The sequence below is a fragment of the Desmodus rotundus genome, chromosome 5 (assembly GCF_022682495.2).
Source record: "Desmodus rotundus isolate HL8 chromosome 5, HLdesRot8A.1, whole genome shotgun sequence".
In the NCBI taxonomy this organism is placed as follows: Eukaryota; Metazoa; Chordata; class Mammalia; order Chiroptera; family Phyllostomidae; genus Desmodus; species Desmodus rotundus.
The window spans coordinates 75,776,688-75,848,776 of record NC_071391.1 but is presented as its reverse complement, the minus strand read 5'-3'; the positions used below and the strand labels follow the sequence as shown (position 1 = coordinate 75,848,776).

The 72,089-nt window shown below is 35.7% G+C and overlaps 1 protein-coding gene across 1 annotated transcript; it reads left to right on the top strand.

Annotated features, from left to right (window-relative positions):
• Positions 1 to 33,429: 33,429 nt before the first annotated feature.
• On the top strand, positions 33,430 to 59,965 carry LOC112314268 (caspase-1-like). Its single transcript, XM_045204089.2, has 9 exons — positions 33,430 to 33,476; positions 34,742 to 35,008; positions 38,315 to 38,418; positions 39,035 to 39,208; positions 44,952 to 45,186; positions 46,272 to 46,415; positions 48,016 to 48,122; positions 54,034 to 54,137; positions 59,824 to 59,965. Exons 1-8 carry the CDS (start codon positions 33,470 to 33,472, stop codon positions 54,130 to 54,132), a joined length of 1,137 nt encoding a protein of 378 aa, XP_045060024.2. The 5' UTR covers positions 33,430 to 33,469; the 3' UTR covers positions 54,133 to 54,137; positions 59,824 to 59,965.
• The last annotated feature ends 12,124 nt before the right edge of the window (positions 59,966 to 72,089 follow it).

Below are 72,089 nucleotides of genomic sequence, written 5' to 3'. Positions count from 1 at the left end.
CATATATGTACCCAATACAGGTGCACCCAAATATATAAGGGAAATCTTGGAGGACTTCAAGAAAGATATGGACAGCAACACACTCATAGTAGGGGATTTTAACACCCCACTGTCAACAGTGGACAGATCTTCTGAACAAAGAATGAACAAGGACATTGTGGCACTGGACAACCCACTACGTCAAAAGGGCTTAACTGATATACACAGAACATTTTGCCCCAAAGAAACAAAATATACTTTCTTTTCAAATGTACATGGAATATTTTCAAAGATAGACCACATGATAGGACACAATAAATTCAAGAAAATTGAAATCATATCAAGCGTTTTCTTGGACTATAATGGCTTGAAACTAGAAACCAACCTCAAAGAAAAAACTCAAAAACATTCAAATACATAGAGACTGAATAGCATGTTATTAAACAATGAATGGGTAAACAATGAGGTCAAGGAAGAAATCAAAAAGTTTCTGGAAACAAATGAATATGATGAACACATGACAACCCAAAAAGTATGGAACACAGTGAAGACAGTCCTAGAGGGAAGTTCATAGCAATACAGGCCTACCTACAAAGGACAGAAAATTTTCAAGTAAACGACCTAACTCTACATCTAGAAAAAGTAGAAGAACAACGAACGAAGCCCCAAGAGAGTAAAAAGAAATAATCAAGATCAGAGCAGAATTAAATGACATAGAGACTAAAAGAACAATTTGAAGGATAAATAAATCCAGGAGATGGTTCTTTGAAAATATAAACGAAATTGAGAAGGCTTTAACTAGACTCATCAAAAGAAAAAAGAAAAAGAGAAATGACCTAAATAAATAAAATTAATAATGAAAGAGACAAAATTATTGCTGATACCACAGAAACACAAAGGATCATAAGTAATTACTATGAACAACTATATGCCAAGAAATTTGAGAACCTGGGCAAAATAGACAAATTTCTAGAAACACAATCCTCCAAAACTGAGGCAAGAAGAAGCAGAAAGACCAATATTGGCTAGTGAAATTGAAGCAGTAATCAAAAAACTCCCAGCACACAAAATCCCAGGGCCAGATGGAATCACAAGAAAATTTTACCAAACATTTACAGGAAAGCTAACCCCAATTCTTCTCAAACTATTACAAAAAATCCAAGAAGAGAGAAGACTTTGAAACAGTTTTTAAAAGGCCAGTATTATACTAATTCGAAAACCAGATAAAGACATAACAAAGAAAGAAAAGTTCAGGCCAATATCACTGATGAACATAGATGCAAAAATCCTCAACAAAGTATTGGCAAAACGCACCCAGCAATATATTAAAAAGATCATACACCATGATCAAGTGGGATTCATCGCAAGGATGCAAGGATGGTACAATGTTCACAAATCAATAAATGTAATACATCACATAAACAATACAACAAACGAAAAACACATAATCACATCAATAGGTGCTGAAAAAGGATTTGATAAGGTACAGCAGCCATTTATGATAAAAATGCTAAGCAAAATTGGAATAAAGGGAGCATAGCTCAACATAATAAAGGAAATATATGAGAAACCTAGAGTCAACATCATTTTTAATGGGAACAAACTAAAAGCTTTCCCTCTAGGATCAGGCACAAGACAAAGGTGTCCATTTTCATCACTTCTGTTCTACATAGTATTGGCAGTTATGGCCTCTACAATCAGACAAGAAAAATAAATATAAGCCATCCACATTTGAAAGGAGGAAGTAAAGCTGTCACTGTTTGCAGATGACATGATAGTGTACTACTAGAAAACCCTACAGACTCCACCAATAAACTACTGGACTGAATAAATAAGTGGGGAAAAGCAGCGGGATACAAAGTCAGCATTCACATACCGAAGGCATTTTTGTACACCAGCAATGAAATATCAGAAACAGAAATCAGGAATAAAATCCCATTTACTATAGCAACAAGAAAAATAAAATACTCAGGAATTACCCCCTTAACCAAGGGGGTAAAAGAACTATACTCAGAAAACTACACAATATTGAAAAAAGAAATTAAGGAACACACAAACAAATAGAAGCATGTACCATGCTCATGGATTGGAAGAATTAACATTAAAATGTCTATGCCACCCAAAGGAATTTATAGATTCAAGGCAATGATTATCAAAATACCAGTGACATATTTCACAGATATAGAACAAATATTTCAAAAAGATATGGAACCATCAAAGAACCCAAATAGCCTCAGCAACTTTAAGAAAAAAGAACAAAGTAGGAGGGATCTCAATACCTGATATCAAAGTATACTACAAGGCCACTGTAATCTAGACAGCCCGGTACTGGCATAAGAACAGACACATAGATCAATGGAAAAGAATAGAGAGCCTAGAAATAAACCCAAGTCTCTATGGCCAATTAATTTTTGACAAAGGGGGAAAAAACATAAAATGGAGTAAAAATAGACTCTAAGAAATGGTGTTGGGTGATCTTGACAGCTACATGCAAAAAAAAAAAAAAATGAAACTCAAACACCAACTTACACCATATACAAAAATAAACCCAAGATGAATAAAAGACCTAAATATAAGTCACAACACCATAAAAGTCCTAGTGGAGAACATAGGCAGGAAAATCTCAGATATTCCACACAGCAATATTTTCATCAATATATACCCTACAGCAAGGGACCTAAAGGAAAGAATAAACAAATGGGACTTCATCAAAATAAAAAGCTTCTGCATAGCTAAAGAAAACATCAGCAAAATTAAAAGGGAACCTATAGTGTGGGAAAATATATTTGCAAATGATACCTTGGACAAGGGTTTGATCTCCAAAATATATAAAGAACTCACACACCTCCACTCTAGGAAGACAAACAACCCAATTAAAAAATGGGGAAAGGACCTGAACAGACATTTCTCCAAGGAGGACATACAGAGGATCCAGAGATATATGAAAGGATGATCAGCATCACCAGCCTTGAGAGAGATGCAAATTAAAACTACAATGAGATACTACTTCACACTGGTCAGAATGACCAAATCAACCAACCACAAGTGTTGGTGAGGTTATGGAGAAAAGGGAACCCTAGTATACTGTTTGTGGGATGCAGACTGGTACAGCCACTGTGGAAAACAATATGGAATTTCCTCAGAAAACTAAAAATGGAACTGCCTTTTGAACCAGCAATTCCACTACTGGGACTATACCCTAAGAATCCTGAACCACCAATTCAAAAGAACTTATGCACCCCAATGTTCATAGCAGCACAATTTACAACAGCCAAGTGCTGGAGGCAACCTAAGTGCCCATCTGTAAATGAATGGATCAAAAAACTATGGTACATTTACACAATGGAATACTATGCAGCAGAAAGAAGGAAGGAACCCCTATCCTTTGCAACAGCATGGATGGATTTGTAGAGCATTTTGCTAAGTGAAACAAGACTGGCAGAGAAAGACAAATACCGTATGATCTCACCTACAAGTGGAACCTAATCAACAAAACAAACAAGCAAGCAAAATATAACCAGAGACATTGAAATAAAGAACAAACTGACAGTGACCAGAGGGGAGGTGGGAGGGGTTAATGGGGGAAAAAAGGGAAAGGGTTGTCAGGAAAATGTATAAAGGACACATAGACAAAGACAAAGGGGGTTAGGATCAAGAGTGGGACATGGGGATGACTGGGGTGGGAGGGAATGGTGGGGAGAAAATGGAGACAACTGTACTTGAACACCACAAAAAAATAAAGCCAAAGCCATGGCTGGAGTGGCTCAGGGGATTAAGTGACAGCCTGTGAACCAAAGGTCTCCAGTTAGATTCCCAGTCAGGGCACATGCCTGGGTTGCGGGCCAGATCTCCAGTAGGGGGCGGGATGAGAGGCAACCACACATTGATATTTCTCTCTCTCCCTTTCTCCCTCCCTTCCCCTATCTCTAAAAATAAATAAATAAAATCTTTTTAAAAATGAAAAAAAAAAATAAAGAAGTACAAATAGGTAGGTACAGAGTAGCCATGGGGGTGTAAAGAGCAGTATAGTAAATGGAGTAGCCAAAGAACTTATACCCATTACCAGTGGGCATGAACAATGGTGTGGGGATTGCCTGAGGAAGTGGACCTTGCTGGGTGGAGGGGAGCAAAGGTAGAAAATCAAGACAACTATAATAGCATAATCAATAAAATATAATAAAGAATAAAAGATTATTTCAAAAAACTGTGGTACATTTACAGAATGGAATACTACGCAGCAGAAAGAAAGAACTCCTGCCATTCTTGACAGCATGGATGGAACTGGAGAGCATTACTCTACGTGAAGCCAGGCAATGAAAGACAAATACCATATGATCTCATTAATAAGTGGAACCTGATCAACAAAACAAAGAAATGAGCAAAATAAAAACCAGAGACTTGGAAATAAACAACGACCTTACAATGGCCAGAAGTGAGGGTGAGGGCGATAACAGGGGAAAGACTGGGAAGGGGCAAGCACAAGCACAGGAACACGAATGGAGGCTCACAGGCATGGATAATGGAGGGTGTTGTCTGTGGGGTTGGGAGGGATGGGGTAGGGGGGATCAATGGGAAAAATGGTGAGACAATTATAACTGAACTAAAATAAACTTTTTAAAAAGTGTGCTCTATGATGTCCACACAACCACGGTATTGCCTAAAGATGCATTTCTCAGTATGTATTCCCATCTTTTAGCAACAGATGACTATATGTACATGTATATGAATATAATATATAATTATATTTAAAAATTCAATTCAATTAAAATTTACTCATTTTTTCTCATTTTGTTAACTGGACTTTAAACCAAGCATTTCAGTATGATTTATGTAGTTAGTTTCTTTTGCCACTTAATTTCTATTTGTGGCAAGTATGCCTGCTCTAAATTTTCTAACCATTGATTGTTAAAGTACAATAAAAATATTTGGTTATTTCAGTTTACCAAAATTATGTTACTTTCATTTAAATTCTCTCACAACTTTAAACATTTTAAAATTATTTATTTCTTCTGGTTATACAATAGATTCATTTTATTTGATTATCTCAAAATTTACTTTAAATATCATTAGAATCGCAACAATTTTACACATTAATTTGGTAGTATATTTTTATTGTACTTAGTTTTTTGAAACATTACAAATAAGCCTATCCAATTAAAAAACTTATCTCTATAATACTTACGTGCATATATAAGCTTAAAAATACACAGGAATCCAAGACAAATAGAAACATACATTACACAATTTATCTTATGAAATGTATTCATAATTGTATTATTCATTATAGCCCAAAAGTGGAAACAACCCAAATGTGTGCCCACGAACTGATGAATAGAAATGTAAAATGTGGGTTAGTCATATAATGGAATATTATTTGGCAAAAATAGTAATCTTAATACAACGTGTATGTTAGAATGTATTATGGTAAGTAAAGGAAGAATTTCCCCAAGACTGCATATTGTGATTTTATTTATTTGTAATTTCGAGAAAAGGAAAATCTTTTGTGATGGAAATTAAATTCCTGATTGCTTTCATCTGGGAATATTGCAGGGGGTGAAGAATGACTCGAGTTAAGTGCTCCTTTTTGATGCAATGAAAATATTCTACAAATGATATGGTTATGGTTCTTAACCTCGAAAACATAGTAAAACATTGAAGTATACACTGTAAATGGATAAGTTGCATGGTATGTGAATTATATTTCAATGAAGTTGTTAAACATCCACAGAATGTTTAGCGTATCTCTCCATAGTCATTCTAACTCTGCTTCTCTGCAAAGGTAATCACTATCTTTAATTGGCTGTTCGTTATTTCCTTGTATGTCTTTATACATAGTACAAAGTATTATTGCCTCTTTTGAAGCTTTACTAAAATGTTATATTACATATGTTCTTCTAAAATTTTATTTTTGTGTCCTCAGTGTTATATTAGTAAAACTTATCTATGTTGACCTATAAAGTTAAAATTCATTTATTTCATTGATTATCTAAAGAAACTATAATTAATGTATCCATTCAACTCTGGGTGAACATATCGATCATTTCTATTTTTTTCTATTACAGACTGTGTTGTACAAAAAGCTAATAAAATATTGGGAAAAAGTGGGAAGGATACTAGAGTTTGAAAATATATACCTTGTTTTCAAAAAGTAAGCAATGACAAAATATAGATCTTGCATTTTTAATAAGTAAGCTACTTAAGGCTTCTTTTGAGACACCATGATTTTCCTGTCCATGCAGAGTAAATATAAAAAGACACAGTGCTGCTTACTGAGCCAGGGCCTTGGTCCTGCTAAGCAGTTGTCTTTGCATCTGATTTGTGATGATTTTCAGGATGCTGGAGTCAATGCTGACATCTTGGTCCTCAAAAGGAGAAGAGAGATGTCATTCAAAAGCTAATCCCAGGCTTTTCTACACATGAAGTCTGTTTAGAAAATGTCCAGCCATCATTAACATAATAAGAACAGTTTGCATGATGTCAGTGTAACCTGGCAGCCAAGGAGAGTGGACTGGAATGTGAATGTGTGAACAATGACAACTTCACTGTACTAGTTATTTGGGGTGATTGATGCCATTGAATGAGCATGTGTACTGTGTGGTCCTCTCATTCAAAATGACTGAGGGAGGAGGGCAAGAAATCTGCATCAAATTTTGCATTAAGCTTGAACATTCCTCTGTGGATTCAGAAGCATTTCAGGGATGATGCAATGAGTGAAGCACAAGTAAAAGTGTGGCACAAATGCTTCAAAGATGGTTGAGAATCTGTTGAAAGTGATCCACATTCTAGGAGGCCTGAAACAAGCAGAACATCTGAGAATGTTGAACGTGTATGAGCTGCTATTAACAAAGATCAGCGACTGAAAATGCAATAACTAGAAGCTGATCTGGGGATTTCAAAAGCTGTGTCTGAGATTTTGACGAAGGATCTTGGCATGAAACATGTGGCAAAATTTATTCTGATGCTTCTGCTACCAGAACAGAAGGAACATTGTGCTTCAGCTGCTAATGACTTGATTCAAACTGCTACCAATGAACTAGATCTCCTCAAGAAGGTCATAACTGGGGATGAATCATGGGTCTGTGGCTATGATCTGGAAACAAAGGCCCAGTTATCCCAATGGGAGGCGAGGGAAAGCAAAATCGCAGCAAAATCAAGACCATGTTTACTGTGTTTTATAATTGGGAAGGTGTTGTCCATCATAAGTACACCCCTCCAGGCAAAACTACGAATAAGGAGTACTACTTCAATGTTCTTGATAAGTTGAGAGATGAAATAAAATTAAAAACGGCTGCAGCTATGGGCAACTGGTGATTGGCAGCTTCATTGTGCAGAGCTTTTGGCAAAACATCAAGTCACCCAGGTTACTCAGCCCTGCTGCAGCCCAGATTGGGTACTGCTCTGTGACTTCTGACTTTTCCAAAACTAAAATCACCTTTGAAAGGGAAGAGATTTCAGACCATTGATGAGATTCAGGAAAATACAATGGGCAGCTGATGGCAATTCCAACAAAGGATTGTGCAGTGTTTTGAACAGTAAAAGACACGCTGGGAGAACTGTGTGAGGCCCCAAGTCACCTACTTTGTAGGGGACTGAGGCATCATTGTCCTACGTACAATGTTTCTTGTATTTTGAATCTTCTTCAGTAAACGTCTCTATTTTTCATAGTGCATGGCTGGATACTTTCCAGACAGGTATTTGTATATGTATTTCCTTTCCTTATGAGATGGTTACCCACTATGGTTTAGAGAACATCTTAGCATTTGCCATTACAACTTAATTTTTACTATATATTTTTTCACTTACATTAGAATTACATTGTGATGTGTTTACCAATTTTTGGTAAAATATACAAACAGAAATGCATAAGGAAATCTAAATCATCGTCTTTATTGTTCTACCAGATGTCATCACTTACCTATGTACCACAATAAGAATAGGAAAGAAAAAGAGGTGATGTAAATATTATTTTATTTTTTCCTTTCTAACTACCAAAAAATGACTATTTCAAACCCATGCCTTTCCTGTTAGTGCTTAAAAATTTTTTTCCTTCTCTCTCTAGCAGTGAGCTTCTCTTAAAATACCTTTCTTTCCTTCCTTATCATTAGTTCAATAATATACCTACTAATTTCTCTGCCTACTGACATATGTTTTTATATTAATTTGAAATCTTTTCCAGTTTTGTAGAGTTAATTTTTTTCCTTTGATCTATACTACATCTTATAGAATTTTCCCAAGGTCACAATGAAAATCTAGAAGCCATACACATGCAAAGTGTTATTATGATATTATAGTTATGTGATGAAACCAAAAGATTTTTTCTTATGTGTACAGAGACACAACTGAATTGACATCTACATATCACTGGGTCTTGATTACAGAACCATCAACGTTTCCCTTTATGCTAATTTTGCCAAGTGTTTATTAAACTTAGCAGAGTTCCTTCTGTTTTATTCATTTACCATTTTTATAACTATAAAACTTTAAATACATCTTAGTATTTAAAAAAAATAATTAAAAAACAATGCCTTAAATATATTAAAGCAACATAAATGAGAAATAAATCTAGGTCACTAATTTTAGTTTATATAGAATTAACATGGCTTAAGGGCATTATATGCTTGTTAATATACTCTGTTTTTAGCAGCTCAAAAAACTTTACAATACTTGGCGATTCTATACAAAACCTTGTGACAAGTTAAAAGTTCAACCTGAACCACTCAAAAAAAAAACACTGTAATAATAACAAATAGTAAATTTAACAAATAGTAAAAAATAGTAACAAATGAAATTTCATTATCTTTGTATTTTTATCATAATTTCTATGAGGTTGTATTTATAGCACATCTAATTATCATGTGAGTCTGTTTTGGTAAGTTTCTCATGTTTTGGTAAGGTTTCCAATTTTGGGACTGCTGTCCAAATGCACTTTACACTGATGCATAGACAGTGTAACAGTCCTTATATAACCAAGTAAATAAACACACATTTATTATGATGTGCTTTTTTGCAGATTAATTAAAATACAAAAACTATAATAACTGCATATGGTGGCAATATAGATGTTATTGCTCTTTTTTGAAAACTTTTCCATAGTCTCCAATTTTTCCATGAAATTTTATTGTTTTAAGGTAATAAAATTCACTTAACTGTACTATCTTTTCTCTTTTTTGAATTCTTGCTAGGGATGACTATGCTCACCATAACCAATTATGAGTATATCGCACACACATCAACACACACTCTTACACACCATTCTGAAATTTAAAAACATTTTTATCTTTACTACATTTTTAATACAAGCTTTTCTGCCCTGAATTTGTCAGTATTTTTCATTAGGATGTAATTTTTAAAGTTGACTGAATTTATTGTGGTGGCACTGGTTAACAAGATTAATAGGTTTCAGGTGTACAGTTCTATAATGCATCATCTGTGTATTCCATTGCGTGCTCACCACCCAAAGACACATCTCTTCTGTCACCATATATTTGACCCCTTTTACCTCTTCTACCTCCTCCAATATCCCTTTTCCTCTGGTAACCGCTGTACTGTTGTCTGTGTCCATGAGATTTATTTGTCTTTCTCGTTTATTTGTTGCTTTCTGTTTGATATCTCACATCGATGAAATGACATGGTTCTTGACTTGCTCTGTCTGACTTATTTTGTTTAGTGTGATGTTCTTGAGATCTACGCATGTTGAAGCAAATGACAGTATTTTATATTTTCTTATGGTTGAGTATTGTTCTATTGTATATTTATACCACATCTTCTTTAACCAATTATTCATCAGAGGACATTTTGGTTATTTCCAGTAATGTTGCAATGAACATAGGTGATACATATATCTTTACAAGTAAATGTTTTCAAATTTTTCAAGTAGATACCCAAAGAAGGATTGCTAGGTCATATGGTAGCTCTATTCTTAACATTTGGGAGAACTGCTATACTGTTTTTCACAGTGGCTGTATGAATATAAATTTACACTAGAGGTATATGTTTTTGTCTCTACAATCTTTCCAACACTATTTATTTTTTATCTTTTTTATTGAATTTGTTGGGGTTACACTGGTTAATACAATTATAAAAGCTTAAGGTGTACAATTCTATAATATATCATCTGCACATCATATTGTGTTTTCATCAAGCCAAGTCATGCTCTTATCATAGGTAGTTAGCCAATTATTAGTAAAGAAAGAATGCAAGGAAACCAGACATTGTTGAGCCTAATTGTCTGGGGAGCATGAGCCTGTTTGCTTAGCTGTGAAGCTACGGCTTCACACACTCCAGAGGATCACAGCGTTGCTTCACTAACTCCTCCCATGCAGTAGTTAGCACTCCTCCCTTCTCCTGTCCAGTAACTGATTGTTGAGGTGGAGCAGGGGGAAGTAAACACATGTGCAATAAAAGTCATAATGGCACAGGGGGAGATAGATGCTTGGCCATAGAGGCTTGTCAGCCTAACCTGAGAAATGGATCAGTTGGCTAGCAGATGGACCCATTAGAAGCCCATGAAAGCTTGGAAAGTTGCTTGGTTATTTTGAAAAACCTCCTAGTCCATTCCAATCCCGGAAAACAAAGAAGAGCTCTCTCTCTCTCTCTCTCTTCCCCAGGGAACACATGCTGGGCTGTCTTTGTGTTTGTGTGTGTGTTCTCCATGTGGGTCTAACAGGCATGTGGACTTCAAATGCAGGATCATGCATGGGCCTGGGTAGAGCACACCACCCTGGAGAGCACCAAGCCACCCAAATGGGGACTGAGACCATTTAGCAGCTGCCTGTGGGCTCCAAGGAACTAAGCTTTAATATGAAACAGAATCTTTGGACATTGGGAGAATTCTTGGGAGAAGTGTCTGTTCAGGTCCTCTGCCTTTTTTTAAATGGGATTGTTTTGTTGTTGTCATTATTGTTGTTGTTGAGTGGTATGAGTTCTTTGTATATTGGATATTGGCCCCTTACTAAAGGTATTGTTTGCAAATATCTTCTTTCATTTGGCTGGTTGCCTTTTTGTTTTGTTAATAGTTTCTTTTGTTGTGCAAAACCTTTTAATTTTATATATTCCAATGCATTTATTTTTGCTTTTACTTCCCTTGTCTTTGGGGTCAAATTCATAAAATCCTTTCTAAGACCAAGGTCCATCTGTTTTAGTACCTATGTTTTCTTCTATGCATTTTATTGTTTCAGGTCTTGCATTTAAGTCATTGTGTTCCTATATACTGACAATGAAATTTTAGAAAAAGAAATACAAACTATTTATATCTACAATTGCAACAAAATAATAAAATACCTAGGAATAATCTTAACAAAGAATGTGAAGGACCTATACACTGAAAACTATAAGACATTTCTAAAGTAAACTGAAGAAGACACAAAGAAATCAAAAGATATTCTGTGTTCAAGGATTACAAGAATCAACATAGTTAAAATGACCATGTTACCCAAAGGGATATACAGTTTTAATGCAATCCTCATCAAATCCCAATGGTATTTTTAAAGAAATAGAAGGAAAAAAAATATTTGTAATGACCTACAAAGGACACCAAATATCTAAGGCAATCCTGAGGAAAAAAAAATAAATAAAACCAGAGGTATTATTCTCCCTGACTTCAAATTATACTACAAAGTGACAATAATCAGAATAGCATGGTATTGACAGAAAAACAGACACATGGACCAATGGAAGAGAATTGAGAGACCATAAATAATCCAAAATATATATGTGCAAATAACTTTTAAGAACAGAGCCAAAAACATACAATTGAGAAAGAAAGCCTTTTGTGTAAACGGTATTGAGAAAATTGGAAAGCTACAGGCAAAAGCATGAAACTACACTACACTGCTATTTGTCACTGTACACAAAAATTAACTCAAAATGGATTAGAGGATGTCATTTTTTAAATTTATCAAATCACACAGTAAATGGTTTTTCACAGGACAACTTGGGCAGAGGTAAGAGATTTAGTGTGGTCACTATATCTAAGTAAAGAAAGAAAGGACAGACACTTATCACCCAATGGATGGATTTAATTTCCTGACTTCTGAAAGTATCATTGAAAAGCAGAAAGGAACAAAATCCTGTTGCCAGACATGCTATTAAGTTGCCAGGCACACAGCTATGAGACACGCAATCTCAATTGTTTTTTAAAGGAAAATACTGTTCAAATAATGATTATGTACTTTGCATTCATCCTCATACAGGAAAAAAGACTTATCATGACTCATTTATTTTTTTGGAAAAACATATCAACATTTTGATTTATGTTAACCTGAGGTAAAATAATTATATTTGCAATACAAAAAAGCTGAAGCACAGAGTTTTCCACCAAACAGTTTAACTAATTTTTTCCAGAGAATGTATTAATAGTCTATCAGATCAATTCTGCTCCCACAATGGCAGCACAAATCCTTGTGGTCTTAACTTGTTAAAAGTGCATTTTGTTGTCTGCAAGGTAGCTGTGGCCTTTGAAAATCCAGGGCAACATTCATGTATTTATTTTCTCATTAATCTTAACGTTTAACACATCTCACCCACAAAAGCAAATAGGAAATTCTGATGTCGAATTTCCCAGACCTGTCTTCTCTTTAATACTACATATTATTCACATAACTAAAATAATGTTTCAAATTTACTTAAATTGACCTTTTAGCTCCATGCCTCCTTAGCTAAAATCAGCCCATTTCTGCCAATATGTACTATATTTTATCAAAATATAGTGTTTTGTATGTATAAAAAACACGGTATTATTTTCCTCCCTCTGCAAGTTCCCAACTTAATTTTCTCCCATGTGTCAGGTTAATTAGGTAGTTTACATGGATAGTCTCCTGGAGTCTGTGTCTTCCTCATCCCCTTCTTCTCTCTCATTGTTTCAAAGAAAGTGCTCTTCTCCCCACACCTCAAACCAATATCATGGAAAATGGCTCTGAAATACTACATGTCTAAGAAAACCTATGGCATGCAATTGTGCAGAGCTGTTTTGTCTTTTTCTAAGAACAATCTTATCTTACATAATATTGAGCTGTGGAAAGACCAGGATCATGCTGAATATAATTATAAAGTTGATATTTATTTAATTTTCCATTACATACAACTAAGGTAAAATACTATATACATACTTCTATATAAAATAAAGGACAATATGCTTTTCTTTAATTTCTCCTTTACTTTTCCCAAAGTTGTGGACTGAGCCATGAATAATGAGCCTTTAGCATAAAAAGGCTGACATTTGAGGACATCTTAGACAAAAATAATATGTTTTCAAAACCTTCATTATTCTTGTTAAATTGCCGAAAAGTATAAAGAGGGTGGGAAATAGACAGAGACAAAGATAAGGAAGAAGGAAAGCTCCGTCACTAGCAGAAAATTGCCAGACTAGCTTTATTTCCTCAGCCAGAGGCTCTGCTTCCTTTCACAAGTGAAAAACGTTGGGATGACAAGCCAAGTGCCCCAGTGGGATTTTGGAAGAAGATGGCAAACCCCGGAAGGATCTGGATCTTTATTAATGCATTGTGCTCCATTTGTAATTCTTCTCTGATTTCTTCAATGGGCCAAATTTGACTGAAGTTGCCTTATTTGCATGGAAAGAGCATCATGGACTACTGGCCTCATTAAGAAGGCTTTGGGGGACTTAGTTTCTATAGAAAATCAGGACTGGTTCTTATGAGCTGAGGTCTCTCTGAAGTGAAAATTGGGTGCTGCATTTTTAAGGGCTAATCAAATGACTCATGGAGGAAGAGCAAGGACAGGATTCCACATATATGTATGAACACAGCCACATATTTCTGACAACATTAGAGTATAAGGAATAGGTCAGCAGAAAATAAATGAAAAGGGGAAAAATGAAAAGGCCATTCTTGTGGGACTCCTGAATCACAATGGAAATGAGCGACACCACCCACCATACTTATGACTTTTGGCAACTTATTGTTTCTAGCAGATCAGGTGTTTTATGCTGTGTGAGTGGGCAAGGGCATAATCAGGGACTTGTTGGAGGACAAGCTAAATCTGGAGGAGAGGATGGGGAGATGAAAATGGTACAGTAACAGAGTTGGCTTGACCTCTGATTAACACTATCATTTGGAAAAAAGCACCGGGCCAGCCAAATTTTATCAACTACAATGTGCCAGAGAGTCATGTCCTATCAGTAGCCTAGAATTCTCTCCAACTAAATTTAGATGCATTCTTCTAAAGTTAGGATAAAGTTACCATTGTATTACCACTGTATCACAGGGTCTAATCTCTAGTTATCATATTCTGTCAACTCTACTCTCAGACAATTAACTAGCCCAAATTAACCAAGCATCCCTTACTCTCAGACCCTACTTCCTACTTCTAAGACCCTAAAGGTAAGCTGTTCCCATGTTATCCTTGCTTTTGTGATGTGGCTTTACATCAGGGGTATCAAACTCATTTTCAACAGGGGCCACATTTGTGTCTCGGTTGCCTTCAAAGGGCCAAATGTAATTTTAGGACTGTATAAATATAACTACTCCTTAAGTAGGGGCAAGGAGCTCGGCGCTACCACCAGGTAGAAACAAGGTGCAAGGCCAGATAAAACGAGGTGGAGGGCTGGATTGCACCCGTGGACCTTGTGTTTGCCACCTGTGCTCTACAGGCTATTTCTCAACATCTATTTTCTGTCTGGTATATTTTCCTTTTGCAAATCTTGGATATATCCTGAAGGCCTAATCTTGTCAAAGTACTTTCAGCTGATCTAATAAGTAAATCTATATGAGACAGATTAATAAGAGGAAGACAACCATATTTCTTTACATATGCAATTATGAGAAACCTATCCACACTCATGAGAGAGAGGTTCAGAGACAGAAAGGGAAGATGAGGTATACAGAATATTCTGAACTAAGGATGATGTAAGGTGCCTGAGGGCTTCAGAGGGGAGAAAGGTTATTGTAGGACAATAAGATTGGATATTTAGTAGTTAGTAGTTTGTCCTTCTCTGTAATTAGGTCATGAAAGTTATTTCTGTTAAGTTTTATTATAGGCAAGTCCCCTAACTTAAATTCTTTAAGGGAGAGGTAACAGTTTCCTGTGAGTCTGCAGGGTCTTGAGTGCCTTCAGCTCAAAATAATTCACATGCCAAATTGGCACATTTTGGCGAGGTCTTTTCTGAACTCCTATAACACACAAGATTGTATGAGAAAGGTTTTCTAGTGAGGATAAAGATAACAGATCGCCTTTGGTGGCACAGCAGTAATGGCAACATTATAATGAAGCTAACTGCCAATGATATTAAGACTCTATTGGTGCAGGTGTAATCGCAAGAATATCACATCAAATGGTTTACAATTAACAGGTTCCACACTGAGTACAGATGCCAGAAAGAGATGAACTATACTTGCTATGGGACTTAAAAGGAGGAACACAATCAACAATTTAATCTAAGCCTTTCCTTCTCAAAACTTGTCAATGTTTGTCACTCAAGAAAAAAAAATAATTGCAAGTGTCATGATACCTACTACTGAGTGCAAGGACTTCTGCTAATTTCTGCCCCTGAAAAGGGAGTACCTTGTTGGAAAGAAGTCATGCATCTCTGGTAGGAGCTGGGATTTGTACCCTAGGTTTACTTCTAACATAAAGGAATAAAATTTGCAACCCCCAAATAGATCTCTGGCATAAGGATATTTTAGGCTAATTATTTTTATGAAATTGCAGGCAAATAAAAACTTTAAAATTGAGAAGTTATCTTTTTGTGAGACATCTACTTGTACAAGAGAAATCTCCATTGGTAAGGTGTGTCCCTAGCTGTACAAAGAAGAGAAGGTTAACCTTACTTCTTGAAACTTTATAAATATTGAAGATAATAACTTAAATCTATAAAACAACCTTACCATTGTTTACTGGAATTTTCCTGATAATCTGTCATAACTCGCTCCCCACCCCAACATGTTTTTAGTCTTTATTTGAAGATTACATTTAACGAGACGGCTTCAGTATTTTGGGGGAGTTGCTCAATTTTCTACATTCTCATTGACATATTAAACTGTTGTGTGTGTTTTCCTGTTAATTGTTTTAGGCCAGTTTAATTATTAGGCCAGCCAAAAAACCTAGAAGGATAATAGAAGTTTGTTCCTCTTTCATGATAGTCTACTTCTTTCACAGCTTGAGACTGGGGAGGGAGGGCAGGGCTATAGGATAACATGTTGCATGAAGGCCACAGATAAGGTGACCATATCATTTTTGTGCCAAACTGGGATACTTTGAGAGTGAAAAGGCATGCTAAGCTAGGAAGACATCAGGGCAGTAGCTAAATCAGAACATGGTCATCAACTCGTACAGCAAATGGGAATGGGACCAAAACTGACTTAATGAGAACAAAAAGGAAGATATCTTTGGGTGACAAGGTTACCTAACAGCTTGCTACCAGTTCCGGTTGCGAGGCATAAATCTGTCAGGCACCTTTGGAGGCTGTGCAAGAGACTATTAATCCATATCCATCACTCATCGTTACATGGTAATAGAACTTTCAATTGAATCCATGTCAGCCCAGCTAAAGTTTGTATTTTTTTGTTTTCCCTACCAGTTGTCTTGCAGCTATCTTTGGCCAAATGATTAGATTTTGCCCATAGAGAAGTTAGTGAAATGTATGTGTTTCTGGACCCAGGGAAGGCTGCCCCAAGATATCTCATGATGATGTGTTGATTATTTCAAGTTAAAATCATTTCAGAAACAGCAGGAACAGGAGAGCCCTCTGATTCTCCTCTCTCTTTCTCTCTCTCTCTCTAAACACAGGAAATGAGTCCATGTGATAGGTGCCCTTCCTGCTTCTGAGGGCTGAGACAACCTCGTCACAGATTCATAAAGTCCTCAGTTGAAAAGCCTATATAAACAAACCTAGTAACACCTTCCCTAATTTCCTACTCAAGTCCAAACCTTGCCCAGATGCCTTTCTCATGAGCACTAACTTTCTTTGTCATGCCAATTTCTCATAATGATTTGTCTGTTTAAGGAGTATTAAAAGGTGCCTCGTTTGATTTCTTTGAGCCGCATTTTAGAATCTGGGCATCATATTGTGATCCCCCCATCTACATGTATTAAATTAATTATTCTTCTGATAATCTAGCCTTGTGCCAATTTTATTGTTTTATTATTAGTCCAGCCATAAGAACTAAAGGGTAGAGGGCAGGATTCGCTCCTTTCCCCAACTTATAATATGTATGTCTAGTTGCTGTACTTAAAATAAGTGAAATACACTCTCCTTTTTCCCTTCCTCTGTCCCTTCAGAATGAAATAAAGGCAAGTTGACACAAGCTGAATCTGTCACCTTAAACCATGACAAAATGGTATAAGCCTGGAACCCCAACACTCCAACATACCAGTCCTAGCACACTCTTGCTCAGTCTACTCAGAGAATTAATTGAGAGAGCAGTAAAATTCTATCTTGTTGAAGCCCTGATACATAAACTTGGTCCAGCAGCTGAAAGTGTATACTGACTACAGGGTGCCTTCACTTTGGTCCCTTTATTGCAAACAGGTAGAACTGTGACATAACTCCTTCCCTTCCATATTTATCAGGATAAATGAGAGGTGTTGGCCAATTCCAGTTCATTAGCCAGTGCAAAGTATACATTGTTAGAGGCTGCTCCATTCTGATAATTTTCTGAACTGTATTCTATGTTTTCCTAATCTGAAGAAAAATAATAATATAAAGGATCATTTGTGGCCATTCATAATTCAAGTTCAAAATTTAAGAACTGTTTCCTCAGTGACTTTGAGATTTAATTTATATTCCAGGGTTGAGTTTGAAGTGGGAAAATCACATAATTGTCACAACTTGAGTATCATCCCCAAGAGCTGAGATTCCAGTACATCAGGGACCAGGGACTCCAGTACCTTTCTTGCTCTCAAGGTCCCAAACAGGGGTGGGACCCTGATGAACTAGTCCACCTGTGATTTTTCCTTGACAAATGATGGTGTTTTTAGAAGAAAATCCTTTTAAACTTGGCCCTCTTACCACACAAATAAATGCCTGAGGTTAAAAATAAGAGACAGAATGTTGGGAGTTCCTTCAGAGAAGTCATAAGATTGTGTAAAGAACACTGGGCCAGGATTCAGATGACCATTGTTTCTGCTTTTATCCCATCTTCCTCACCATGTGACCCTGGGTCTTTGGGGTTGTTTAGCCCAGAGAGTACTTACGAAGAAGCTAGTAACCTGAGGTATTTTAAGTACTCCTGTAGATAACACATACATGCAATTTTTGTGAACTAGAATATCCCAAAAAAATTACAAAGCATGGAAATTACTGAAAGGCAGATTTGCTTATATGTATAGTAAACTATCTTTCTTACAATTAGACTTGTTCAGCGATAAGTTGTTCTACTTCAGAAGTTTTAAGAGTTCTGATATACAAAGTACCCAAAACAGAGGGCTACAGTAGGATCACCCTGGTATTTTTCTTAGAGTATACTTATCTGAAAAGGCTAATAATAAAAATACAACATTCAGCGAATTTATTTAAATGGGCTTATTGGGAATACCTGGCTTTCAGTATGTATTGGAATGTTCCTTGTAATTTTAAGACAATCATGCATTAGCAGACTAGAAACAAGTGTGACTGAATGCAGATATAGACATGCCTTCCTCCTGTGAGGCTGTCCAAGGAGATATACATGGAGAAAACATTGGCAAAGGCAAGCAAAGCACTTGCTGGTCCTCAAATCAAACTTGCTTCTGGAGAGAAAAGCAGAACCAAGGCCAGGTAGCCCTTAAAAATAGCTCTGTCTCCTTCCAGTAAAACCTGTCTGCGCACACAGGCTTACATTATTACCTTAAAAAAAGTGTCTATTTATCAGTTTAAAGTCTTCCCACACGGTGATGTAAGCTTGGGAAAGGCAGTGGTAACAAGAATGCAGCTGCCCTCTTCACTTCTCAGCAGGACACCAGGAGGTGGCTGTCATGGGGAGTTCCACAACTACACGAGACAAAAGAGGCCAGGATAAAGCTTCACGCAGATATACTGCATCAAATTTGCTCGGTGTAGCTCCCATTCTTCCCATAAGTTCTGATCTCATTTATGGGCCATTTCTGGTGACCGTGTTCGGTCTGTCAGTCTGTTCTCTCAGTCGACCATGACGTAGATTGCCTCAGTAGTGTATTATAGGAAGACACTCCACCATTTTGGCTTCATTTTCAAAGGGAAAACTGAAAAGTTGAGAGATGTTTCTGAAGGAACTTAACAGCCTATTAGTAAAATTTGATCATTGCTGACCTATCTCTCCCACTTGATCCCACTTGATAAATGAAGAAGGCCAAGCCAAGAGAGGGGAGCTCAAGCATGCTTCTTTGGCTTCTAATTATTTTTAGTCCAGTGATTAGAGAACCTGATAACCTTTTCTTTTCTATATATATTTTTTCTATTCTCACTAAGGACATGCTCACTTATATTAGAGAAAGGGAAAGAGGGGAAGAGAAACATTGATGTGACAGAGAAACATTAACTGGTTACCTCTCACAAGTGGCCTAACCAGGACCGAACCTATAACCTAGGCATGTGCCCTGACTGAGAATCTAACCCACAGCCCTTTCTATTAATGAGATGATGCTCTAACCAACTTAGCCACACCAACCAGGGTGCACCTGATGATATTTAAAGGGTGTTGAAGAGAGAAGGTCCAAGGTTTATCCAAGGCCTGAATTTTCAAATGATACAATGTATGTATGTATATATATATATATATATATATATATATATATATATATATATATATTTTCTTTCTAAGTACAAAAATTATTTAATGTAGTATGAAGGCTTTTGGCATTGAGAAAGTAAAGAGAGAATGTGCTAAAGTCAAGGTTTTCAAACTTTCAATCAAGCCAAACTTTGCACAGAAACAGCCCAGACACAACCAAGGTAAAAGAAAAAAATTCAGGAGTTGGGGAAAGCATCAGTCACAACACATAGAAATTGTGTTGTTGAACTCCAAAAAGAAGAGAGCCCTAAGTCCCAGATGGGAGCGTGTGTGTGGAAGCATGCAGGACAAGGTGAGAAATATTTCCAGGTGCCATGTCCCCAGCTGAAGAGGGGAGCCCATTCTTCTCCTAGCATAGACTCAGGAAGAGAACAAGGCACATTGGCTTCCTTCTCAAAATATATCAGAATCCATCTGTGAGGCTGTCTTTGATGAGTTGGACATTGTAGAATATTGAGACCACAGAAATTATTCCACTTAATATGATTTATTTAAGTTTGAAAATGCTTGGATGATTCTTATTATTATTGATTCTTTTCTTACTTCTGGATGTATGCTATACCATTCTTTATAAGATCTTAAAATCTTAGATTCCTAGAATACAACAAAAAAAAATCTACATTTACCCAAGTGCCTGCGTATTTAGGTTAAGTAGCTAGAAAATCAGAGAGTGACGCTCATGCCTGTGAAATTACTTAAAGCATTGTTTTCAACAAAATCACAATGCCTTGTATTTAATTGTTTCATCATACCCATTGTTTCTGCCTAGCCACATGGTATTTGCTGTAGTATTTTAAGCAGTTTCTGTTTGTGGATATATTTTTTTAATCTTGGAGGGATACTAAGATTTATTTTGATTTTTAAGCAATTAATTTTTAAGTAATCACAAGAGAAAAAGATCACTTGGACTTGTATAATTTTGGACTTTTTCTAAAATACTTGAGTTAGATTAAAACAATAGATAATGAATTAAGTGAAAAAGTAAATGAATAAATACTCCTAAATTGGGTGGAAACACCAGTATAAATATATGGCTTCACATAATAATTAGTAACTTTGAGAGAACAAGAAAGAAAAAAAAAAGGAAAATTAGCTCTCAGATTAAAACAAGATTGATAAAAGTATAATTGTATTGGAAACATAAATGTGAACTTCTGGCCCTTTTGGAGAAAAAGAAAGTTCCATCTGGGGAATGGATAATACACTCTGCTTTACTTATCCTGAATATCCGTGTTAAATATTGCTACATTCATCTGTTCAGGCATCTCAGCAACAAATCTCTATCTCCAAGATTTCTGTCTCTAACAGCCCTCCCCAGGAAAAGCGCTCAAGGATCCTTGCAAGGTGGCCGACTTCCTTGTTTTAGGGCAGGGGAAATCATTATAATGGAGGGACATCGTCGTTTTTAAATTTCCTCCTCTAAAGCATGAATATTTTCAAGGGTGTTCAGGGTAACTTGGAAAAAAGTAACAATATTAGGTTGCTAATCAACAAAGCGTTATTAACACACATGTATATACATGCACACAGACATAAACAATCAATAACAATAATTGTACAGTTATTCAAATTTAAATTTTCAAGGTATTAAATGCCAGGAATTCTATAAAGGTTTTCAAAGTAGATAGATGCAAAGTATGCTGAAAAACATTTCTGTCTGTGAACATTAGTAAGATTGCTAATTGCATGGGCCATTAAGAGGTAGGAAATGAGGGGAAATAAATTTCGGCTGTGTACGAGACTGTCTTATGTAAAAGGGCATACAATCAAAATGCTTACAGAGACGGGACAGTTGAAACAAACCAGTTGCCCACAGCAGTTTAAGCTCCTCCCATTGTTCCTGACCCTTAGTAAGAGTTAGCCCCCCAGAAAAAATTGAAATGTCAGAATCAGGGAGTGAAATTTCAGATAAAGTTCTTATTCTAGGATATGATATTAAGAAAATTGAGTCTGATTTATAAAACAGAAAATTTTGATGTTTGAAAGCTTATTTTTAAGTGACAGTGCATAGATGCTTACTTTCCATTCTTGCAATGTTCATCAAAATCTATATTTTAAAACACAGTGTCTAGCAAGAAATAGGCTTCTTTTGGTGTTGTAGGACCCTAACTTTGAGGATAACGTTAGACTTTCCATAGATGCTAACAACTGCTCCTCTTTGAATAACAACCAATAGATGTAAACTTCTATATCTGTGACCAAATAAACTAGAAACTTCTTTCTTTTTTAAATCCTCACCTGAGCATATGTTTATTAATTTTAGAGAGAGAAGAAGAGAGAGAGAGAGAGAGAGAAAGAGAGAAAGCAACATGGGAGAGAAACATTGATAGGTAGCCTCCCCTAGGTGCCCCAGGTAAGACTGTATCCATAACCTAGGTAAGTGCCCTGACTGGGATCAAACCCACAACCTCTCTGGTGTATGGAAAATGCTCTAACCAACTGAGCCATCTGGACAGGACATAAATTGGGAACATTGAATGAGTGGGTGTGTGTGGGTATTTTCTTTCTTTCCATCCATATATTAATCTATCTACAATTCAAAGCTTTCATCTATAGTGGACTCAAATACAATTCTAGGTCCTAACAAATATATATATCCTTCTTTCTACTGGTCTATAGAGACTGAAATTGTGAGAATGCACAGCACATTTATCCAAAAAGGAGAATCGAGGAGTTAAGCTCCCTTCCAAGAAGTAGTGAACACTCAGTCTGCTCACCACTCCAGAAGCATGGGACCAAAAAAAAAAAAGGAGCATTTATGAAGACAGAAAATGAGTTTGCTGTGCCTCCTGACATCAGTATCTTTCTGCTTTTTTAGGCTTATGGAAACAAATTGCAGAAGGGAGCTCTACTCTCATGAGGGTATCAATTTCCTAAATCACTGGTACATGTGGCCAAAGTAATGCTCTGGAAGCCTACAACAGGTTAATAATTCCTCACTTCGAGAGTTAGCAAAAAAAAAGAAAAGGTAAGAGAGAGACACAGAATGTGTGTGCATGTGAGAGAGAGGACAGAGACAGAGAAAGAGACAGAGAGAGATGTCTAGGAAAAATTATTTGTTAAGCTTGGGAAATAAGTACAACCTCTCCACAGAAACACACACACACACACATCCCTATATTTCTCCACTTTTTGTCTTTATTTAGATTCTTGGGTTTAGTAGCTAGGCATCAGTGTCATGGAAAAAGGATCAGTAAAACTCAGAAGCCATTTAGCATTTCTGTAAGGTTATTTTCCTGGTCTATTCTGGGTCTTCTCATATCCACTTAGAATCTCTATTGAGATACTGCTTTCAGAAATTCCCAGAATTTTTCAGGGTTAATATTTAATTAAGTCAACATGAAGGTCTCCCTAGATGAGTAAACTTCTCTGTTTTCCTATTGGTTTATACATGGTTCCCTCTGTCTTACACTAAAGAGTAACAGAAAAAGTATAGAACCTACCATGTATAAAAAGCATAGTACCACATACAAAAGGTATAATACTACTACGGTATAGTACCACCATGGTAAAATGCCTGAAATGTGGCAGCTATTAACCACCACTTACCATGTTTCTATGGATGAAGTCAGCATATTAATATGACTTACCGTTAGGAAATTAAAATGCAGTAACATAAATTTTCTCATTTCCAGACTTTGTTTAGCTGCAGCCAAGGCCCTTAAAACTAGCCTAAAACCTTTCTAAAGTAACTAACTAGAGTCAAAATTTGTCATCATCAGGTTTATTCTGTGCCATTTTCACTATAATTTTATAGATTTTCCAACATCTTCAAAGTTGGGATAAATCCAATCCCAAATATCTCATGCTACCTGCTAATCTAAAACAAATAAATTTTATTTTTTATTATTTAAAAAATATTTTTTAAAATAAAAATTATTATAGTGCTTCCTCATACTTCCGATTTAGAGGGGAAAAAAGATCCTGAGCCCCTATGGTAGATTTTGATTTAAGAACTCAGTCCTTTATCTCAGTAGAAAGAATCCTAAATTCCATGATAGATTTTAGTATAAATCTATAGAAGAATATTAGACATGGAGAGTGACAACAACAAAAAAATTAAACAACAGTATAATTAAATTGATTTTTAAAACATAGACACTTTAAAGTAGCTATTTTGTAGAATATCCTTCTTTGATATTTGTTTGATGCTTTTTCATTATTAGACTGGAGCCACAGATTTTTAAAAGAAAGATCACAAAGATGAAAGCCTTTTCCATTGTCTAATACCAAGGGTCACTTGGTAGCAACATGCCTTACCATAGGCAATGTTAATCTTCATCACTTGGTTCAAGTGACATGTCGTGTGTATATTATATGTATGCATGTGAATGTATAATATGTATATATATACACACACACACAGGGGTATAGATACACAAATATGTACCTATAGATGTATATATGTGTTTGTATGTATGTATGTAAGTATGGTGGTGTACGCTAGATTTCTCCACTTTAAAGTTCCTTTTTTCCATACTTCCTACTTCCCTGAGGAAAGAGTACCTACATATATCATTTGGGCTTTTCTCTGAAGAAGACTTGTCTTTTCCCTCTCATTTATTTATTTATTCAACCTCTCATTAACATCATTATGGGTTCTTGGATATTTACTTATATCTTTTGGTTCTAAAGTAGCTCATTATTTATTTTGAAAAAAAAGGAATGTTTATACTTGGTTTGTCTAAATTAGTATTCAAATCAGGTATACTCTTTGTATTTGCTTATACCTGAATATCTTACAATATTTTTTATCTAGAACAACTCTTTCTCTTTCAAAATACAAGAAAATTTTGGAAGAAATTGGGTAAATTGTCCTACAAAATACTCCAAATTCTGGATTTGACTGACTTCTTGCCTGCAGTTGTTTTTAACATGTTCATCTGTGCCCCAGATTTCCTGTGGACTGGAATTTAATTCTAAAATCTTGATTAGAATCAGATTGTCAACCAATGTTTGTGGACAGCAGTTAAACACCAACAGGAGTCCCCAGTTTATGGTGTGGTGAAGAAGGAGACTTTATTTGGTGCAAACAGCTCAGTTGTGGTACAGCTCAATTAAAGAAACAGCACAGCTGTTTGCTGAGGAAAAGCTCGGTTCTGAAGTGGCCCTCCAGCAAGTTGGCTCAGGCCGTCTCCAGCTTCACAGCTCTGGTCTGCTGTGGTCTGCTCTGATCTGGTCTGGTCTGGTCTGATATGCTGAGAGGGCTCCACTCCAGTCCACTCTGGCCTGCCAAGGGAGAGCTCCATTGTGGTCCACCTAGACTTCTGGGGTTGCACTGTATACTTCATATTGTATCATATCAGGAGGTACATAATGTTTGGGATAAATTTAGCTTTAATGATGCTAAATGATCAGTGGGTTCAGTTGATGATAGTCTTATTCCTTTATAAAGACTCATGTGACCCTTTTTGTAATAATTTTGCTATTCACTGATTGCTACTGCCATGACATATCTTTCATTACCACTTATGAAATGACGGTTTTTCCATCATTCTTATTCCATTAATCAGCTGAACTCTTCATAATATAAAAAATTCTTCTTATGTACTAAGTTTAATTTGGTTACCCTTGTTCCAATTTATTTGGAAAAAAGAAGATAAAAGGTAAATTCATTCCCTTATAATTTTCAAATTTCAGAGTAATTAACACATACTTTAGCAACTTCAACTGGTGACCAAGGTTTTTGTTTCTTTCTCCTATTTCTTAAAAAATGGTGCTTGCTTGTTCAATATATTCTATACTCTATCAAATTTTATGATAATTTGATAGAATATATTCTATAAATATTATAATAATTTGATAGAATATATTCTATAAATTTTATAATTTTATAGTATTCTATATTCTATCAAATTTTATAATAATTTGAAGACATCATTTCCTTGAATCAGATATTACCCCACTGTTAGCTAGTGAGAGTCCTTCAACTTGGCTCCCTGTGTCTCTTTAGCATGATCCCATGAGAGCTTCCTTGCTTACTGGTCCAAGAAGACACCCTGAATTGGTTTTATACATTTCCTGCTCCTCACCTGAGATCAGTGGTTTCTCCATGGAGCCTTTATCCTTTTTAGTGACAAATGATATTTTGAAATTATATTTGGACACTGGATATGATGAGTATTTCTACTAGACAGTCATAGCTTCTAGGCTTTTTACACAGAAATAGGAAAAATATATATATTTTCTCACAGTGATATTTACAAATCACAGTTAAGAATCCAAAGTTTTTATTTAATATATTTGATTTTATATTTATGACTCTTTGCTTTGATGCTGAAAATATTGATGGCAGCAACCACAACAATCACGTATTTCTTTAACTTACCATATACTATAAAATGGGCTCAAAATGACCAAACTGTATTATATTACTCTTTGCAGTTTCCTTATGCCCTCAAATTCCAGACTTAAAATCTTATATATTCTATAGTTTGCCAAAAGTTCTTTAAAATTGATATCAGAGATGAAAGAAATATTCTGGGAGTGATTTAGAACGTTCAAAAATTAGTTGAGCAATTGTTTCCCTTAAATTGAACCTGCTTTATCGAATACACAGTTTTGCCTACTAGTCAGAACTTCCTGACCAACCCATTGAAATTCTGCTTCCTCCACTGCCTATTTCCTAAATAGGTTTATGTTCTAAGCACTACCACCTGTGAATATGTTACCTCTGTGGGGATGTAAAAAATAAGTTTCCTCCCACCCTTCCAATTTTTTTTTCTGGTTAGACTGATAATCAAATTAACAAGAGACAGATTAACAAGAGACAATGACCAAATATATGTATGTACATGCAGAGGTGCCATAAGAACATGAGATCTGAGGATGCATTGGCCAATTGAGGTTTCCATGCCATTCTGGACTAAATAGAGGGAAGCAGGTTATAGGACTCCAGAGAGAAAGTAGGCAGTTCACATGTAGGTGAGCAAGAGCAACCATATTTTAAATAAATTCTTGCTGGGCCACCAAGAAACAATGAGACACAGGTGGGAGTCCAACAAACAAAGCTTCTTGGATCCTGCCTGTCTGACATTTAATTCACATGTGCTGAAGTAAATAGCTAAAGTGAATAGCTTTCCTCCTGTGGAGGTCACAGTCAAAAAATTACGGCATAGGTCAAATTTATTTGTAGATCAGCCTTGACCTCTCCAGACAGGTTTTTCTATCTGAATTCCTTTAGGCAGGCAGGATCGAGGATGGTGGTCAAAGTTGCTTCCTGAGTTTCCTTTTTTCCTAAAAATAGTCAGCCTCAAATCAATATCCCAAAAGGCATATTTTGGGGTGTCAAAATCTGGTCCCCTCATTTATCAAAAGGGACTTGTAGATGTATTTAAATTAAAAACCTTGAGATGGGAGAATACCCTGTATCACCCAGGTGGACCCAAGTAATTACAAGGTTCTTTACAAGGAAAAGAGGAAGTCAGGAGAGTCAGAGTCTTAGAAGTAGATGTAATAACGGAAGTGTAGTCAAAGTGACAAAAGGCTGTGAGCCTGGAAACACGGGCAGCCCCTAGAAGGTGGAAAAGGGAAGTGAAACAATTTCCCCTTTGCACCTCCAGAAGGAACACAGTTCTTCTGACACCTTGATTTCAGTCCAAGAAAACCCATTGTAGACTTCTGACCTCCAAAATTATAAAAGAATAGATTTTTGCTGTGTTAAGCCACTAGATTTGTGGTAATTTGCTACAGATAGAACCCCCACCACACCCACAATTGTTTCCTTCACAATATGAACTGTAATAACTTGCAATTATTAGTGTATTGGTCTGTGGACTTGTTAACTGTCTTTTTCCTATGAAAATGTACACTTTATGAAGCCAAAATTCTATATCTAATTCGTTCTTACTGATCACAGTGTATGGTATTTAATAGGTTCACAATAAATATGTTTAGGTGAATTAAGATGAATACAATTTAAGATTGTATTCAATTGTTCTAGTGCCCATTGAATGTATGAGAAAAAAGTAGCCCAGGAATTTTATTCTACACAGAAACGATGGCCAAACCTGTCTATAAATATCTATATAATGAATGAACATAAATAGGGGAATGTGTCATGATTAAATTATTAATTCATATTTATCTTTCCTATAACTATTATCATTTTAGTTTTTAATTTTAAATAATTTTTTCTATATTATCAGATATTTTTCTAAATAATTTTTATTCACACATTTTCTATGTTGGTATTTATTCTTCTTTTACTTTAAAATGTTTGTATTTTATAATACATACTGATTATTGTCTAGGTAGCAACCATTGTTTCAGGTGATGTGTGGACATAGAAATGAAGGAGATAAGCAATATCACTCTTTCCTGGGGACATATTTTGTGGCAAAAATAGATGCGTAATAAGTAAACAAATAGAAAATAATAGTTAGTGATAAGTCCTTTGTGAAGAACCACTTTACCTAAATATTTTGTTTGTGCAATACCCTTCAATAAGCATTCTCTGTTTGAAAGGAATACCTCTTCCTCCCCACCCTCACTTTTCTTCACTACTATTTGCAAATGAAATAGCTTAGGTTTTGGAATTGGAAGAGCAAATTTAAATTTGATTTCTACTAGATGTTAATAATGGGACTTCCTGCAAGAGTCTTAATCTAGAACTTTAATTCATCTGTAAAATGGATATATAAAACCACCATTTATTCACAGGGATATTAGGTGAACAATACTGTATTGTTATAAAGAATCCACAGGAATGCCTGACACTTAGTAAATGTTACTTAAATATAGTCCCTTTCTGTTTTCACCTGCACATTCAAAACCTTGGCATTCTTTAAAGCCCAGAGCACTTTTAAATCCATCCTTCTCTAAAATACTAATCTGGCACCTCCAGTTTGTCCTACCATTTAGTGGTTTCTCTACTTTCTTCTATTGTCATATATTTTTTCTTATGCTTATGCTTTTGTCCCTCAGGCTATCTTAAGCTTTTTGAAAGCAGACCTTCAATATTACCTTTCTTGTCTTCCTATAGGTCTTGGCACAATGCTCAGGATGAAAGTTGCTTTGATAGGAGAGAGAGCTGGCCCCAGGATGAGAAAACCTGGCTTCTTACTCAGGCTCATCTCATCTCTCTGGAAAGTACACAGCCTCATTATTATTCATCAGAAAAAGTTGCTATTACTTGCTTGGCCCTGCTTAGCTCTCAAGGTTGTTGTAAGGACATAGCATAAAAAAAGTACAAAAGGAAATGTATGGCACATCGCCTACATTCAGCGCTGTATAAAATGATAACGCTAATCTAACTCTGACAATCAATGCAATCTATTAAGCTCTTACTATGTGCCAGACACCTGCCACACGACCTGTGCCCTGTTCCTGAGAGGCAGCCTGGAATAATGAAGAACTAGATTTTGCTGCCAGTCCAACTCGATCTGAATTCTGACTCAGCCACTTTTGTACTATAGGAATTTGGGCAAACTGTTTAACCTCTCTGTGCCTCAGTCTTCTCATCTATAAAATGGATCCAAAAGCCCTTCCCTCATATAATCATGTATATTAAATCAATAAATAATTGAAATGTGTATGTACATAGCACCACATAAGTGAGTGTTAAATAAATTTTGTCATTTAATCCACACAGTCATAATATTGTTATCCCCATTGTGTAGTCAAAGCAACAAGCCCAAGGTAACACAACCTGTAAGTGAAAGAGCAGGCACTTCACCCACTGTATCTAATTCAAAATCTAGAGAGGTGCATTGGAAAGTGAGGGTGGGAGAGGGCATGGCATGCTGCCATGTCTGGAGACAGTTTTGATTGTCACCAATAGGGGCAGTGTTACTGGAGCCCAGTGTGCAGAAGCAAGCAATGCTGCTGAACATCATACGATGCACAGGAGAGCCCCCTTCAGCAAAGTATTATCTGGCCCAAAATGTTAATAGCATTGCTGGATAAAACATTGAACAGTGGTTAAATTTAAATTAAATAACATATAATTTTCTTAGTATAAAAAGATCCAAATACTTAGATAAATATCCTCCATAAAAATTGGGAACATACTTAACCAGGATTCATAGCTTTTCATTTAAGTCTTGTTAGCTATAAAGTACTTCATTGGCTCTTTACAAAAACTCTATTAATTGGTGGTACATAAAATACTGCTATTTATAGTTTAAACAATGAGACTCAGAAAGGTTAACTTATTTGTCCATGGCCATGGAGCTGAAAAGTGGAAAAATCTAGGGCTAGGATGTAGGAATATCATAGTTCATTGACCAATGACGTTTTACCATACTCTTATAGCCCTTAATTTACTGACTCAGAAATTTGGCACAAGGACATGGGCTATGGTTAAAGAGAAGCCAACGACTAACAATAGACAGAAAATTATTGAACTAGATCTTGTGTCATAAGTGGTCTTTGTAGCCATCGAATCATTTTGTGTCTATAGAGGCATTCCCAGTTTGGGGTGCTGGGCACCTGACCTGTCTAAAGAACTCATATTGTAGTTGTTTTCATAATTGTTCTGGTGTTTTGATGCTAAAATAAAGTCTGAGGACAGGGACAAACATTACTTTTAAAGTCGTTTTATACCCCCTTTTATTAAAGTTACAAATGGAGATAAAGCACAATGTAGAACTTGTTTTCTACAACACATAGAACATATGTTTGAGTGGAGGAGATGAGTAATGGATATTGTTTCATGTGCCCCCATATGAGACAACCTAAAACTGTCTAGAAAAGTCACATAGGTCTGCCTTCCTCCAGGAGCCTCTGGAAGATGAGAGGCTTTAGTTTAGGTGATGGTGGGAGCAGAAAGACTCTGTGCAAGTGCTTCTTGGAGTCCTCTTCTGTCTGCAGCGGCTAGCTAACTGCCCACCTAAGCTGAGAGGAGGTACCAATGAGCTTGGGAGCTTGCAATAAATTTGACTGATTTAATTTAACCAGGTCAACACTTAATTGTGCTACTTAATTTTTCCCTATTATTGAGATATAATTGACATACAATATTGTGTAAGCATAGGATGTACACATAATGATTTCATATGTGTATATATTGTGAAATAACTACCACAATAAGTTTAGTTAACATTCATCACTTCACAAAGTTCTCTCTCTCTTTTTTATCTTTTCTGGTAAGAACATTTGAGATCTATTCTCAGTAACTTTCAAGTATCCAGTACAGTACTGTCAACTGTAGACACCATGTTGTACATGAAAAACCCAGAGGTTATTTATCTCAAAACTGAAAGTTTGTACCTTTTAAACAACATTTTCTCATTTCCCCCACTCCCTAAGCCTTAGCAACTAACAATCTACTCTCCATTTCTATGAGTTGAGCATTTTTAGATTTCATATACAAATGAGATCATACAGTATTTGTTTTCTCTGTATGACTTATTTATAATATATAATATATAGTATATATATATATATAAAATCACATTTCTAAATCCACTTAACTATTGATGGACATGTAGCTTGTTTCCATGTGTGATTATTGGGAATAACGCTGCAGTAAATTGGTGGTACAGAAATCTTTTTGAGGCAGTGATTGTATTTCCTTCAGATGGATACCAAGAAATGGGATTGCTAAACCACGTGATAGTTCTATTTTAAAATTTTTTTTGAGAAACCTCCATACTGTTTTCTAGAGTGGCTATACCAATTTACATTCCCATTAATAAGGTGCAAGGGTTTTGTTTTCTCTACATGTTATCTCTTGTCATTTTGATAATAGTCATTCTAACAGATGCAGGGTGATATCTCACTGGGTTTTCTCTGATGATTTGATTTCTCTGATGATTTGTCTTATCAAGGACCTTTTCATGTACCTGTTGGTCCTTTATATGTCATCTTTGGAAAAACTGTCTATTCAGGTCCTTTGCCTATATTTAAATCATATTATTTGTGTTTTTGTTATTGGATTATATGAGTTTCTTATATATTTTAGATATTAACCATTTTAATTAAAGGGGATAATTAATTTAAAAAATCTCAAGTAGTACATCTTAAGAAAGAATAAAGCTGGAGGGATCACACTTCTTGATTTCAAACTTCATTTCAAAGGTATAATAAAAACTGTATGGCATTGGCATAAAAACAGACATAGATCAGTGAAACAGAAACAAGAACACAGACATGTATGGTCAACTGATATGTGAAAGGAGAGTCAAGAATATTCAACCGGACAGGATGGTCTCTGCAATATATGGTGTAGGAAAAGGTTGTTGTGATAGAGGGTAACATGGCCAAAAGCAGCTCCAGAAAAGCTTGAGAACTTGCTTCAGGCTGGGGAAGGGTTGAAGGTACATAGAACACTCACTCTGCTGTATGGAATTTTCACTGTCTGTACAGGAAAGTATGTTTCCTCTTTCAACCCATGGGAAGACTCAGCCAGCCAAGGCTCACATGAAATTCACCAAGGAGAAGAGGAGTCTTTCGGCCAAGTAGTCTTGGGCCTCCTTGCAAAAAGAAAAAAAATGCCTTCCAAATTTGTTATGGTTGCTATTCCTGAAACTTGTGGTATCAAAACCAGTTCCTGGAACTGTAAAGTATTGCCAGAATAAATGTCCTTCCCCCTTCCAATAAAAAAATGGCAGTGCTCCTATTTGACATTTGTGAATAAAATGGAAAGGGTCTGGTGTCATTCTTGATGAGCTCTGTGTTATTTTTTCATGTCACAGTTTGTGAGTTGTAATTGCGGCTTCCCATTTAATTGTAACTGGGAAGAAATTTTTTAAAAATCACAACAGTTCAATAAAAATACAAATGATTAAGCAAAAATAAATAAATAAATGATGTAGGGTAAACTAGATATTCACATGCAAAAGAATGAAATCAAAAATCTATCTTATAACACTCACAAAAAAAACCTCAAAATGGATTAGATTTACATGCAAGACCTGAAACTATAAAACTCCTAGAAGAAAACATAGGGAACAAACTCCCTGAACTTGATTTTGGCAATGACTTTTTTGATATGGCAGTGTAATTGAGGGAGAGAAGTCCTCCCTTCTAGCCTTTTTTAATTATTTTTGTTAGATTAATAAAATTGACACAACACTAGGTTAACTGAAGAAAATAATTGAATATATGTGCTTAGGAGAATCAAAATATGATGTTCATATCATAAAATGAGTTTAAAGAAATGATCAACTTAGCCACTTTTTAGACAAAGAAACAGTAAATTTGTGAGAAATTGACAGGACAAAGAAAGTTAGTGCTCATGAGGAGGGAATCTGTGCAAGGACTGGATTGGGTCATAAATAGTAAAGGCCGTACTAGGTTTGTTTATACAGCCTTTTTTGACTCTGGATTTAATAACTCTTTAGTAAGGTTGTATCTCATCCCTCAGGTACAGGGAGGACATCTATCACACGCAGAGCTTTTTCCTGGGTTTAGAGAGACAGACCAGTTAGAGAGCTTCTCGGACTCCTGCAGCTTTTCAAGTGACTTTAATTCAGAATTATCAGTGTGACATTGAAGGATATCTTGAGGTGGCCTGCTCCAACAACTGCAAAAGCACGTGCACAAAGGCAAAAATAATCAAGTGACAGTACGTGAAACTAAAAAGTTTCAGTACTGCAAAGGAGTCTCCAAAATAAAAAGGCAACCTACAGAATCCTACCTCTTTCTTTCATAGGAAAGTATCCTGAGAGATGGTATCAGGGTAGCATTAAAAAAATGGCCTATATATATAGCCGTTCGCATGTGCAATGCAATAGTTATGTCTCAAGGTGTGAACACGCCCTGCCGAACGGGAAAATCCTGATTGTTCTGAATATTTTTTTTTCTTTGCTTATTCCCTGCCTCTTAAGAAGAGAGCCACAGAGGCCATGGCTGGTAATGTTTTGTTTTGCTTTATCAGGTTGTATTAATGCAGCTGTTCTGGGGGTCAGGGGGACTGAGAGCCCATGAACCCCCTGTGGGTTCTTGGCTTCCAACAGGAGAGAATTCAAACACAAGACAGCACAGAGTTTAAAGTGAAAGTCAGTTTATTAGTGAAGCAGTGAGACATAGAATGGGCTACTCCACAGGCAGTGAAGCCCCCACTTACTGGAATTTTCTGCTTTTATTGAGATTCTTTTAATCAAGGGGTAGAATATTCAGTTAGAGGGAGGAATATTCAGGACTTTCCTCGGGAAAGGGGTGATTTCTTAGAGGCACTGCATTAGCTATTTTGTGTCTTTATACGTTCATTTCTGATCAGGGTGGCTGGCTGTGTTGTTTAGCATGATAATGTGTTACAATGAGTGTATATTGAAGCTAGGGGTTACCCTAAAGTTAAATTAGTCCTCATGTTGGATTGAGCTGGTCTGTGTAGGTTTTAAACCACAAATCTGGGGGTGGGGGCAGTTTGGTCTTCTTGACAATACTGTAGCTTTTATGGATTGCAGCTGTTCTGACACATACCCTAACTCAGTATCTTTAGGAGATCTATTTGGGGGATAACATTGACTCATTTTTTTTTTACTGGATTCTATATAGTTTGTGTGAGCAATATTTAGTTAGAAAAGAAAGGAAGAAACCTTCATCCTTGATCAATATTCTTTCAGGTTTTAAGGTAGGATCCATAAGTTAGTTGGGTTTTTTGGTGTTTCAGAGGGAAAAGAAAATGCCAGGAAGGTGTGGCCTTATTTTCTGAGGGTGTGTGTGTGTGTGTGTGTTTGTGTTTATTTTCCCTGAATGCCCAAATATCCAAATACAAGTGAAGTTCAGAATCTGCCTGACAAGATCACCATGGTCAATTTTTCCTAAATAAGAGAAATAAGATGACATGAATGTGACCATCATTGATTCTGTTTTCCACAAACATAATCACCAAAGCCCTATCACAGGCGAGGCTCCTTGAGGTCTGCCTGTAACTCACCAAAGCAAAACAAGGACACCAGCTTGGATAAGCACAGCTTGGTTTTGACTTTTCTGGGAATGGGCATCCATGGGTTTATAAAGAGTGTAAGTGATCTTGGATATAGCAAACAATCCATTTTTGGGGCCATTTAATCTATAAAGAAGGAATATAGAAAAAAAGAGTATCTCAGTTATTGAGATAACAGTGATGTTTCTTAAGTTGTTTGTAAGTGTCAACATCTCTGTGTTTCCAACAGATAAGAGACTCACTGAAAAAAGAAAAATATTTGTTGATTCAGTATCTGAAGACACACTTAATAATTTGCTGGATGATGTCCTAAATGAAAAGGTGCTAAACCAAGAGGAGAGTGAGAAAGTAAAAAAGGGAAATGTTACCACTATAGCCAAGGCCCGTGACTTGATTGACTTTGTGATTCCCAAAGGGCCCATCGCCAGCCAAATATTCATAGGCTATATCTGCAAGAGAGATTCCACGCTTGCTTCCAAGTTGGGATTTTCTTCAGGTAAGATTTCTCAGTTTTGTTTAAGGTGTGTATCAATTTGCCCTTGTATCTTCACACTCAATATCTGCTTTCTTATTCACTTTCCAGATAATAGATAATTCATCACCTCATATCTCCTCACCTGTAGGCTCCCATTTGTTTTCAACAGATGAGACTGACTTGCGCCCTCTGTTCTTCTTTGCTTCGTCTCTGCAAAGTTCTCCCAGTTCTCTGCTTTGCCTCTAGACCATATCTTACTCTCAGTTTGAAGTATCTTTCTACCACAGGATAGTAATGTAGTCCTACAGAAATAGTTTGGAAAACTTTATTCTAATCTTCCTAAGTAAATAAAAGATAAAAACCTGTATTTTGATCATTGACAGTAGGCCCATGCAGTTCATGAAGGCTCTTGAAGAAAAATTAAAAGCAGTTTCCCCAGCCCCTTCTCTCTCCTTACTTGGTTTAGACTTGGATTTAAGCCATTTCTCTGACCACATGTCCCCTCCTCCACCTAAAATAAAATATGTAAATTATTTTTCCAATAATGATGGAAACATGTCATCTCTTCTACAAAAGTAAAGGGTCATTGTTTTCCCTAATATTTTTTTTACAGCTAGATATTCTACAAATATTTCTCATAGTCTTCATTGTACCAAATCCAAATGTTTTTCTTCAGAAAAGATACAAAATACTAATAACAATGGTGAAGGTAACAGGGGACAAAATAGAGTATTCAATAAAATATCTTTCTATAACATGAAAAACTGTACCCTCTCATGTTACTAAGTCCAAAGCCCATAATTCTTAATTTGGCACTTATTCTAGCTCTCTAATGCAGCCTCTATCCCACTTTGCATGACTCTCCATGTTACAGTGGTTCCTCCTAATAGAACACACTCATTCTCTTTTCAAAGGCCTCGTATTAAATTGGTACTAAGACCCAGACTGTTTGTAAAACAAGTTAGGTCAAAATTTAACCTGAATTTTTTGAACTCACCAATCCATTAATTTGTTCATATTTGTCAAAAAAAAAAAAACCTTTAAGTAACTACTACCAATTATTCTTTTTCCACCTTGGGCATTTATAACTTTAAAATAAGATTCACATAGATTTGACTCAAGTGAGAGGGAGGAGGTGACAATTAGAAGTAAAAAAAAATGAACACATTTGTAGATATTGATGAAAGCTATAAAGAAAAACAGAAGATGACAATGGGATAGGTTAGAGTAGAAGATGACTAGAATACTCCCTATATTAGGTGATCGGTTAAGGTAATGCTAATTATATGAGTGACAAAAGCCAGGTTTATATAAATCTAGGGAAGGAAAACCACAAATAGGGAGGACAATAACTGTGAAGATCCTGAGTAGCAACAGGGATGGGGTGTTTGAGAAACAGAAAAATTGTAGATATTGTAAGCAAGAATTGAATGAAGTTTAAGTTTAGGCAGTGACTTGATCATGTACATTTTCAAATGACATGTTAAAGTCATATCGACATTATTTTAACTGATGAGAAGCCACTGGACTGTTTCAGTTGGTGCAGTATCATTTCCCAGAAGGCAAAGTTAATTGTAAGGACAGATAAATCTCTGGCATTTTAAGTATATCCCAGAGAAGGAATGGTAAATTGTCTGATGATGTCTATGATACACTGATGTTTTTGCAGAATTTTTGTTCTTTTTTTTACATTTCTTTTTTTGTTATTCAAATACAGTTGTCTCCATTTTCCTACTACCACTTCCTCCCACCCCCACCATCCCCCACTTATCCTTCTCCCCTTTTGCTTTGCCCATGGGTTATTTATACTTGTTCCTTGATGACCCTTCCCCTTCTTTCCCCTGTTATCTCCCTCCCCCTTCCCCTCTGGTTACTGTCAGTTTATTCTTTATTTCAATGTCTCTGTTTATATTTTGCTTACTTGTTTTGTTCATTAGGTTCCACTTCTAGGTGAGATCATGTGGTATTTGTGTTTCATCACCTGGCTTATTTCACTTAGCATCATGTTCTACAGTTCCATCCATGTGCTCATGAATGGTAGTATCTCTTTCTTTCTGCTTCATAGTATTCCAATGTGTAAATAAATATACCATACTTTTTCAAAGATGTTGAAGTAAGGTATAAAGTACAATGAATAAGTTCCAGAACTGAAGAAAGAAAAAATCCTATGTACCTTTTTAAAAGATTATTCTGTTCATTATTAGGGCAATGGAATGGAGTACGATAAGGGTAGATGTGGAAAGGTAACTTTCAGGCTATTTTAACTTTCAGGCCATATGGGAGAATATTGGTGCTGGGAATGTGAAGGTTTCAGAGGGGAGCTGAGAACTGATGTATAGGATATATTTGGGTTGTAGAATTAACAGAATGTGCTGATGGAATGGATCAGAGAATGGAATGGGTAGAGGATGAGGGAATGGATAGTAGAATCAAGAAAGACCTCTAGGTTTAAATCTTGAGCAAATGAGTGAATAGTGGTGCCATTTACTAAGAAGCATAGCCAAGTGCTGGAAGCAACCTAAGTGCACATCAGTAAGTGAATGGATCAAATACTCCGCAGCAGAAAGAAAGAAGGAGCTCCTACCCTTTGTGACAGCATGGATGGAACTGGAGAGCAATATGCTAAGTGAAATAAGACAGGCAGTGAAAGACAAATACCATATGATTCCACCTACAAGTGGAACCTAATCAACCAAACAAGCAAACAAGCAAAATATAAGCAGAGACATTGAAATTAAGAACAAACTGACAGTAACCATAGGGGAGGTAGGAGGGGAAAATGGGGGCTTGGGGAAGGGGAAATGGTTTTCAGTAACATCTATAAAGGACACATTGACAAAACCAAAGGCGGGTAGGATCAAGGGTGGGAAGTTGGGATGGCTGGGGTCGGGGGAAGTGGTGAGAGGAAAATGGAGACAACTGTACTTGAACAAGAATAAAAAAAGAAGTTAAAAAAGAAAGAAAGAAAAAGAAACATGAGAGAAAATCAGTTAGGAGGACCTTATTAGATCTCTTTCCTTAGTCTTTACTAGTCACATGTATGCATTTTTGCATCTTGGGTAGAACTCATAATTCGATAACTTTCCTCACAAAGAAGCTGTGTCTCTTGCCTGACCATAGTTCATTTCTGTTAACAAAATATTGGATAAAACTAAAACACTTACAAGCTAAGATGTCTTCTTGAAAAATTTTCTTCCATTTTCCAAGAGAATAAGTGTCTTTTTTTATAATGGTTTCTAGGGTGATATCGAGTACAGGGCCCAATAAGAGAGCCATTTACCAGATATCACAATTCTAATTATACCATGTGTTTTAAAACTCTTACAGAAGCTCCTGTTAGAAGACAGTCAGCATCCAAAGATTCTGTAGATCAACTCATACTTTGTCCTCATGAAAAATTCCTGGAACTATGCCAAAAGGAGGCTGGAATGGTAAGACAATCGATGCATCGAATGGGGGTAAAATGAAGTAGAAATGTTCTTTACATAATTTTCCTTAGTGATGTCTGAAGCCACTAAAATAATTAATAAATAATTATAGATAGGTAATTTCATTCTATAAGATAATTATATAGACAATAATGAGTTAATAATGCTGCAATGTATTGTTAAGCCTACATACCCCTTATACATACATGTGGGTTTAATTATGATCAACGTAGATAAATAGGTATGTTTTTAATGTTCAAAAATTTGAAATGGATCTTAAATATTAGACTTTTTGGTTAAATGGAAGAAGGGAGAGAAGGAAAGAGAGAAAATATTCTAGTGCACTCCACAAAACCACTGCATAAAATGTCTACATCTGTTCTTGCTCACCACTCTGGGATTTCACTCTTTTAGTCATAGCCAAGTTAAAGTCCATTGTCCATTTCCCACTGCTTTCTTTCAGAAACTCCATCTCCTATCAATTAGTAGAGAGTAAATAATTAGCTATGGCAAAAGTTAACAGATAAATGATAGCTGTCATATCCTTGAGAGAGTAACTGGTTATACTGTGGATATGAGAGGAAAAATGTGAATCATTTAACGTGCCTTTGTTCTGCAGATTTATCCAATAAGAGAGAAGGGGAGCCGCACTCGTCTGGCCCTCATCATCTGTAACACTGAGTTTGACCACCTCCCAAGGCGTAATGGGTCCAACCACGACATCATTGGAATGAAGGCACTGCTTGAGAACCTGGGCTACAGTGTGCATGTGGAAGAGAACCTCACAGCCAGGGTAAGAGTCTCTTCCCTGTGTAGTACATATAAACCTACATGCCCATATACCTCTAATGACTAGCTTGTAATATGGGGCCATTTATTTATATTGTCTGAAATTTGCTTTTTCAAATTTAAAATAGAAAGTTAAAGGTGGTATTTGTAATTATCTTTATCTCCTTTGAGTGGTATGTATGCATATACTTGTGCATATATATGTATACTCATTTATATTTCAGCCACAATGCTGTCATTATTATTGTGGTTATTTTTATTATTTTTAAGCCAAAAACTGTTCACTGTACTTTATGAAGGACTCTCACACACACACACACACACACACACACACACACACACACACGCGGTTCCAGAATGTGGTGATGTGGTAACAGCTGGAGGAGGCGATCACGCAGAAGGCACTGTAGTCATAGAAGACACAGCCACTGTGGAGCATAATCCTCTCTTCTATTACTCTCCAATTTCCTTAAATCTCTTGCTAGCACCTCCAATTGGCCAAACACCATTTGAAGCTTGTTGACGAGAAAGCTCAACAGGTCCATGATCCAGAGAGCCACAAAATAAAGAAGATAAGAGCAATAAATGGATTCAGGGATTGGAAGTAAAAACTAATCAACAGAGCAAAGTGACATCAGAGAAGGTAGAGTAGGAAGTACCAGAATTCTATCAGTCTCTCCATCTGCAGAACAAATGTACTGACAGAAACAGTCTGAAGTAACTACATTGGAATTCTGGGGTTTATGTGAACACTCACAACTTCCAGGGAAGATCTTGGCTAATAAGTTGACACTAATTTCAGTCAGTTTTAGCTGTGAGTACAGTAGTGACTGCTGATTGCTCACTCCCCAGTCCTGTGGTAGGCAGCTACGGGGACTACAACCTACATTTATGGTGCTACCTGATGGATCCAGCTTTGGTAAAAAGAGCATTCTCCTCTGAATATCAGGGTCTGTGTTCTGATTGTATTGCTGACGTAGAATGTGGTGTGGTGGACACAGAAGCTGGATGCCTGTTGTTTCAATCCCCACAGACTTAAGTAGCTTCCAGAAGGTTTAAAGAGCTGTAACTTTTCCTTCATTTGTTTGTTTTTGGCATTCAAACCCAATTGTGAATATGGGAGGATTTACAAAGCAATCGTCTATGCTCAGGTATTCAAAAAGTAAGAAAACCAAGCTTTCAGCTTATGCTAATCTCTGGCACATAGATACACTAAACTAATCACAATAATAATAAGAAACAGAAACAATAAAACTGCAATTCCTGGGGTAAGGGGAGAAACTGACTTCTAAAGTTACAATAAAATTAAAATATCCAGTTTTTAACAAAAAAAAATCACAATGCACCTGAGGATGCAGGAAAGCACAGGCCATTCAAAGGAACAAAATTTAAAAAAAATCATCTGTAAGGAAGCCCAGACTTATTAATAAAGACTTTAAACAACTATCTTAAAGATGCTCAAAAAGCTAAAGGAAGGAATTGTCAAAGACAAGAATAAGATATATGAACAAAGTAAGCATACTAATAAAGAGATGAAAATTATGAAAAGAAGCTATAAAAGAAATTCTGGAGTTGAAAAGTATAATTGAGTGGAATAGAAAAACAAGTGTGAAAAAATCAATGAAACTAAACTTGGTTCCTCAAAAAAAAAATAAACAAAATTGACAAACCTTTAGCTAAATTTACAAATACAAAAAGAAAAATAATTGAAATAAAATCAGAAATGAAGGAGGAAACATTACTTATGTACTTATGGAAATAAAAAGGATTATAAAAGAGTACTGTACTATAAATAATTGTTAACACAAATAAGTAACTTAGATGAAGTAGACAAACTCTTAGAAACAAACCACCTAATAAGACTAAATCATGAAGATATAGAAAATTTAAAAGTAATCTATACCAGAAGAAGATTACTACTAAAGAAAACTCAAAACAAATAAAAGTTCTGGACAAGATGTCTTCATTGGTGAATTCCAGCAAACATTTAAAGAAGAATTAACACCAACCCTTCTCAGAGTCTTCGAAAAATAATGTAGAGAAAGGAACAGTTCTTATCCTTTTACAAGGCCAGAATCGTTCTGATACTAAAACTAGATAAAGACATGACAAGAAAAACATTACACAGTAATATCCCTGATGAAGGTAGATGTAAAATTCTCAACAAAATAATATTGAATGGAATATTAAAAGGGTATTTACACTGAGCAAGTAGAAGTTTTTCTGGTAATGTAAGAGTGTTTTGACATAAGAAAATCACTCCATGTAATACAATCATATTAATAAAATGAAGGGGGAAACACAATCTCAAATGGTACATCAAATTATATATGACAAAATCCAACATTCTTTCATGATAAAAACTTTCAGAAAACTAGGAATGAAGAAAAAAATTATCAGCATGATAAAGGGTATTTATGAAAAACTCCGTGGTGAAATACTGAAATACTCTCACTGAGATCAGGAAAAATACAAGTGTAACTGCTTTCACTGCTGCTATTTTACATAATCATAGAAGTTTTAGACAGAGCTATCAAACATACAAAAATAAATAAACATCCAAATTGTAAATGAAGGGGTAAAATTGTCTCCATTCACAGATGACATATTCTACATATAGAAAATCCCAAAGAATTCACAAGAAATCTACTAGACTAAAAAACAAATTCAGCAAATTTGCAGAGTAGATCAACACACATACAGATTAGTTGTTTCCATACACCAGAAATCAATACCTGAAAAGAAAATTAGAAAAGCAATTGTATTTACAGTTAACACCTACAATACATACTTAGAAAAAAATCTAACAAAGGGGGTGAAAGACTTATACAGTGAAAATTAGAAAACACTTCATGAAAGAAATTAAGGAAGATCTAAATAAGTAAAAACATAACCTATTTTTGTAACACTATTATTAAGATGTTGATACTAGACAAAGTTATCTAAAGATGCAACATAATCTCTGTCAAAATTCCAACAGCCTGTTTTTTGTTTTTTAGAAATAGAAAAGCCAATGCTCAAATCATATGGAATTTAAAGGAGGCCCAAATAGTCAAAGCTGTTTGGAAAGAGAATGAACTTGGAGGACTCATACTTCTCAACTTTGAATTGCACTACAAAGCTACAGTAACTAATACAACATGCTAAGAGCATAAGGGAATATAGATCAGTGGAATAGATCAGTGGAATATAACAGAGCATCCAGGAATAAATGCTCATATCTATGGTCAATTGATTCTCGACAAGGGTGCTGAAACTATTGAAAAGGGAAAAAAAGTCTACAAGTGGCGTTGGGAACAAGGGATATTCATATGCTAAAGGATAAAGTTGGACCCTTACTTTACATCATATATAAAATTAACTCAAAATGAATCAGAGCTAAAATGGTAAAACTCTTAGTATAAAACCTTGGAAAAACTCTGTGACATCAGATCTGGAAACAACTCCATGGACAGTCACCAAAATACTGACAATAAAAGAAAAAAGTAGATAAAGTGGACTTCTCAAAATTAAGAACTTTTTTGCCTTAATGAATACAATCAGTTAAGTGAAAAGGTAACATTTAATGGGGCAAAACGGAGACATATCTTATATCTGATATGAAACTAATATTCAGTAGATAGAACACTTCTAATACTCAACAACACTGCAGTTATTGCCTGTTGAATGTGGTGCTGGCTGTGGGTTGTCACATATGGCCTTTATTATGTGTAGGTATGTTCCCTCTATTCCCACTTTGTTGAGAGTTGTTATCATAAATGGGAGCTGGATTTTATCATAAGCTTTTTCTACATCTATTGATATGATGAGATGGTTTTTGTCCTTCATTTTGTTTATGTGGTAAATCACATTTATTGATTTTCAAATGTACCAACCTGGCATTCCCAGCATAAATCCTACTTGATCATGGTGTATGATCTTTTCGATGCATGGCTGTACTTGGCTTGCTAATATTTTGTTGAGGATTTTAGCATCTATGTTCATCAGGGATATTGGCCTATAATTATTAGAGAAATGCAAAGTAAAACTATAATGTGGTATCATCTCATACCTGTCAGAATGGCTAGCATCAATAAATCAACACACAAGTGCTGGCAAGGCTGTGGACAAAGGGAAACCCTTTTGCACTGTGGGTAGGAATGCAGATTGGTGCAGCCACTATGGAAAGCAGTGTGGAGATACCTCAAAAAGCTAAACATGAATCTGCCTTTTGACCCAGTGATCCTACTTCTGGGAATATATCCAAAGGAATACAAAACACTAATTTGGAAGAACATAAGTATCCTTGTGTTCACTGCAGTGTTATTTACAATTTCCTAGGTAGATGAGTGGATGAAACAACAATGAGACATTTACACAATGGAATACTATTCGGCCATAAAAAAGAAGAAAATTTACCTTTTATAACAGTATGTATAGACCTTGAGAACATTATGCTAAGTGAAATAAGCCAGTCAGAGAAAGACGAATACCATTTGATTTCACTCATATGTGGAATCTAATGAACAAACCGAACTAACAAGCAACATAGAGACAGACTCATAGATAGAAGGCAGGATGAGAGCTAAGGGGGGTGGAGGTTAGGGGGTGGAGGAATTGAGCAAAAAAGAAAAGGACTTATGGATATGGGCAACAGTGGTGTGATTGCATGGGGGAGAGAAGTATAAGGAGTCTAAATGATAGTGGAAAAAACACAATATTTTTTTTTAAAACTCAACAACAAATATACAAACAACTCGATTCAAAAGTAGGGAAAAGATTTGAATAGTCATTTCTCTAAAGAAGATATGGAAATGTCCACATATTAGGGAAGTTCAGGTCAAAAGAACAATGAGATAACACTGCACACCCACTAGGTAGGCTATTAGAAACATACACACACACAATTATAGGTATTGACAAGGATGTGGTAAAATTGGTAACCTGTGCATTATTGGTAGAAATGTAGAATAGTGCAGCCAGTGTAGAAAACAGTTTGGCAGTTTCTCAAAATGTTATACCACTATACAACCCATCAACATATCCTCCTAGGTATATATCCAAAAGAACTGAAAGCACAGACTAGATCAGATATCTGTACATAATTGTTCACAGTCGCATTAACTACAATAGCTACAATGTGGAAACAATCCAAGTGTCCATCAACAACTGAATGGATAAACAAAATACAGTATATACTCACAATGGAATATTATTCAGCTATAAAAAGGAATGACATTTTGACATGTGAATGGTCCTTAAAAACATTATGTTTATTGAAATAAGTCAGATACAGAAGAGCAACAGCCATTATATAATTCTACTTATCTGTACCTAGAATATGCAAATTCACAGAAAAAGGTAGCAGCGTAAAGGTTACCCAGGGTTAAGAGATGAGATAAAGCGGAGTTACTGTGTGGTGGGTATAGAGATGTTGTTGGGGATGCTGAAGTTTTCTGTATAGATAATTGTGATGTTTATAGAACACTATAAATGTACTTAATGCCACTCAGTTGTACCTATGAAGGTTTAAAATGGTAATTACTATAGTGTGTATATTGTGAAATATTTGCCAGAATTATTCTAGTAACTATGACATTAACAGCAACAACAGCAAAATAACAATAATAATGGCCACCCTGAGCATCTTCTATATATTGGTCACTGTAAAGTGCCAGGCAATTGTCATTTATTCTTCCTATTCCTCAAAGAATCAGTGGTAGAAAGGGGTATTATGATCTGATGTTTAAAGGCTTATTCTCTTTCAGGAGATGGAGGCAGTGCTGGAGGCATTTGCTGCCCGCCCAGAGCACAAGTCTTCAGACAGCACGTTCTTGGTGTTCATGTCTCATGGCATCCTGGATAGAATCTGTGGGACTCTGTATGATAGTGACAAATCAGATGTGCTACACTACGACACCATATTCCAGACTTTCAACAATCGAAACTGCTGCCATCTTAAGGATAAACCCAAGGTCATCATCATTCAGGCCTGCAGAGGTGGTGAGTTCTGATGGGGTCTACAGGTCAGGGAAGCATGTATCATGCAAGGCTTTACTGGGTGTTTTTTATCTAAAGAAAATAACCTTTTGCTTCACTTTCATTCAATTATGCCAAATATACTTCTTTGGAGAGAATATCTAGTGATGACAATAGAGAGACTGATACACAAATAGATATAAATGCCATCCACTGTCAGTGGATCATAGCAAGTGATGATGATATTAATGTTAACTCTAAATTATCTTTACATGGAATTTTAAAAATTGTGGCATAAAATTACTTTAATTTCAACATTTGCTAATCACAATTTTAGGATCTCTGACCTGAGAAGTATTTTATATGATGGCGAGGGATTAAAATATAACACAATGCTAAGTAAGTGAAAGTATCCAGACCCCAAATTTTACATATTATATAATTCTATTTGCATAGAATAAGAAGAAGACAAAGCATAGGGATAAAATCAAGTCAATGATTATCAGAAGTGAAGGATGTAAGGTCTATCATTGGTTGCAGTGGTAATTACATGACTATATAGTTATCAAAAACAGTCAAGCTGTATGCTTAAAAAGTAAATTTTACTGTATGTGAACTATACTTCAATTAACAAAAACAGATAATTATGGCATTGCTTTCTGCCATAGATATTTTAGCTCAATCTTTAATATGATTATATCAATTGTGAAATGGCTTAGAAGGGAAAAACAACAATGGGAAAGAAAAGGAAAAAATTGTTTTAGAATCTCGTGTCTGTTGTAGAATTGACAGATATTTCCTTCCCTGACTTTGCAATGTTATTTTACTGTCATTAAACCAAAAACCGATTACTTTATTAGGAATAGTCAATAACAGTGTATAACACCTTTTCTCTCCCTGATCAATGGGCATGTTCCAGGTCCAGATGGTAGTTGCTATTCATTGACACCCTGTTAGATATGAGTAGAGATAATGTTGTATTAGGCCTATACCGTGTGTGCACAATTAATTGGAACACCTTCATTAAGAGCATCCTATTTATTCAGTTGTCAAAGTATGGCTACAATGGGTCTGGCTGTGAATAACATAACAGGATGGTGTCCCCTCAGCAAACAGTGGAGAGGTGTGGGTCAGTGACTCGCCAGCGGCCTTAGCAGACAGCTCTGCACAGTCTCCAGGGGACCTGAAGGATGACGGTGTCCACAAGACCCATGTGGAGAAGGATTTTGTTGCTTTCTGCTCCTCAACCCCACGTACGTGTCTTTCACTTGTAGGCAAGGTTTTGTGGGAATTAGGCCTGCCTGCCTTCATAATTTGGCTCAGTATTCCAGGGAATACTGTTGTGAGTATGTGATGTGGATCCATGTGTTGTGGCTGAGACGAGACAAATTCACACAGACTACTGAGTGCTGTGGAGGAAAAGGGACTACAAGGCCACTCTCTCAAGAGGAGAGTGCCTCCACCCTTTCTTGACAAGCTTGTATTGCTTTTCTGGGCACATTACATTGAGGATGGTCCTCATTTACTATGCACAGGTTTGCTTTAGCTGGTTACCTTTTACAGAAAAGAAAGGAGAGGATGTTGCTAATTTCATCAAAATGGAAGGATATTTGCCAATGTAAAGGGCATAGTGGTTAAACTGGTTACACTAGTCCTCGGAAGGTTTAGCATAGATATTAGGAATTTAAAGATAAGCAATAAAGGGGGGCGCGGTTTGCTGCCTCAATTCAGGATGGGGGAGTTTTAGCAAAAGCAAGCCTCATAGCAGCCTAGATACACTGCAGGCCTGATTCCCCATAGGGGAACCTATCTATGGGCGTGGGTCCTGTGTGCTGGACCTTGCTCCCCACTGGCCTTTCTGAGTGGGTGCTGGGCCTGCGCCACGCAGAACGGTCTCCTATAAGTATGTGAAACACAGAGTTTATTATTGCATTATTATTTATTAATTCTTATATCAATTATGTGTATTACAATTATAAATCTACTTGTGTGTGTGTGTGTATATATGTGTGTGTGTGTGTGTATATATATATATATATATATATATATATATATATATATATATACATGGTCTCTAACATATCTCTATTAGCTGAATACTATTATGCCATTCACCAGTTAAGGAAACTAAAGCCCACAAAAACTGTATCAATTGCCTGGATAAACAATGGTAATATTCAGATATAAATCCAACTAAGTTTGACTATGAAGTTTAGGCTGTTTTAGATAACCCAACAAAAACAATAGAGAAGCTATATTATTTAAATATTTGGACCATTTTACAACATCGTATTCCAGACTTTTAATGTGCTACTGAAATACCAGGACACAGCAGTCTCAGCAAAAGCAGTCTCCTCATGACTGATCTAAGAATCGAACCAAGCAGTGTTAACTCAGGGCGAGCACTGCAGAGTTATCTGCTGGCGGGCCTCCTATCTGAAGAGGCATAAATGGTGTAACATTGAAACATCTTCTGTGCCAAACAGATGTGTGTTCAATAACTGCTCCATCAGTCTGTAGCTGTTAGGCCTTAAAAAAAATTTTAAGACTAAATGAGAGAATATTTGGTAGAAAATATGATCTATAGAATCAATTTAAACACATCAGTATTAGACTTTGAACCATAGAACTATGATTCTAGAACTCTGTTCTCTCATCTGAGATGCTGTTAATCCATACATAATGTCTTTTATGGTTCAATCTAAGTCCACCATGTTCCTTTGTATATAAAACCAAGCACAGAATTCTGAGTCTTTGTTTTTTTCTACATGCTTAAGTCTGTGTAGAGATATTTGAAATCTATTATCTTTTTGAAAGCTGTAATGTAAAAGTTATAATTTCCTTTATGCACAGATAATGTTTCCTGGAGAAGAGAAAGTGGTTCTCTCTTTATCACACAACTCATAAATTATGTTAAAAAATATTCTTGGTGTTGCCACCTGACAGAAATATTTGTGATGGTAAGTAGCATATTATCTAGTAAACTATTTATTTATTCATAGAAATAAAAAATGTATATGATAACACACCTGGATATTTTACACAAATTATAAATATTCACACTGTAGCACACCTTGCTTTTTAATTATTTCCAAAGAACTGAGCTCTAGTAGGCAAAAAAATTTAATACATGCTAAGCTTCTATATTCAAAATATTAAAAGTCTGAAGATAAGGAAGAGATAAAAAGGATTATTGAATACAGAATATTATAGTGTATATATAGTCTATGAAGATATCATGCAGTATGGGATACTATTTACTTAAATATTCATATTATAGAAAAAGTTTGGTATAAAATGTACATTTGATAAATATCTGTTGGTTTTCTTTTTTTAATTCTCACCCAAGGACATTTCCCCCCCCCCATTGCTTTAAGAGAGAGGAAGGGAGATAGAGAGAGAGAAACATTGATGCGAGAGATATCAGTTGGTTGCTTCCTGTACACACTCCAACCTGGGGGATGGAACCTGCAACCTAAGTATGTGCTGTGACCAGGGATGGAACCAATAACCTTTGGGTTTTCAGGATGGTGCTCTAACCAACTGAGCCACACTGGCCAGAGCTATAGGTTTTTTGGGGTTTTTTTTTATAAATAAGAAGTAGGGCTACCTGGTACAAGTAAAACAGTTATAAAAAAAAGCAGACACAGTCTCTGCTTTCATAGCTAATATTCTAGGAGGAAATATAAGTAGTAAAAAGCACACTGTTCAAAATATTTCATTTCTAATTTCTAGGGAAAAGAATAATAGGGTTCCATGAGAGAGAATAAGGGGAAGTTCTATGTAACATATTGTCATCTGTAAGTGAAATTTTGATAAAATAGAGCAATTGTGTGTGCTTTGGACTGGCATTAAAAGTATTAATGGTTCATTGAAAGAGAGATATCATGGGATATGAAATTAGTAAAAAATAAATCTGAAGTAAGGTCATAGGGATGATATTTAGGTTGGGGTGCTTCCACATCTTGGCTATTTTAAATAATTCTAGGTGCCCATTGACAGATGAATGGATAAAGAGTATATGGTATATGTATATACAATGGGCTATTAGCCATAAATAAGAATGAAACCTTGACACTTGTTACATGAATGATGCTACAAGGTATTATGCTAAGCAAAATAAGTCAGAGAGAGAAAGACACATACCATATGATTTTACTTATATGTGGAATCAAAAAAAGTAAAATAAAGTAAACAATACGGAAACAAACTTATACAACAAACTGATTCCTGCTGGATGGGAAGGGAGTCGGGGAATGGGCAGAAGGTGAAGGAGATTAAGAAAGACAAACTGCCAGTTACAAAATTAGTCATGAACATACTAGTACAGCATAAGGAATATCATCAAAAATATTGTGGAAACTATATATATAGTGCCAGAAGGATAGCAGATTTGTGGCGATCACTTCATCAGTTATACAAATCTCTAATCACTATCCTGTGCACTTGAAACTAATGTAATACTTTATGTCAATTATAACTTAAAGATAAATTTTACAAAAAGAATTTGGGATGGGAATCTCAGAGACCTGAAAGGATCAGTTCTTTGTGAGGAATGAAAGAAAACAATCTTCAAAGTTAAGTCTCCAGGGCATAAACCCTGGCATGAAAATTTGTAGTTAAAATCTAAGAGTCAGAGACCCCTGCTTTTAGCAAAGATGACCTAATGGAGAGTCGATTTAGACTCCTGTCTAAAACAAACAAACAAACAAACAAGACAAAATATATGCAGCAACAGTTTTTAACACACTGGAAATCAGGCAACGAAGAATACTGATTTCTGAGAAATGGTAAGCAAACAACAGTGAGACCAAAAATTATGTCAGCTTGTGGTTTTGATAGAATTTCTAGGCCACTGCACAGGGAGGTAGCAACAAGACAGAACCGGATGGATTCACACAGTTCAAGAGACAGAGCTGATAGTCCAGGGAGACCAAAGTGGTTAGAATTCACAGAACAGAATACCAATGAAGAGAGATCTACGCAAGAAAAGAATTCTGGAAATCTTCAGAGGGTCCCCATGAAGTATTTAGAAGAGTATGTTCAGCGCACATGCGTGTGTGTGCTTGTGTGTGCGAGGAAACCACTGAGTTGGGGAAAAACAACACACAGACTACCCTAACGGATTAGAGGGAAAAATACTATGGTACTTATACATAGCTTGGGATAGCGCCTACTGAAACCAGCCAAATTGGAAAAATATTTTGCTTTGCATGCAGTCTACTCAGGAAGGTTTTACCTAAGTTGTAAGGAATAAAGAACTCTGAAATAAATAATTCTCTGGTTGTTCCTAACATATCTAAAACTAATATCCAATACCCAAAATCAATACCCATTCCCAAGTAACACACTGACTCCAAGAACAAAGCACAAAAATATACACAAAAATATTCAGCACTTGAAAATACAATATTCAAAATATATGACATCAAATAAAAATTACCAGGTATGGAAAGAATCAAGGAAAATAAAACCCACTGTCAGCAGAATAATCAAAACTGAATTATAACTGGCACAGTTATTAGGATTAACAGAAAAGCACAATAAGTAGTATCCATATGTCACACAAGTTAAGTAGAAGCATGGAATATAATAAAAGATCTAAATTTTATCTTGAGATAGAAAAACTAGAAAGTATAAGCTAAAATACACAGAATAGGATTAATAGCAGATTAAATATGTAAAAAGAAACAAATAATGAACTTGAAATGATACAAGGTAAAGCACAGCAAACAACAAAAATATAATAAAAATAAACAAAGCATCGATGAACTGTGAAATCAATTCCAAAGACCAAAGATACATTTAAGTTGTGTCCTAAAGGAGAAGGAAGAAAATAATATTTGAAGTAAAAATAGCCAAATTTTCTCCAACTGTAATGAAATCTATATATCTATAGATTTAAGGATAACAAACCTGAAGTATTAAAAATGTAGAACAAATACAGCAGGCCCATATCAGTCTAAATTTTCTAAACAGTTGGTAAAGATATTTCTAAAAGTAAAGAGAATAAAAGAGACAAGATACACACGGAGAAACAAAGTAAATACTGCAGCAGATTATCGGAAACAACTTGTGCTAGGAAATGGCAGTGAAAGACAAAAGAAAGCCATCCTAAAATTCTAAGTTCAGAAAAACATTAAACTATGTTTACAAACAAAGGCAAAGTAAAGACTTTTCAGCCATACTGAAGCTGAAATATTCCATCCCAGCAGACGGACACGACAAGAAATGTCAATGGAAGTCAATCCGCAGAAGAAAAGTGATACCATATGGAAATGCAGATTTACAAAAAGGAAGAGAAACACTGAAAACGGTATCTACATGGACAAATGTACGTGTTTTCCTTTAAAAATGTTCTTTAAGAGAATATTTGATGGTTTAAACAAAAGTGATAACACTTGTGGTGAGATTATGACATTAAATTTATGTATTATAAACTGTGAATAAGAATAAAATTAAGAGATTATAGCTAATCATCTAACAAAGGGCATAAAACAAAATCATAACAATACTCAACCAGACAGCAAAAAAAGGAAAAAAATAAAAATTAAGAGATAATACATGTTTTTTAAAGTAGCAAAATTTAAACCTAACCTTGTTAGTAACTGTATTAAATGGAATGGTCTAAACACACCAATTAAATGATAGACATAATGACCCTGCGTAAAAAAGAGACAAATATATGCTCTGTACATCAAAAACACTTTATAAATAAAGAGACAAATAGGTTAAAAGTACAATGATGGGAAAGTGTACTATGTTAACTCTAATTAACAATAAACTGGAATAGGTTATTAGATTCAGATATAAATTAAATTTCATATCAGAGAATATTAGCAGGATAAAAATGTGTATAAGGATAATAAGATCAGTTGATGGAACAAACATAATTCTAAATATTTAGGCACTTTGGTAAATGATTTTAATGTATAGGCAGCAAAAATGGATGGAACTGTATGGAGAAATAGACAAACCCACAGCCAGATATTTTATTATGCTTCTTTGAATAATGGATGAGAAAAGGACACAAAAATCCAAAGAAGATCTAGAAGATATGAACAACATAAATAACTTGACCCAACTGTTATATAGAGAGCATTCCAATTAACAGTAGAATGCACAATTTTTCAAGTACATATGGAATATTTACCAAATAAACCATCATTTGGTCCATAAAACAAGTCTCAATGATTCTAAAATGTTCCAAGTAAGACAAAATATGTTCTCTCAATAATATGAAAACAGATTAGATGTCAATACTGGGAAGATCTCTAGAAATTCCATTTCAAATATTTCTAAATATTTGAAATTTTTAGCAGAGATTTCATATGCACACAAAACTCATAGCAAATTAGTATGTGTAAAGATGTTCATAAGTCATGAGAAAAAGAAGCAAATTAAAACTAAAATGATTAAAATAAATACCTTTTTAATGGATAAATTAAAAAGACGGAACACATGGAGTGTTGGAGTGTTTGTGTGGGAACTGAAACTGTCATGAACTGTTGGTGGGGATGTAAAATGGCACATTTATTTGGGAAAATATTTCAAAAGATTCTTAAATAGGTAATCATACACCTACCACATAATCCAACCCTTCTTTTCTACACATTTACCCATGAGAAAGGAAAGTATAAGGTCACAGTCAAATACTTGAATGTGAATATTTGTAACAGCTGTATTTGTAATAGCTCAAAACCCAGAAACAAATTAAATGTCCATCAACAGTTGAAAGGACAAATAATTGATGGTGCATTGTATTCACACAGGGGATTATTACTCAGCAATAAAAAGGAACAAATTATTAATGCATTTATCTTCATGGTTGAATTAAAAAGTAATTATGCTGAGTAAAAGAGTGAAATAAAAAATTCTACCTACTGTAGGGTATTATTTATATGAAATTCTGAATAATACAAACTAATCTATATTGACAAATATAGGTTATAAAGCATCCATTACTTGCTTGAAAATGTGGGGGGCTGCTATTAGAGAGGAAGGTATTGTCAAAGGTCATGGAAAAACTTTCAAAGGTGATAGACATGTTTATTATATTAATTGTGGTAATGATTTACCAGTGTACATATATGTCAAAATTTACCCAATTGTTCACTTTGAATATGTGCAGTTTATTGTATGTCATATAGTACTCTTATTTTTTCAAATCTGGGGATCAGAAAGAGAGTTAATTGGATAACTGAGGTTAATAGGTATGTTCATTTACTAGGGCTGACATAGTTAAATGACAGAAACTTATTTCTCACAGTTCTGGAGGCTGGAAGTCCAAGATCAAGGTGTCGACAGTGTTGGTTTCTTCTGAGGTGTCTCTTCTTGGCTTGCAGATTGCCTCCTTCTTGCTATATCCTCACATGACCTTTTCTCTGTGCACCCATATTCCTTGTGTCTCCTTATGTCCAAATTTCTTCTTCTTCTTATAGAAGACATTAGTCATATTGGATGTGAAATACCTAATGGCCTCATTTCAGCTTAATCACCACTCGAAAGGCCCTATTCAAATACAGTCACATTCTAAGGTACAAGAGTTATGGTTTCAACATATGCAATTTGGGGAAACACAAAGCCTAGAAGCCAATACTGCGAAGATCTCTGGATCTTGAGTCTTGGGTCTTGGATTTAGTGGAAGTTTATTGGAAGGTAAATTTGAGACTCTGACTTATGGTACCAGGTTATGGCCGTGAAGGGGGAATTGACAGCATCATCAAGAGCTCAGTTCCTTTAGGATTGTTATAGATCTTTGACATGTCTACAAATATCCTCAATCCCATCTGTCCTCATAATGGCAAATAGTACAATGGGTCCTGTGCTCTGCCCAAAGGGCAGGATCTAAAACTTTCATTTTATTTTCAGGTTCAACGATCATTTGAAGAACCAGGTGTTAAAGCCCAGATGCCTACACTTGAAAGACAAACTATGACCAGATATTTTTACCTCTTTCCAGGCAATTAAAAATAGTAAGTCGCCATGGCTAATGTTAGCAAATCAGAAAATTGACCAAAGCCATGAACAGAGTGGTGACAGGTTATACAAAACTAAACTGTACAATATTTAGTGTATGTTGCTTTACTCTTGTCTTCTAATATCTATCAAAAGTAAAATTTCATCTTTTGGTCATGGTCCAGTAGCTGGTACGTTCTTTTTGCCATAAATAATGCAAGAACCAGGCAAAAAAAACTTCAAACGGTGTTATCAGGCATTGGACAATAAGAAGTTCAGGACTGCTTTTGCTAAGAGAAGGAAAACAAATAAGGTAAACCATAAAATTATGCCTACATCACACAGTTTTATGCTAGAACAAAATTTCTGTTATAAAGTGCAAGGATGGGAAACAAGCAAAATATGGCAGAATCATGAGAAGACAGAACTCAATTTCAGGTAGGTTGAGGCAGCTGAAATATGAAAAATTAAATTCTAGAAGTGACAGGTATAAGCAGAGAAAGACCTTGAAATAGCTAAAGAGTGAACCTCTTGAGTCCCTGAATGAATACTAACCTCCACTTTTATAGAATGATCAGGAGCCCACTGCTTAGGAATTATAACATGAATAACCCATGTGATTCCCACAGCATTGGTAGATGTTTGAATTGTAGCCATGCTAAGTGGACAGGGCTCAGTGAACACTCAAAGCAATAAGCAGAGTTACCACAGTGGTTATCCCTTTGTCGTTGAACTAAAACATCCTGGAAAAGCTACTCTAGACCTTCCTTACCAATGCTTTAAAAACAAGTCTTGAAATGATGAAATTGATACACAAATAAATGTAAATTCTGCCAAAGTAAGGGTCCATACAAATCTTTAACTCCAAACACACAAAAATGTAATATTTTCAATATATATCTGGCAACATATCAAAAACTACTACACATTTAAACAATCATCAAAGTGTTACTTGATACCATAGAAGAGTTATTAAATATAAATTTACCAAAATGATGAAATTAGATAAATACTTTAAAGAATATTAAAAGTGGTCTTGGATATTAAGAAAACCATAACCATAAAGAAAGCTAATGAAATATATTGAAAAATTCAAATTGAATCTGAAGTGCTTAAAAAGATAATAAATGAAGTGAAAATTTATCGGATATACTTAACTGCATAATAAAAATGTAGAAAAGTAAACAGAAATTGAAGTCTTAGCAATGAAACTAGTCAAACTATCACATAGAGGGAAAAAAAAAAAACCAGACACAGAGCCCCAGTAGTCTGCGGGATGATAAAAGGTGATCTAAGAAATATCGATGTCATTTGATACCTAGAAGGAGAGGCCACAGATATTCAAATAAATAATTGCTGGCATATTTTAAAAATTATTAAAAATTATGAACTCACAGAATTAAAAATAAATTAATCAAATTCCAAATTTCTAGTGAAATTTTTAAGCCACAGGAAAAGGACAATTTTTAGGGGAGCAAAAACTTAACAAAAATGACTACAAACATTTTTGGAAAAATTGCAACACAGAATAGAGTGAAATATCAATTTTTAAAATACTAAAAGGAAAATAGCCTAACTACTATTTCCAGCAAATATCATTTAAAAACAAAGGTGAAATAAATTTACAAACCAAACAAAATAAGAAAGCTAATAAAGCACAATTATGGTGCATAAGTCCATGAGAGGAAAATGCAGACGAAGGAAATTCTTCAGGTGTGAGACAAATGGCACCAGACGATTTACATCCACACAATGCGAAGCCCCATGTGTTTTAAAGACTTTTTATTTTCATTAAAAAATTATTTTAAAGATAATTGTTTAAAGTAAAACTATAAGGTATTGTAAGATTTATAACAAGAATATAAATGCATGATTGCAATAATGCACTGGAAGTATATTGTTACAAACTACTTATATGTAAGGGTAGCATTTGAAGGTAGAATGTAATAAATTGAAGGTATATATTGTATCTATAATAATGTCTAACAAATATTTGTATAACTAATAACAGGTAAAATAAATACTAAAGAGAAATAATCAACAAGCCAAAGAAGCAGAAAAAGGAACAGATCAGGCAGGAAACAACCAGCAAGATGCTAGGTTTAAACTGAATTACATTAAATATAATTTAAATGTGTACAACAATTTAAACATAATTAATTATAATTTATCTATGCACTCTAAATAAAAGACACAGATTGTAGAACAAATAAAAAAAGTAAAACAATTTTATGCTGTCTAAAATGAGCACATTTTAGATGTAGGGATGATTAAGTCAAAGGACAGAAAAAGAGACATCATTCAAACCCATAGCACAGAACCCCAAAATCACAGACCACATAAGAAAGTAGGATAAATTGAGTTTTATCTTGTTCCCCAAGATATCATTCATAAAATTTAAAAACAAGCATTAGCTTAGAAGAAAATACATATATCCAATAAAGTTCTTGATCAAGAATATTTAAAGAATACTTACAACTCAATAAGAAAACAAACTACTCAGTAAAAAAAAAAAAAAAAAGGAGACAAATAATTTGGGCACTATGAGAAAGAATGTACACAAATGGCCAAGAAGTACATAAAATGATGTTCAACAACTTTAATCATAAGAAAAATGCAAATTGAAGCCACAGTAGGATATTGCTATGGTAGCAAAAACCTACAAGTTACCCAAATATCCACCACATAAATGGATAAACAGATTGCTATATATTCATTTAGCATAATGCTACTCAGAAATAAAAAGATATAAACTAGTCCTACATATATTAAAATAGAACTCTTTAAAACATTTAATTGATCAAAAGAACACTTACATAAGTAGTGTATACCACATGCTTCTATTTATATGGAAAAAAAGAAGAACTTGCACACACACACACAAAATCCTTGGTGATAGGATCAGATCAGTGGTTTCCCTGAGCTTGAGGTTGGTATCATTGACTCCAATTTGACTTGTGAAGATAAGGCAAATGTTCTGTGAGTAGATTTTGGTAGTGCATACATTCAGCAAATCGCACTGAACTTACATCTAAAATGGGTATACTTTATTGTGCAAATATACCACAATAAAATTAATTAAAAATAAATAGAGGAAAATAAGTCAAAGGTATTTTCTATAATGCTAGGGAAAAGGGCTTAAATGTTGATAATATACCAACTTTAAGTAAGTATTAATTTACACATACTAACCCAAAAAAACACATGCATAGGGTAGCCCACTAGGGATGACCCTAATTTAGAAGATAGGACTAACTATAGAGAAACCACTTGTTTGGTTGAATAAGTGTGTAGATAACTAGGATTGATCTGCTCCTAGCGTGAGGCACACTATCAAGTAGCCTTTACTTATGTTGGCAGTGCTTTCACTGTTCCACAGTCAAACATTATCACACAATGAGGTTCACAGGCTATTAAATTTCATGCATAGACTTTTGGATGAGTCACTCTTTCAAGTACTTAAGCTAACACATTGAATTTTTTATGGCCAAAACCCTTCCAAATACTTGCCAGAAGTATAGACTAAGAAATCCACATCAATAAATAAGTTTATCATATTGAATAATAGTCTGTTTAAATGTAACCAATTTTTAAATTCAAATTTTAATGTAACACTTCAAATTTTCACTCTAAAATAACTTTCACAACAAACAAAGTGTTGGTGAGGATGTGGAGAAAGGGGAACCCTTGTGCACTGTTGGTGGGAATGCAGATGGGCGCAGCCACTATGGAAAGCAGCATGGAGATACCTCAAAAAGCTAAACATGGATCTGCCTTTTGACCCAGTGATCCTACTTCTGAGAATATATCAAAAGGAACACAAGACACTAATTTGAAAGAATATATGCACCCTTATGTTCTTGCAGTGTAATTTATAATCCCCAGGACTTGGAAGCACCCAAGTGCCCATCAGTAGATGAGTAGATAAAAAAGTTTTGGTGCATTTACACAATGGAATATTACTCAGCTATAAAAAAGAAAGAAATATTCCCCTTTGCAACAGCATGGAGGGACCTAGAGAGCATTATGCTAAGTGAAATAAGCCAGTTTGAGACAGAAATGCCATATGATTTTAGAATCTAATTTTAGCATTTTTCCACTTTGACTATTGGAACACAAACTATTCCCAATCCTTATTAGTTCTAGAAAATTCTCCCACCTGCTTCCATTCAGTGGTTATTCCCTGGCTTGGGTAATTTCTTCTCTCACAGGATCAAATCAGTAGTTAGCCAAAGACTTGAGATGACATTTCTACAGGTCTTCAGAGCTCTTTCTTTCCCTGTGTGCAAATTCCTCTTCTCCAATATTCTGCAAACCAAAGATCCCTGACCCTCCTGACCTTTAATGTAGTTCTGCTTAATTGACCAGGCTCTGTTTGGATACTCCTTTTATGCACTGCAGCCTGGAAACTGTCTTCAGGAAATAAGGTGGCACAATCAAAGCACTCGCTTTGTTTTTGTCCTTTTTTTAGGGATCACAGTTTAGTGTGATCTTTCTTCAAATGACTAAAAGTCATAGTTTTAAAGATCAAAAGTGTTGGTGAGGGTGTGGAGGAAAGGAAACCCGGTACACTCTTGATTAGAATGTAAATTGATACAGGTGTTCTGGAAAACAGTATGGATATCTCTCAAAAAATAACTAAAAATGGGAGGAATTACCATATGATCCAGCAATCTCATCTCTGGGTATATGTCCAAAGAAAATGAAAATACTATCTCAAAGAGATATCTGCCTTCCCATGTTTATTGCATTATTATTCACAATAGCCAAGACACAGGAACTACCTCAGTGACTATTAACAGATGAAATGAATAAGGAAAATATGGGACACATATAAATGGAATATTATTCTGCCTTAAAAAAGAAAATTTTGCCATTTGCAACAGAATTGGTGAACCTGGAGGACATTATGCTAAGCAAAATAAGGCAGATGTATGAAAACAAATAACTGCATAATCTCAGTTTTATGAGAATCATGCAGTTATTTGACTCTTTTTTTTAAAAGAGTCAAACCCATAGAAATAGAGTAGAATGCTAGTTCCAGTTAAAAGATGAATAAGTACCGGAGATTTAATGTATGACATGGTGATTATAGTCAATAATAGTGTATTGTACACTTGAAATGTGCTAAGAGAGTAGATCTTAAGTGTTCTCACCACAAACAAAAAATGCAACTATGTGAGGTGATGGATGTATTAATTGGCTTGATCGTGATAATCATTTCACAATGTATACATATGTCAAATCATCACATTGTATACCTAAATATATAAAATTTTAGTCAATTATGTCTCAATAAAACTGAAAAAAATAAAAATTATAAAAATAAAATGTTTCAATTATTAGAGCAATTCGTTTCCCATCTAAATTAGCCCCCTCATATATATTCCATCAGTTATCTTAACATAGATTTGATCAGTGCAGCAAAATAAACTTCACTTTTTTTGTCAAGATATATAGGTCTTCCAATTTCAGAGTTGTTGAAGTGCAAGCTTGGGTTTGGAAACCACGACAAATACTTTGCATTCTCCTACTCTCTTTTTCTTTTTCTTTTTCTTTTTTTTTTTGGACTAATAGAGATCTATTTGGGACTATTAAAGACATATTTGAGATATGATAATGTTCAAACTACTCATTGCATGAATTACCTTTGAGCATTTTCTGCCACAGCTACTGATCCTCATTTTTCTCTCTCTTCTACAGGAAATCTCATGAATATAGTCCTTGTCTACGTACTTCCTGAAGGAAATTTGCCCATCCAACATATCTCTAAAATTATTTTGTATTTCAAAAAATAAGTGGCTCCCTGTTGTTTAGTCTGGAGAATAAAGGAGGGGAAAAATTGCTGAATAAATTTAATTAAATAAACTATATTTCTACTAATGCCACTGTAGTTTTCATACGGTCCAAAGTTGGTGACTCTGGAGTTCTTTTAATACATGTTTGCATAGAATTCATTTATTTTCGCCCCCAAACTTTTAACTTCTTTTGGTTGAGTTCTTATTGTTTTAATCTCATGGAAGCTCAGAGAGTAGACAGGGCATGAATCATCCACTGGGCATTCCCACCGAATTTCCACACCGCGTCTAGCAACCACATTGCATTTCCAGCACTGACCACCTAGAATAGCTCCATTTAAGGATAAACTGAAGGTTATCTTTATGAAGGCCAGATGATAGAATACAAAAATTTGTATTGTCTTAGTGTAGGGAGTATAAAGTAATTTGCAAGTTTATCTTAACAGTGATTTTTAATGACCTGGTCCCTGTGCCTTGAGGGAGATAGCCCTGGGGACCATCCCTTTGTGCTGTACTCTCTTTTGTTCCTGTGAATACTTTCAAAGTGGATAATTTGCATATACATATATATGTACATATATACATATATGGTGATTATAATGATGTTTGTGTGGGTTTGTAAGACAAATATTCATAAGAAACAGAAAAACAGACAAATGTAAGGGTATAGGTGTGGTGAAGAAAGAGGAAATGACACAATTATTAAGAAAGGATATGTGGATGATTTTATTCGTGATTGATTATTTCCTGTGAGAAGTAAGCAATATATAGATGTAAAATAAGAATGCTTATGGATGAAAAAACTCACATATTCACTAACCTTCTGACTCAGCAGTCTCTGAGAGTAGCTTTCCTAGTTATTTCAGAAGCTGTGTTATCTGAGAGTAGTAACTGTCCCTACAAGCTCTATCTAAACCTTAAGCTTCTGAAAGAGAATTTCTGTCTGCCACTCACCACACCATGCATTAGTATCAATTGCTATATAACAAGTTTCCCCAATATTCAGTGGCTTAAAACAACAAGCAATTATCTCACCATTTATATGTGATAGAAATCTATGCAATATGTGACAATCAAAATGTCACCCAGGGCTGTGCTCTCATCTGAAGGGTCAACAGAGGGTCAGATCTCCTTCCAGACTCCTGGTAACCTGAATTCTAATTGTGGACAGGATTCAGTTCATCACTCATTGTTGGTCATAAGCTTTGCTCTCTTCCTCAATATGTGAGTTTCTCCATAGGGCTACTTACAACATGGCTTCCATAAGAGTTAGCAAGTCAGAAAAAAAAAAAAAAATGTGAGCAAGATGGAAAGCAGTCTTTTTGTTACTTAATTTTGGGGAAAAATCATGTCATATTGCTATATCCTGTTTATTAGAATCAGAATACTAGGTTTAGCCTACACTCAAGGAAAAGGTATTATACAAGGGCACACAAAGCAGGAGGTGGACCCTATTAATAATTGCCTGGTATGTGATTTAATAATAAGTCATTTTCAACTAACCAAGTGAAAGGTTTTCTGTTGTCTACAAATGAAACCATAACCAAAGCACTCAATATGCATTATACAGCTATATTCTGCAAGCTTTGTGACCCCATATGAGCCAGGTTGTAACTTCATAATTTTCTTTATATACAGTTAATTTCATGAGAAGGGAGGCACAAAGGAATCTTTCTCTAACACTTGATACATGACCTAAATTAGACTGGCTTGAGTCATCTTTGACAAATAGCTCTCTGCACTCTTTTTTTTCTCATCTTCAAAATGGAAACAATAATGTATATCTTATCAGGCTGTTGTAAGATGTTGGCTTCCTTTGTATTTGCCATGCTTACTAAAGTGTGCTTCCTTTAACTGTGAGTCTGTATTTTTTGGAGTTCTGATATTCTGAATTCTGACATGATTCTGTAAACTTCTCTTTAAATATTTTTATATGGGCCATCTGTATGTCCTCCTTGATTATTTCATAATATGAATACATTTCTATCTTCATGGGTTTATTTGAGCATTTCCCACATAGATCATGTATATATTTTTATTTGATTAGCCCCAAATCTATAAATCCATATGCCTCCAAATTTCTAGTTACTTGTTTCTGCTGACTTCTACTCACTGACTTCTACTCACTAAGCACCTACTCACTGGTGGTGCTTACTGGTATATTTTTAATGTTTATTCATGTTTTAATGTTTATTTAATATGATTATATTTCTTGATATTTCAATGGGCCTAAGGAAACTTCCCTCTGGAGTGTGTTTGTTTATATTTCTGCTAATAGCTAAGTAACACATCAGATTCATGATCATTCAGATTCACTACCTCTAAATGGTTTTTTCTTAGAGAAAGTCACTTGCTGAGTTTTCACCTTTGATGTACACCAGCAATCTCACTCTAGGAACTGGCCTCTGAAAGGCCCCACATCTCCTAGCTGTCTGCCAATTTAGGCAAATTCCCTGCTTCCCACTCTGCACCCTCCCTTCCACCCCAAATCCCAGGTGCTCTTTCCCTATCTTCTGGCTCCAAAGTCCCAAACATTCAGACCCAACTCCTGAATGCAATTCCTCGTGGACAGTGCAGTATTGATATCTGAATTATGTGGTGCATGAAAAAGTCCTAGAGAATCCTTTCATTCCCAATTACAGAAGTACGTGCCCAAACAGTGCCATTCAACAGACTTATATATTAAATCTACCTAAAGTCACATTTACTGTCTCTGTGATCTTGGGAAAGAGTTTTATTTTCTGAAAGACTCAATTTCCTCATTGGCAGAGGTACAAATGCCATTTTATCACTGTTGTTGGGCAGGTTAAATAGCCTGTTACAGTACCTAGTGAAAAGTAAGCTATTGGTAGATATTAACCTTCTCTCTCCTCCCTGTTCTTACATAAAAATTTCCACTCTACAGGTTTCAGGAACAGGTCTTACTACCTGCATGAAATCTTCCTGTGTGCCCCAGACCATTAAATCCCCCCTTTTCTGATATAGCACTTTTCATCTATGTTCTCCTGTATTGTGATGCAATCTTTTCTTATGCTTATGACTTATCACCCCCAAATTATTTTAACTCCTTAAGAGTAGGATCTGAGTCCTGTCTTACCTGGTCATGTTTTCCATTTTCCTACCACAGTGTTGGATGGAGAGCAAGCAGCACTTCACACAGAGCCTAGTGTTGAGTGAAGTGGGCCTTGCGCTGGGCAACTCTCTAAACCTCTACTACTTGGTATTCTTAAGAAAACAGAGATATATTTTGTCTTAAAATAAACATTGTTAAAAATCCTCCCCTGAGAATATTTTTATTGATTTTAGAGAGAGAGAGGAAGGGGGAGAGAGGAAGAGATGTAAGAGAGGAACAAAACATTGCTTATCATTTAGTCCATCATTCACTTATTGTATGATCATTATCTCTGAATTCAAGTTATATTCTGAATCTCTATCCAACAGACTGGTGAGTAATTCCAATTTTAGCTGTTGTAGGAGCCTCATCCTCTTGGAGCATTACCAGATTTATATATGCTTGAGTGGTCTCCAGAAAAATGAGAAAATGAAAATCCTATCTTTTACATTTAAACATTATAACCACTGACATTTGCATTTCTAAAGCCAGCAATGTACTTTCATATCTAGTAACTCTCTATTGGGCTTTCAGAACAGTGAGAACCAGGGATCCTGGTGCCTAAAGTATTGCTTCCCAGAAGGATGATTTGGCCATTGATTGTGGTCACGACACCCCATCAGGATCCAGACTGGCTGGTCAATGCAAACATCTCTGCCTCTACTCAGTCCAGGAGAGGAAAACTTTGTTATTGTGCAGACAATGTTCTTTCCATTTTCCATGGTAACATTCCCATTTTTGAGTGTGTGCATTGTTCTTTTCTTTCTCAAGATCCCAGTGTCTTTCTGGCCATTTCTAATTTCTGCCTGCTGTGATTATTCCCTATGGCAACAGGACACAGAGCCTACTACAAGGTTGGTTGGGGAAATAGGAAGGGAAATTTAAAAAAGCTTTAAGGAAACCATAGGTTAAAATGTACAAAATTTTATATTACGCATTATAAAGTAAGAGGGTCCTATTCCAATGACTATAAATGAAATAATTTTCCAAGAATGTAGAAGACAAATATGAGACCTGCATGCAGTTTAAATGTGATCCTAAGGCAGGCTTTGTTTAATCTGCACAATGTCTGGGAATATACCTCAAGAATTCCAATTCACCAATTCAAAAGAACCTATGCATCCCAGTGTTCATAGTGGTGCTATTTACAATAGCCAAGTGCTAGAAACAAGCTAAGTGCCCATCAGTAAATGAGTGGGTCAAAAAACTATGGTACATTTACACGATGGAATACTACACAGCAGAAATAAAGAAGGAGCTCCTATCCTTTGCGACAGTAGGGATGGAACTGAAGAGCATTACGCTAAGGGAAATCAGCCAGTCAGTGAAAAACAAATACCATATGATCTCACCTAAAAGTGGAATCTAATGAACAAAATAAATTAACAAACAAAATTCAGGCATGGAAACATGGAACAGACTGACAGTGAGCAGAGGGGAGGGGGGATGGGACAATGGTTGAAAGAAGGGGAAGGGAGTGGAAAAAGAACATGTATGAATGACTCACAAACATGGACAACAGTGTGGGAGTTGACTGGTGGAGCAGGGGGTAGTCAGAGGAGGGTAGAGGGGGGAAAACTGGGGTGACTGTAATAGAATAACAATAAAAATGGTTTAATAAAAAGAGATATTAGCACAGCTGAAAAGAGTTTTTTTAAATAAGAGATATAATACACACTAATATAAGATAAACTCGATCTTCATTCTCTTGGGAAAATCAGTTGGTCTGAGGCACCCTTACCTTTCAGAGAAGACAACCTCACCAATAGGGCAAATGCTTCCCCTCTCCAACCATCCTCAGTCAGATGAAACACTCCTTTGCTCATGGTCAGTTGAACTGTGGCAACTGGCCCAGAATCTAAGTACAAATGAAATTATTTCAAACATACAAGCTGTTAGTGAAAAAGGTGATTCTTTAAATCTGAGATTTTTTTTTCTTTTAATTCTAGAATATTTGCTAAGTATAAAAGATTAATATCTGCATTTTGTGTCTAGATTTTACCCCAGTTTTCAACAAATATGTTGGCCACATGGAATTTACTTCTGGGATACTTAGTCAAACCTGTGCTATAAATTAACGGTGAATGTATTGTTGCAGTCTTCTCTGGACCTTCAATTTATAATTCAATGCCCACCCCCCCATTTTTACCCCATCTTTATTTCTTTCTAGTATGTATTACTCTTAACAAAAGGTATTTTGAATGCATTTAATGTGTATTTATACCTCTTTCATTATAATGTTAATTCTGTTGGGAGATCATTTTTATCTGTTTTTCTCACCACAATATCCCCAGCATCTATAGTAGTGTTCGGTACATAGAATTGGCCCTCAGTAAGTATTTATGTTGAATAATTATATGGAATTCATTGATGAGGTAAATAAGGGTTATTGCATGGACATACACAATAATATTAATTAAGTACCTTCTCTATGCTAGGTACAATTTTAATGACTTGTTAAATATTCATTTAATACAAAAGCAATATAATGTAGGAATAATCACTAAACCCATTTAGCCATGGGGAAAACCAAGGCATAGTTAAGTTTCTTGCTTGAGATTGGCAATTAAAATGTTAATTCAACTATTCTGGCTCCAGAATATGGCCACAGTCACTGGCCATATAGCATATAGCATATACCATATACCATATAGCATACTGGCTCTCAGTCACTGCCACATAGCATACTTCATTTTTTAAAATTATTTTATTGTTGTTCAAGTACAGTTGTCTGCATTTACCCCCCTTCACTCTCCCCCACTCCAGCCAGCCCCACCTCCCTCCCCACATAGCATACTATAAATTGAGCCATCTGAAGAGAAAGAGTCTTACATTTTTTTTTAAATCCACTTTTATTTCTAAAAGCAAACTGCTTCACAGGGACACAAGACATTCCTGTGGCTGGAGGTGGCCCAGACCTTGGGTGAAATACAATGGAAAGGAGTCAAGAAGTTTCAGTTCACCTCACACCCATCAGAATGGGTTCTACTGAAACAAACTAACTAACAAAAATGCATAATGTGGAAAAATTGGAACCAACTGTGCTCTGTTGGTGGGAATGTAAAATAGTGTAGAAGCTGTAAACAGTGTAATTATTCCTCAAAATTAATGAAATTACCCTGTGATCTGGTAATTCCAATTCTGGGTATATACAACCACAAAATTAAAGCAGAGGCTTAAATAGATGTTTGTTCATTCATGTTCACAGCAGCATTATTCACAATAACCAAAAGATAGAAGCAACCCAAATGTTCATTAGTGAGAGAATGGATAAGCAACACATATGTGTGTAAGTATATGTATATATATATATATATATATATATGTATATATATATATAATTCAGCCTTAAAAAGGAAGGGAATTCTGAAACATGCTACAGTATGAATGGAAGGTGTCTAACCTGTGGCCCACAGGCTGCATATAGTTCAGGATGGCTATGAATGTGACCCAACACAAAATCATAAATTTACTTAAAACCTTCTTTTTCTCATCATTTTTCATTAGCATTTGTGTATTTAATGTGTGGCCCAAGACAACTTTTCTTCTTCCAATGTGGCCCAGAGATGCCAAAAGTTTGGGCACCTCTGCTTAGGATATCATTTTGAGAGAAAACAGTCGGTAACAAAAAGAAAAATACTGTATGATTCCACTTCCATGAGCTAGCTAAATTAGTCAAATTGATAGAGACAGAAAGTACAATCATGGTTGCCAAGGGCTGGTAGAAGGGAAAAAGGAGGAGTTACTGCTCAATGGGTATAGTTGCAGTTGGAAGTGAAAAGAGTCTGGAGATGTGCGGTGGTGATGGTTACACAGCAACATATGTGTACTTAATGCCATTGAAATGAACACTTAAAGTGGTTAACATGGTAAGTTTTATGTTATGTGTATTTTAACACAATTAAAAAAATTCTTAATGCTTGATTTATGTGGCAAAACATTCTGTAGTCTGGTTTGACTTTATATGTAAAACTCAGTGAACTGATGATTCTTTGTTGCATATATTTACTTCTGTGTGTGCTTTCTCATTTGTTTTATATTCTTACTTTTCAGTCCAAAGGAGCGGTGAAGCAAATGTCTTATTAGCACAAGTCTGCTGTAAGCTAAGGATCAGTGATCTAAAAACATTTCAGGAAATGACAATAATTACTGTCATCTATTATTTATTTCTAGTAATTCTTTCCTAACAATAAAAAAACTTCTTATGAAATAATAATATTAACATCACAGGTAAGTGTAATCCTTATTTCTCAATCTCTAAACACACCTACGTCTCCTATATAAAAAAAGATGGGGCCAACTTGCTTGCCCTTTCAACTGCACACCCAAAACAAGCGTGAGAGGCCATGGCTGGTGAAGCTTTCTAGTATGAGAACTCATGGGGAAGAAATTGCTTGAGAAAGGGCCTTCCACATTAGGCTTGGTGAAGGTGTATGTTAGCAACCTAAACCTAAATGGTTTATGTGGAGAGGGAATAGGAGGAGGAAAGGAGGGAACTCAGCTAGACTTTCACAGCATTTTTCAAATAAAAGGTAAAGGCAAAGAGAGTGTAGGATTCTACTGGTGTCCCATTATTTGGTGAGTGTTACCTGAATTTGAAACTATGAATCACCTAAGGGTGAGAATAGGCACAAGATGGGTATCAGCAGCTGTTGTTTCCAAAGGAAAAAGCCTGTCATCCTCTTCAGAATTTAAGAAATTGGAGTGTGTCATAACAGAATGGCCTCTGATTTTCAGGAAGCTAACCGGAAAATCATGAAATCAACTCTCTCAGATTACTCAGTGACCATATTCAGGTAATGCTAGAATGAGAAAGAATTACATATAGTAAATGCTTCCCGATTCAAAGGCATTAGATGATTCCTCAAGACTACTGAACCCCATGTACAGAAAAGTTTGGTTGAAAAAGATAAATAATTGCTTCCTTGTTGGTGAATTGAGAGGGAAATAGGGCTGTTTTCACTACTTAGGGGATCTTTGTGTTTCCAACAAAGTCCTGATTCAGAAGAGGAGGCTGTTCATATACTCAGTGGGCCGGGATACAATAAATGCCTTTCTGGATGACCTATCAGAGGGCAAAGTGATTAGCCAGGAGGAGATATGCAAAGAGATGAAAATGACAGTCATGGATAAGGCTTGAGTCTTGGTTGACCTTATTATTGGGAAAGGATGCCAGGACTGCCAGACATTTATTAAGCATCTCTATGAAGAAGATCCTGAACTTTCATTAAAGATGGGGCAGCATCTTTACTAAGGTAAGGTCCAATGATTCAACCTAAAGCCCCAGTAGTCCCTGTATCTTCAGCCCAGTACTTGTTATTTTTGTCTTGTCAGTTTAGTATGAGATTCCTATCATCTCAACCTCAAACCTTATTCCTCTGTGGCCCTAGTATGTGTTCTCTTGTCTCTAGAGAAGACATACGCTCTCCATCTACCTATCAGCCTGCTGTTACTTCATCTTTCTATTAGTGTACTTTTTAATATGTGGCAAGCAGTTAGGCAGACATAAGCAAGGCAGTGACAATGGGCCAAGTAAAGGAGGTCACCAGAGCAGAAAGCCTCAGGTGCCTGGCAATGAGAAAAACTAGGAAAAGAAGGACCCCAGGGTAAGCATTCCTCACCTAGCATATCACTGATCATGCGGGATAGAACCCCTGGCTTTTTAAATCACTGGTTATGCGGTTCAGACCTTCCCCTTACCTGTCCTCCCTTACCATGTTGCTAGTCATGTAAGTTAGACCTCCTTACAGGGAAAACAAACACGGGGGTCAGAGAATAGCTCTTACTCATTAAGCCCCCAAAACAATGAGGTTCTGACCTGCATCAAATACATCCAGGCCTCAGCCGTGTTTTAGTTCTAAGCTCAGAAAAGCAGCAAAACTAGACAAGTGATGCCAAGACTGACCTCAGGATCAGCTACACTGACTAATGATCCCCTCCTCTGGCACCAACCAATCAGTGGAGATCACAACCCTTCAATACCCTGAAAGGACACACCTGGAAAGCTGATGAATATTCTATTGGGATCTTCCCCTAAGACCTCCAGGTAAATACCTTCACGTGGAGGCTCTGGCCTGCTCTTCCCCAACCCCACACCTGAGCATGATTCCACCTCCCCCTCCTCTTCTCTCCAGGGGCATTACCTTTATCCTTCTCTATCCTAAGTTCCAGGGCCCCTTCTTCTTGCCTCCATAACTGTTTCCTTAGCCTATTTATTCTACAGCTCACTTCTCGTGCCTCTGTGACTGTCTACATAAACTTTCTCTTACAGTTTGAGTCTTGACTGAATTCTTTCCTAGCCAGAACTCACGTACCAAGTTTGCTGAACCAAGGTCTGGTCTGATTCCGCCAGTCTAACACATGAGGCCATTCTCACTGCCACTGACAAATTATGAAGTGATAGTGGAATTGTTGGAGCATATTGAGTATAAAATTAAGAGTGCATTAAATGATTGCATTTGCATTAAATTACACATGGATTCTATTTTCTGGTCAACTCCTTTCCTTCTTATTTTATGCAGTATGGTCCACTCGCATGTGCCATTCTGTGCGTGGTTCAATGAGAGCTACCCTCTTCATTAACAATCCTCCTGAGAACCCAGTTCCAGGTGCTGATATCTGAGCTGGTCTATTCTTATAACTTTTTGCTCCCTTCACAGAACAAAGATGGGATCTCTGGTGAACTATCTGTACTAGAGTACCAGTACTTCCCAAAACCATTTGAAAGGGAGAGTTATTAGTTATTGAGAGAGAAAAAGAGTCTTTTTCTATCATAAGTGATTAATGTCTCCACTCACCATCTAGTTTAATAAATTTCTCACTCCGATACAATGCTTGTTTCTCATTCTCCCCCTCTCCATCCTAACTAATGATAATCCATGAATAACAATGAAGACCATGGATAACTGTAATCTAATTGATAGTGTCAACCCTCCTCCCTTTACTTCTTGTTCTGTTCCCTCACAATGAAGTAGACACATTTACAGCTCACTTTGGATTCTAATGTGATGGAAAACAAATGACACCCTCAGTTAGAATCTTGAATAGCAATGACTCTTTCTAATGCATTCATTTTTTGGCTAGTTTTTTCCTATCTATGGCAGCTAGCCAATGTAATAAACAAATCTTCCTTGCACAGAAAACACTAGATAAAATCCATGGAAAAATATTCCATTGCCAGAAGCCAAGCTCCCTGAAAAAAATGTTCATGAAAGTACTGATAGTAAACACCGCCTATCAAGCCCCAATGTGCAGGGTGGAACAAGATGTGGCTTGCTGCTTGAGGAATGAAGATTTGTGGAGTCACATAGCATTATGACATGTCATGGCTCTGCGTGCTTTAGAACAGGGAAATAGTCATTCATTTTGCCTAAGCTGTATTTTCCTTGTACATAGAGTAATAAATAATGAAGTATTACCTTTGAGAAGTCTTGAAAGAGTTTCTATTTGTTATCTCATACTAACTCCTAAAATTTTCAGCATGGGATTTGTTAAAGGATTGGGTGCCGGAACTAAAGTCAAAATATTTACTGATTTTTTTCAGGTTTGGGCAATTTTAATGAGCTTTTTATAAAGCTGAAATGAAATTTAACATGGTTATTTTCCTTTTTGAGTCTGTCAGTAATAAGTTGGGAAAAAATCATTTGGGTAGATACCAAATGCAGTAGGTGAAGGTTTTCAATGTTTTTCTCCACCTGAGACATATACACCACTGAGAGTTTGTATTCGTCTCTGAGATACCAGAGATTGTGGTCAGGGCTACACTTCCATAATGGGTAGTAATCAGATAGTTTCTGTGAAGTAACATACTTTCTGGAAGAAATGGCATTTTGAGGTTGGTCTGCCAATGTGCTCAGTGATCAATAGTACAGTTTTGAGGTCAAGATAGGTCTGTCATAAGCTATATGAACATTTGAAAAGTTATTTAACCATTCTCAGGCTCAATTTCCTCATTCATAAAATGGAACCAACAGCACCACCCATGCAGAGTCCCTGAGAGAACTAAACGAGCGTGTAAAGGGCTAATCCTAGTGTTTACCATTGAGTGAAAAAGCAATAAATTTTACATGCAACTATAATCATTTAATTGTTATTTTTGTTTATAGAGACAGAGAATCATATTACTGAGAAAAGGATAGAAAGTCCAGGGGATAAGAATTATAATGCACATTGTAGATACCACAAATAATTTTTTCTTAACTCTGTGTACAATTCAAAAATTACAAATAACCAACTCAATAGGGTAAAAACCTGCCCTTTATGAGAGGATTACATGACTGGTGTAATGTGCCTCTAGAATATCCCCATCAGTGAAACCTTTAGAGTCAACAAGTGTCTGAAGGTCTTTGCAAGTCCTGTTGGAAAACAGCAGCCAATCATCAGTGATATTTGTGGATGAGGATCATTTAACCACATGATTCTTCAATGAATCTTTGCAAGACTGTGTTCATAGGGGAGATGCCACTTTTATTCATATTCCTTTCCCATAGCCTAGTTATCTCTGAACTTCACAGGTTGTGTTGGAAATTGTTGTCATGAATTCATGGTCAGTTTCAGAGCTACCAAGACACATCACTCAAGAGATGAGTTTTAAGACATCAACAAAATCCAATATTTTCAGAGAGTCATACTTTGTAATAGATTGTTATCCAGCCAAATAAAGGAATTGTCAATAAAGAATACCAAGTATATTTAGGGAAATAGTCATCAGAATCAATAAGTGACTATTTAAGTACTTTCACTTTTCCTCAGAAACCCATTCTGTAATTGACTGTAATTTAAAGGCTCCCCAGCAGGGTTCCTTCCTCACTGGTAGTGAATGGTGCTTCCAATGCAAGTACATCATTTGGAGGCTTCTACCTTGGTATTAACCACTGATTCATAAAGTAATCTATGGTGAGAAGACAATAGAGGTTTCTCAGAGGTTGATTCTAGTCTTTACTCATGGAAGCTCTCTCTGAACAGTTTCATCCATTCTCACGGCTAAAGTTTTCATCGATACACTACTTTTCCTACATCAAATTCTCAAGTTTAGACAACATTTCAGAGTTCCCAGCATC

Coding starts and splice junctions, on each gene's coding strand:
- LOC112314268 (XM_045204089.2), top strand. Junction 38,419..39,034: donor GCCAAAAGGAGGCTGGAATG/GTAAGACAATCG, acceptor TTTGTTCTGCAG/ATTTATCCAATAAGAGAGAA. Junction 48,123..54,033: donor TGACAGAAATATTTGTGATG/GTAAGTAGCATA, acceptor TTTTATTTTCAG/GTTCAACGATCATTTGAAGA.